This window comes from Balaenoptera musculus, chromosome 19, assembly GCF_009873245.2.
Source record: "Balaenoptera musculus isolate JJ_BM4_2016_0621 chromosome 19, mBalMus1.pri.v3, whole genome shotgun sequence".
NCBI classification, from domain to species: domain Eukaryota; kingdom Metazoa; phylum Chordata; class Mammalia; order Artiodactyla; family Balaenopteridae; genus Balaenoptera; species Balaenoptera musculus.
The window spans coordinates 23785688-23857408 of record NC_045803.1 but is presented as its reverse complement, the minus strand read 5'-3'; the positions used below and the strand labels follow the sequence as shown (position 1 = coordinate 23857408).

The following is a 71721-nucleotide window of genomic DNA, read 5'->3' as shown; positions in this document are numbered from 1 at the left end:
GTAGAAATTACTATTGCTCCAGTTTATAGGTAAGGAAGCCAAATCTCAGAGATATGAAGAAATTTCAGAAAGGTCACATGGCCAATAAGTGATGAAGAGAGGATTCCAATTCAAGTTCAAACTCCAAGGCCCAGACTCTTTAATACAGTGCTATACAACCAAGTCAGCGAGCCTGTAAAAGCCGCACCTCTTTCTCCATCCTCCTAGCACAAATCCTGTGTGGGGCGCCCATTGGCCTGGTGTTGGTCATGTGCCATCCTTGAACCAATCACTGGGGTCAGGGGCACCAGGCTGGGTCCCATGTCCAACTGTGAGCCTGAGTTGGGGCCATTCTCACCTAAATGACATGACCTGGGCAGTGGCAGTGCCAGCATTTTCATATAGAAGTGTTCGGGACTGGAAGGTGATAACATTTTGTGTGTTTGAGAAACATCAATTATCCACATTTGTCGGGGGGTGGGCAGGGAGAGGCCGGGAGTTGGTGTGTTACCTCCACTCCTGGCTGTTGTGCTCTGTCCTTTGTCATCTTTGACCAGCTGGAATGTTCGGAGGTCATCCCTAGAGGACCCTTTCTGACAAAGAGATGTGTATCTACCAGGGAATAGAGCCTGTGGGGCAGCACCTGAATTAGGATCTTGACAACCTCTGAAACAAGTCAGTTGTTAAATATCTTGGTTTCCTTCCCTGCAACCTGGTGAAGGAGTCTGATCTGGCTCTCAAAGCCAGTCAAAGGGTCAAAATAACTACAAGATGGCCTACAAAATGAGAATGTAGCAGAGAGAATCACCTGTAGGCTAAAACCTGCCCAGTGGATGTTCACACCTGACTAGAGTCTGGTGTGCACATCCACCCACCCACCCAGAACCCATCCCACCCGCCACTGCACAGAATCTCTACATTGACACATGTCCATAATGTCTATTTAATCCATTGTTGTCTGTCTTGGTAAGAGTGTTTCAAAGACTAGGGGCTCTGTTAAGTGTTCCTGGGTATCAGGCATTCTTTAGGGGCTGTGTGCCCAGGTGTTTTGCACTTTCATCTCATAAAGCTGAAATATGACACAAGAGATGGGCTCAGCTGCTAAGTTCAAGGGCGAGGGTTTGCTTTTAAACACACATGCACACACACACACACACACACACACACACACACAGACGCACAGAGCCTCTGGGTATCGGAAAGGTGACCAGCTCCCCCTGGTGCTTAAATATTTTTTCATCTGGAAATTCCCTTTCTAGGCCTTTATCTTGGGAAAGTTATGACTATGCAACAAGATTCAATACAAGAATGTTTATTGAAAGATTATGATTGTAAAGAAGTGAAAATTACCTGAACATCCCCCCATTAAACTTTGTTACATCCATTCAATGCATAGTAGGTAGCTGTTAAAAAACAATGTTGTAAAGAATGTTTTATGGCATGATGTCAGTTATATAATAGAAAATGCATTCAATATGTTGCTGTTTTTAAAATATATGCCTGCATAACTGTTCTGATGGGATGTATGTGAAGTTGAAAATAATGATTTTTCTCTGCATTTGAAGGTTACAGGTGTTTAAAAATGTTTTTTATTATGAAAATGTACACAAAAGTCAAATAATAAAATGAACCTCTATAATATATTGCCCCTATTCATTAATTATCATCAATATTTGGCCACACTTGCTTCACCTATTTTTTTTCCCAATAAAGAAATACGTTTAATCTTAAAACTTACACTACTTTGTTGAATAGTAACATTTCACACCTATTTTTTAAAACAGACCTCTTTCTCCTGGAGTATTTTAAAGCAAATATCAGACATCACTGAATGTTATCCCTATATACTTCAACATGCGTCTTTAAAAAGGACATTTCTTATGTGTTTACAATGCCATTATCACACCTAACATATTAACAATAAACCCTTCAGTTTCTGCACTACCCAGATTATATTTGCATTTCCATGAGTGATTTTCTCTTGTTTTTTCTTATCTGTGTTTTCTAATTTTTTTTACAAATAAACATAACAACTATTATTAAAAAGCAACAATTTAAACAATTAAAAATCCTTTGAGCAGAAGCAAAAAGAACTACAATCCTGCAGCCTGTGGAATGAAAACCACATTCACAGAAAGACAGACAAAATGAAAAGGCAGAGGAATGAACCAGATGAAGGAACAAGACAAGACCCTAGAAAAACAATCAATCAAATGAAGTAGAGATAGGCAACCTTCCAGAAAAAGAATTCAGAATAGTGAGAGTGAAGATGATCCAAGACCTCAGAAAAAGAATGGAGGCAAAGATCGAGAAGATGAAAGAAATGTTTAACAAAGACATAGAAGAATTAAAGAACAAACACCTAGAAGAATTAAAGAACAAACAAACAGAGATGAACAATACAATAACTGAAATGAAAAATACAGTAGAAGGAATCAATAGCAGAATAACTGAGACAGAAGAATGGTTAAGTAACCTGGAAGACAGAATGGTGGAATTCACTGCCATGGAACAGAATAAAGAAAAAAGAATGAAAAGAAAGGAAAACAGCCTAAGAGACCTCTAGGACAACATTAAATGCACCAACATTCGCATTATAGGGGTCCCAGAAGGAGAAGAGAGGGAGAAAGGACCCAAGAAAATATTTGAAGAGATTATAGTCGAATACTTCCCTAACATGGGAAAGGAAAGAGCCACCCAAGTCTAGGAAGCGCAGAGCGTCCCAGGCAGGATAAACCCAAGGAGAAACATGCCAAGACACATAGTAATCAAACTGACAAAAATTAAAAGCAAAGAAAAATTATTAAAAACAACAAGGGAAAAATGACAAATAACATACAAGGGAACTCCCATAAGGTTAGCAGCTGATTTCTCAGCTGAAACTGAAGTCAGAAGGGAAGGCACAATATATTTGAAGTGATGAAAGGGAAGAACCTACAACCGAGATTACTATACCAAGCAAGTATCTCATTCAGATTCGACGGAGAAATCAAAAGCTTTACAGACAAGCAAATCTAAGAGAATTCAGCATCACCAAACGAGCTCTACAACAAATGCCAAAGGAACTTCTCTAAGTGGGAAACACAAGAGAAGAAAAGAACCTACAAAAACAACCTCACACCAGTTAGAATGGGCATCATCAGAAAATCTACAAACAACAAATGCTGGAGAGGGTGTGGAGAAAAGGGAACCCTCTTGCACTGTTGGTGGGAATGTAAATTGATACAGCCACTATGGAGAACAGTATGGAGGTTCCTTTAAAAACTAAAAATAGAATTACCATATGATCCAGCAATCCCACTACTGGGCATATACCCAGAGAAAACCATAATTCAAAAAGACACATGCACCCCAATGTTCACTGCAGCACTATTTACAATAGCCAGGTCATGGAAGCAACCTAAATGCACATCGAAAGACGAACAGATAAAGAAGTTGTCGTACATATATACAATGGAATATTACTCAGACATAAAAAGGAGTGAAATTGGGTCATTTGTTGAGACGTGGATGGATCTAGAGACTGTCATACAGAGTGAAGTAAGTCAGAAAGAGAAAAACAAATATCGTATATTAACGCATGTATGTGGAACCTACAAAAATGGTACAGATGAACCGGTTTGCAGGGCAGAATTTGAGACACAGATGTAGAGAACAAACGTATGGACACCAAGGGGGGAAAACCGCGGGGGGGGTGGGGGTTGGGGATGGTGATGTGATGAATTGGGCGATTGGGATTGACATGTATACACTGATGTGTATAAAATTGATGACTAATAAGAACCTGCTGTATAAAAAAATAAATAAAATTAAATTTAAAAATTAAAAAAGAAAACAAAAAAACCAACTAATACTAAACTTTCTTTGGGCTATTTGTATGGAAATATGTTAATATTAATGTTTCAGACATTACATGAAATTCCTAAAAATCTTATATGTTCTGGTATAATGTTATAAGTCATAATTCAAGTTATTATTTTAAAATGTATATCTCAGAAATAACTAAATTTCCTTGTCAATTGCATTATTATGAACTTTCATCAAATCTTTAACCGTGGTCATTTTTAAGTCTTTTGTCATTTACAGACAGTTCTGGGTGTACTCTGATGCTTTCGCAAAACTGTTCCTATAAAAGGGTTTCATCTTCAAGGAATTCATGGAAAAGACTCTGACAAGCACAGGCTTCTGGTAACTGACTATACTGCTGAACTGAATGAATAAGCATTTTCAGAACTCTAATGGAAAACTGATGAATTCATAAAAGTGCTAACAAAAGATAAAGAGGAAAAAAATTTAATTACATGGGACTGAGTGAACTGATGAGGATGATTATAATTTTTATGACTTTCTGTTTGAATAAAAAAAAATTCTAGGGCTTCCCTGGTGGCGCAGTGGTTGGGAGTCTGCCTGCCAATGTGGGGGACACGGGTTCGAGCCCTGGTCTGGGAGGATACCACATGCCGCGGAGCGACTGGGCCCATGGGCCACAATTGCTGAGCCTGCGCATCTGGAGCCTGTGCTCCGCAACAAGAGAGGCCGCAATGGTGAGAGGCCCATGCACCGCGATGAAGAGTGGCCCCCACTTGCCGCAACTGGAGAGAGCCCTCGCACGGAAACGAAGACCCAACACAGCCATAAATAAATAAATAAATAAATAAACCCAAAGTTTAAAAAAAAAAAAAAGCTACAGAAGTTGTTTAAAAAAAAAATTTCTAAAGTAATACACTGTAAGACTGATCATTATGACTATGTAAAGATGTAAAATTTTTGTATAGCAATAACACTACATATGTAAAGTCAGGCATGTGACAAACTGGAAAAAATATTTTTGTAACTTATACCACAGACATTGGGCAGATATTCTGTCACTCATAAAAGGAGAAAACAAAATTAAACTATACTGAAATATTAAAAAAAAAAACTCAAAACAATTAAGAAAATGGTAATAGGAACACACATATTGATAATTACCATAAATGTGAATGGATTAAATGCAACGAAAAACACAGGCTCGCTGAACGGATACAAAAACAAGACCCATATATATGCTGTCTACAAGAGACCCACTTCAGATCTAGGGACATATACAGACTGAAAGTGAGGGGATGGAAAAAGATATTCCATGCAAATGGAAATCAAAAGAAAGCTGCAGTAGCAATACTCATATCAGATAAAATAGACTTTAAAATAAAGAATGTCACAAGAGACAAGGAAGGACACTACATAATGATCAAGGGATCAATCCAAGAAGAAGATATAACAATTATAAATATATATGCACCCAACATAGGAACACCTTAATATATAAAGCAAATGCTAACAGCTATAAAAGAGGAAATCGACCATAACACAACAATAGTGGGGGACTTTAATACCACACTTACAGCAATAGACAGATCATCCAGACAGAAAATTAATAAGGAAACTCAAGCTTTAAATGACACAGTACACCAGATAGATTTAATTGATATTTACAGGACATTCCTTCTGAAAACAGCAGAGTACACTTTCTTCTCAAGTGCACATGGAACATTTCCAAGGATAGATCACATCTTGGGTCACAAATCAAGCCTCGGTAAATTTAGGAAAGTTGAAATCATATCAAGCATCTTTTCCGACCACAACGCTGTGAGATTAGAAATCAATTACAGGGAAAAAAACATAAAAAACACAAACACATGGAGGCTAAACAATACGTTACTAAATAACCAAGAGATCACTGAAGAAATCAAAAAATACCTAGAGACAAATGACAATGAAAACACGATGATCCAAAACCTATGAGATGCAGCAAAAGATAAGAGGGAAGTTTATAGCAATACAATCCTACCTCAAGAAACAAGAAAAACCTCAAATAAACAATCTAACCTTACACCTAAGGGAACTAGAGAAAGAAAAACAAACAAAACCCAAAGTTAGTAGAAGGAAAGAAATCATAAAGGTCAGAGCAGAGGACTTCCCTGGTGGTGCAGTGGTTAAGAATCCGCCTGCCAATGCAGGGGACACAGGTTCAAGCCCTGGTCTGGGAAGATCCCACATACCACAGAGCAACTAAGCCCATGTGCCATGACTACTGAGCCTGTGCTCTAGAGCCCATGAACCACAACTACTGAAGCCCACATGCCTAGAGCCCGTGCTCTGCAACAAAAGAAGCCACCACAATGAGAAGCCTGCACACTACAACAAAGAGTAGCCCCTGCTTGCTGCAACTAGAGAAAGCCCATGCGCAGCAATGAAGACCCAACGCAGCCAAAAATAAATAAATAAATAAGTTTATAAAAAGAAAATCAGAGCAGAAATAAATGAAATAGAAACAAAGAAAACAATAGTAAAGATCAATAAAACTAAAAGGTGCTTCTTTGAAAAGATAAACAAAACTTTTAACCAGACTCATCAAGAAAAGGAGGGAGAGGACTCAAATCATTAAAATTAGAAATGAAAAAGGAGAAGTTACAACAGACACTGAAGAAATACAAAGCATCATAAGAGACTACTACAAGCAACTCTATGCAAGTAAAATGGACAACCTGGAAGAAATGGAAAAATTCTTAGGTATAACCTTCCAAGACTGAACCAGAAAGAAATAGAAAATATGAACAGACCAATCATAAGTAATAAAATTGAAACTGTGATTAAAAATCTTTCAACAAACAGAAGTCCAGGACCAGATGGCTTCACAGGTGAATTCTATCAAACATTTACAGAAGAGATAACAGCCATCCTTCTCAAACTCTTCCAAAAAATTGCAGAGGAAGGAACACTCCCAAACTCATCCTACAAGGCCACCATCACCCTGATACCAAAACCTGACAAAGATGCTACAAAAAAAGAAAATTACAGACCAATACCACTGATGAATATAGATGCAAAAATCCTCAACAAATACTAGCAAACAGATTCCAACAACACATTAAAAGGCTCAGGGGCTTCCCTGGTGGCGCAGTGGTTAAGAATCTGCCTGCCAATGCAGGGGACACGAGTTCGAGCCCTGGTCTGGGAAGATCCCACATGCCGCGGAGCAACTAAGCCTGTGAGCCACAACTACTGAGCCTGCGCATCTGGAGCCTGTGCTCCGCAACGGGAGAGGCCGCGACAGTGAGAGGCCCTTGCACCGCGATGAAGAGTGGCCCCCGCTTGCCGCAACTAGAGAAAGCCCTCACACAGAAACGAAGACCCAACACAGCCAAAAATAAATAAATAAATTAAAAAAAAAATAAAAAGGCTCATACACCATGATCAAGTGGGACTTATCCCAGGGATGCAAAGATTCTTCAATATATGCAAATCAATAAACATGATACACCATATTAACAAATTGAAGAATAAAAACCATATGATCATCTCAGTAGATGCAGCAAAAGCTTTTGACAAAATTCAATACCCATGTATGATGAAAACTCTCCAGAAAGTGGGCATAGAGGGAGACTACCTCAACATAATAAAGGCCATATACGACAAACCCACAGCAAACATCATTCTCAATGGTGAAAAACGGAAAGAATTTCCTCTAAGGTCAGGAACAAGACAAGGATGTCCACTCTCACCACTATTATTCAACATAGTTTTGGAAGTCCTAGCCACAGCAATCAGAGAAGAAAAAGAAATAAAAGGAATACAAATTGAAAAAGAAGTAAAACTGTCACTGTTTGCAGATGACATGATACTGTACATAGAAAATCCTAAAGATGCCACCAGAAAACTACAAGAGCTAATTTAACGAATTTGGTAAATTGCAGGATACAAAATTAATGCACAGAAATCTCTTGCATTCCTATGCACCAACAATGAAAGATCAGAAAGAGAAATTAAGGAAACAATCCCATTCACCACTGCAACAAAAAGAATAAAATACCTAGGAAAAAACCTGCCTAAGGAGGTAAAAGACCTGTACTCAGAAAACTATAAGACACTGATAAAAGATATCAAAGATGATGCAAACAGATGGAGAGATGTACCATGTTCTTGGATTGGAAGAATCAATATTGTGAAAATGACTATACTACCCAAAGCAATCTACAGATTCAATGCAATCCCTATCAAATTACCAATGGCATTTTTTGCAGAACTAGAACAAAAAAATCTTAAAATTTGTATGGAGACAAAAAGACCCTGAATAGCCAAAGCAATCTTGAGGGGAAAAAACGGAGCTGGAGGAATCAGACTCCCTGACTTCAGACTATACTACAAAGTTACAGTAATCAAGACAATGTGGTACTGGCACAAAAACAGAAATTTAGATCAATGGAACAGCACAGAAAGCCCAGAGATAAACCCACACACACCTATGGTCAGCTAATCTATGACAAAGGAGTCAAGGATATATAATGGAGAAAAGACAGTCTCTTCAATAAGTGGTGCTGGGAAAACTGGACAGCTACATGTAAAAGAATGAAATTAGAACACTCTCTAACACCATACACAAAAATAAACTCAAAATGGATTAAAGACCTAAATGTGAGACCAGACACTATAAAACTCTTAGAGGAACATAGGAAGGACACTCTTTGACATAAATCACAGCAAGGTCTTTTTTGATCCACCTCCTAGAGTAATGGAAATAAAAACAAAAATAAACAAATGGGACCTAATTAAACTTAAAAGCTTTTGCACAGCAAAGGAAACTATAAACAAGATGAAAAGACAGCCCTCAGAATAGGAGAAAATATTTGCAAACGAATCAATGGACAAAAGATTAGTCTCCAAAATACATAAACAGCTCATGCAGCTCAATATTAAAAAAACAAACAACCTAATCAAAAAATGGGCAGAAGACCTAAATAGACATTTCTCCAAAGAAGACATACAGATGGCCAAGAGACACATGAAAACCTGCTTAACATCACTAATTATTAGAGAAATGCAAATCAAAACTACAATGAGGGCTTCCCTGGTGGCGCAGTGGTTGAGAATCTGCCTGCCAATGCAGGGGACACGGGTTCGAGCCCTTGTCTGGGAAGATCCCACATGCCGCGGAGCAACTAGGCCCGTGAGCCACAACTACTGAGCCTGCACGTCTGGAGCCTGTGCTCCGCAACAAGAGAGGCCGTGATAATGAGAGGCCGGTGCAACGTGATGAAGAGTGGCCCCTGCTTGCCGCAACTAGAGAAAGCCCTTGCACAGAAACGAAGACCCAACACAGCCAAAAATAAATAAATAAATAAATAAATAATAAAAATAAAGGAATTCCTTTAAAAAAAAAAGTAAAATAAATATCCTTTAAAAAAAAAAGAAAAAAAAAACTACAATGAGGTATCACCTCACACTGGTTAGAATGGGCATCATCAGAAAACCTACAAACAACAAATGTTGGAGAGGGTGTGGAGAAAAGGGAACCCTCTTGCACTGTTGGTGGGAATATAAATTGATACAGCCACTATGGAGAACAGTATGGAGGGTCCTTAAAAAACTAAAAATAGAATTACCATATGACCCAGCAATCCCACTACTGGGCATATACCCTGAGAAAACAATAATTCAAAAAGACATGCACCCCAATGTTCATTGCAGCTCTATTTACAATAGCCAGGTCATGGAAGCAACCTAAATGCCCATCGACAGACGAATGGATCAAAAAGATGTGGTACATATATACAATGGATTACTCAGCCATAAAAGGAATGAAATTGGGTCATTTGTAGAGATGTGGATGGACCTAGAGACTGTCATACAGAGTGAAGTAAGGCAGAAAGAGAAAAACAAATATCGTATATTAACGCATATATGTGAAATCTAGAAAAGTGGTACAGGTGAACCATTCTGTCTACCAGGCAGAAATAGAGACACAGATGTAGAGAACAAATGTATGAACACCAACGGAGGGAAAGCAGGGGGGCGGGGGGGGTGCGGTAGTGGTGGTGGTGGGATGAATTGGGAGATTGGGATTGACATATATAACACTAATATGTATAAAATAGATAACTAATAAGAACTTGCTGTTTAAAAAATAAAATAAAATTCAAAAAGAAATTAAAAATCCTTTGATTTACACATTTTTTTTCCAGGAACACAGATTACATTAAGCGATTGAATCCAGCAAAGCTCTAAAGACAAGTAAGGGCTTGCAACTTTTTAGCAGCTTAATGATTCTTAAGAATTCTTCTTAAGGATTTGTCAGCTTAAGTATTTTAGGGCAGAACAACATTATGAGGGAAAATCCTTTGTCTTTAAGAGAGAGACAGAGACACAGAGACTGAAAGAGACAGAGACAGAGCAAGTGAGAGAGACTGATTTCCATAATCAAATACCAGTCAGGAACAGAGCTATCTCAAGGTTACCCAGGAGACCTCCACTCCCCTCGCAAAATCCACATTTCTACCTTTAAGTGAAACTAGCCCCAGCCTCACTTACTGCTCTGATAAACCCAGCAACAGCTGTGGATAGCTGTGGTCACACCATTTCCTCCTCCCAGTTCCCTTTATTAAAAATCAAGCTGAGCAGTTTGAGCATCTATAGACCAGATATATATATATATATATATATATAAAACTTTTTTTCCCCTCAATTTTCCTTATGCATATACTAACATACGCTTTGTCTGCAGCAACAGGAACTTAACTCCGGCTAACATGGCCGAAAGGAGAATTTATTGGCACTTAGGATCCAATAAATCAGATAACCAAGCCACAGGAACGGCGGGGATGTGGCTGGGAACTTTGAAAACAACTGAAGAAATTCAAGGCAAAACCCATGAAGGCCTTTGGGCCGTGGACTCTCATCTCTGATCCTCTCTGAATGTCAGTTCTGTTGTCTCATTGAAGACCGCTTTCCTCCATGAGACAAGATCCATGTGTTTCTCTGGGGCTTGAGTTTCATTTTTTAAAAATAATTTAGCCTTCTGAGAATTAGACTCTATGTTTCAAGTTAGACAATCCTGGGAATGGACTTACTGATCCAGCCGCAGTCCAGGGGGTGCAGACTCACCTTAGAGTGAGGCAGCCCCTGACGTGGGGGGGAGAATATTCCCAGGAGAGGGTGAGTCAGATCAGACAATACTGAGATGTCCACCACTGCACTACGTGTGGCAATTGCAATTGCAGCTTCAATTTAATAGTGGATCTTGGATGACTTTTCATGTCAGTAGATACAGATGTACTAATCTGGATTAATAGTTGCATGGTATTCGTTTGGAGGGGTACACCAATCCCTCATTAATGGATAGGTAGGTTTTCCCCCTCTTTTGCTATGGCCAACAATGTTGTCAAGAACATCCTTGAATACTGTCAACGAAAATTCAATTAACTGTCAAGTTAAGAAGAAACAAAGGGCATTTTATTCAAGCCAAACTGAGGATTATAACTCGGGAAGCAGATTCTCAGAAAGCTCTGAGAATGCCTATTAGAAGTTGAAGGCGGGCTTCCCTGGTGGCACAGTGGTTGAGAATCTGCCTGCCAATGCAGGGGACACGGGTTCGAGCCCTGGTCTGGGAAGATCCCACATGCCGCGGAGCAACTAGGCCCGTGAGCCACAACTACTGAGCCTGCGCGTCTGGAGCCCGTGCTCCACAACAAGAGAGGCCGCGATAGTGAGAGGCCCACGCACCACGATGAAGAGTGGCCCCCGCTTGCCGCAACTAGAGAAAGCCCTCGCACAGAAACGAAAGACCCAACACAGCCAAAAATAATATAAAAAATAAATAAATTAAAAAAAAAAAAAAAGAAGTTGAAGGCATAGTCATATACATTTCTGAGACAAAAGATCGTACATGAAAATGACATACTGATACTTTACATAAAGTTCACCAAGGTTACATAGTCCAGGTAAGCACGTACAAAGCGAGAAGCAAGTCATCATGACCCCTACAGAGCTGGGAAAGAACATTATTCTTTTAAAAATTTACACTGCTAGCATCCGAAGAAAGAAAAAAATAACTATGTTTATGGTTGAGCAGGGACTCCCATCTTTGAGGCGCTCTGGTTAATGTAATGTAGATGCACACTGCACATTAGGGAGGGGAGAAGGCGGCCCAAACAAACACAGAGAGAGAATTTTATCTTTAATTTTTTCTTGTCCTGCCTTAAAATATAAATTTTATTTCATATATATATATATATATACACAAACACATCTTTCACAAGTGGGAAAACGTTCTAGGATAAATTCCTAGAGGTGAAATTTCTGGATCAAGGGATACATGTATTCCCTCCCCAACCCCAGTAAAGTCTGTTGAGTTATAATTTACTTACAGTGAAATACACAAATCCTAAGTGGACAGTTCTATAATTTTTGACAGATGAATATAACAGTGTAGCACACAGCCCTATGAAGACATGGAACAGGAAAATTTTGCTCCAGGCTATGATGGAGTAACAGGCACTGGATTTATGCAATCACCTTAAAAAACTAAAACCTGCGTGGAAAAAACACAGGAAACAATATTTTTCAGACAACGGACAACAGTCAACACAAGACAGTGTTCCCTGAGAGATGGGGACCAAATGAAGGGAGCCCTAGGATGGCCCCAGCTTTCTGCCTCGTGAGAGATTCCAGACCACAGCGCAGAGAGGGGTTCCCAAACAGAGCCTTCGCAGACAAGGCCTCTGTGGACATGTGTTTTTATTTTTCTTAGGGAAACACCTAGCTAGAAGCGGAATTACTGGGTCACTAAGTAGATGTATGTTTGACTTTGTAAGAAGCCACCAGTCTTCCAAAGTGATTGCATCACCCCCAAGATTTTGGTTGTTCCACGCCTTCAGCGTTTGGTATTGTCAATCTTCTTCAGTTTAGTCACTCTAGTGACATCTCAGTGCTTTTAATTCGCATTCCTTTCAGTCACTGATGATGTTGGGCAACTTCCCATGTGCTCATTGGCCATTTGTATATCTTCTTTTGTGAAGTGTCTGTTCAAGTCTTTCCCATTTAAAAACAAAAATTTTTTTTTATTGGCGTATATTTGCTTTATACTTCTGTGTCAGTTTCTGCTGCACAGCAAAGTGAATCAGCCATATGTATACATATATCCCCTCATTTTTGGATTTCCTTCCCATTTATGTCTCCACAGAGCACCAAGTAGAGTTCCCTGTGCTATACAATAGGTTCTCATTAGTTATCTATTTTATACATAATAGTGTATATATGTCAATCCCAATCTCCCAATTCATCCCACCTCTGTTTTTTAATTGGGTTGTTTGTCTTACTGACTTTTGAAGTTCTTTATATACTCTTGTTACAAGACTTTTATGAGATTTATGTTCTGAAAATGTTTTCTCCCAGTATGTGGCTTGTCTTTTAATTTCCTAATCATGTCCTTTTAGAAAGCAGAAGCTCTTAATTTTGATGTGGTTCAATTTATCAATTTTTTTTTTTTGTTTTAAGATTTGTGCCTTTTTGTCCTAAGAAATATTTACATCATAAGTCTCAAAGATTTTTCTCTTATGTTTTTCCTCTAGAAGATTTATCGTTGTAGCTCTTAAATTTAGGTCTATGATCCACCCCAAATTTTGCATATGTGTGAGGTAGGAGTTGGAGTTCATTTGTTTCCCCATAGGGATACCCAGGTGTTGCAGCACCATTTGTTGAAGAGACTTTCCTTTCCTGCTGGATTGCTTTAGCATGCTTGTCAAAAATTATTTTGTCAATACAGATGTGTCAAAGATACATATGTAGGTATGTGTGTGTGTGGTCTCTTTTACGCCAAAGTGATAAATGTATGTGGTTCTATTTCTGGACTCTATTCTGTTCTTTATTTTTGTCTCTCCTTAAAGTAATACCATACTGTCTTGATTACTGTAGTTTTTTTTTCTTTTTTTCTTTTTAAATATTGATTTATGTATTTAGTTGCACCAGGTCTCAGTTGTGGCAGGCAGGCTCCTTAGATGTGACTCACTAGCTCCTTAGTTGTGGCACGTGGGCCCCTTAGTTGTGGCATGGGAACTCTTAGTTGCGGCATACATGTGGGATCTAGTTCCCTGACCAGGGATCGAACCCCGGTCCCCTGCACTGGGAGTGTGGAGTCTTATTCACTGCGCCACCAGTGAAGTCCCAGTTACTGCAGTTTTAAAGTAGGCATGTGTATATTTAATGTTGACCGTGCCAAAATGCCCTCCCAAAAAAATGGTACAGACTCACACTCCTATCAACAGTGTATCACGGTTACTTCTCCCACTCTTATCAGCATAAGCATCATCAACCTTATAAACCATGAGGTCACGTCTTACTCACTGCTGGTTCCTCATCACCAAGCACTGTGCCTGACACACAGCTACTCAGCCAGTGCTAGATGCATGACAGGAGTTGTTAGCATTTCTATGACTGTTGCCAACACTTATTAAGCTGCCCTGGTAGGTAACAAAGATGAGATGATCAAGCTAAATTCCAGGCAAATGATTCTGAAAGCCCAAAAGATTATGTCATTAGGATTAGGGTGGAGTAATAACAACAACAAAAATAATAGCAAAATCTTACACAGTGTTTCTGCACAAGAAACACTTGTTGTCATGGCTCAGTTGTCACCCATGCATTCCAAGCAGTTAGAGGACAGGACAAGGAAGAAAAGGGACACAGGGCAGGTTTCTCCTAAGGAAAGTTCCCAGAAGCTGCCACGTGACACTATTTATGATGTCCCATTAAATTTATGGCCACACATAGCTGCAAGGGAGCCTGGGGAAGGTAGGTCTGACTTATCCAGTTCTTCTTGACTTCTCAGATTTGGTTTTCTGTCATGTACAACCAAAAGAATCCTCACATATACACTCTAATTCCTGGAGTGGGGCTTTGTCACTCAAAGTGTATCATGATGCTGGCTCAAACGACTGGGAGCATTTTTTTTTAAAGTTTTAAGGCGGAAATGGCAAATAGCGGCTTACTTTAACCATAAAGGGAAAAAGGTCCACAGAGTTCCTTTTGGGAGAGGACACAACCCCATGTAAATACCAAGCCCAAATACCGGTTCCTAACTGGTGCCAGCAGGTCAAGATAGACCTGCACCAAAAACAAATGTCCAGTTTCACTAGAGTTGTAAAAGTGTTTTTTTTTTTTTTATTGGACCTACCTCATAAGGAGTCTAGTGTAACTGGACCCAATGCATTTTTTATTTCAGAAACTGTGTGACAAAAAAAAGTTACCACTGACAAAAAAATAACAAAAATAACCTGTGTACTTTGTCTAGCAGACAAAGTGTTGCTATGTTCAGAAGTTGCTATGTTCATAAGTGTTGGGAAAGAGTCCTCACTTCCTCTACGTGTCATTTTCATATTGTATCTAGCATTCCAAGGGTGTATTTTTCCCTTCAATTTAAACATTTATTGAACATGTATCATATCAGCACTGCTTTAAAGATTAATCAGATTATCACAGAAAGTGGTCAACAAATGAAGCTACTTGCATGAGATATGCTAATCCCCCCCCCCCCACACACATACATTTTCCCATTCAGTGCTCACAGTTGTTCTATTACCCCATGAATAGGTATGATTAGCCCCATTTTGCAAATGGCAACACTGAGGCTCAGTGATCTCTTAGCTGGTAAGGTGTTAGAGCCAAGGTGTGCACAATGATTTGCCCAGCTCTGGCTCTGCCTCAGGGATGAAGTACCTGGAGGTTCATGGAAAACACCCACTCCTGAGCATGTTCCACAACAAGCCTTAAAACACAAGGACGAGGGAGGGGAATACCCTCTCTATGTATGGATGTATTAAGTGGCATTATTTTTAAACACCAGGAACTGTATATAATCTAAATGCTTAAGTGTGCAGTTAACCAAATGGCTATTTATCCATAGAATTGATGAAGTAGCCAACCAAACTGCTCACCAGGCACTTTTATTAGCATGTTCTAATGTCGAAGGGGGAAAAGTTAGGATCTAAACACATACACACATCTCAACCATATAAAGATACTCTCAGGAAAAGGACGGTAAGGAATGTTAGGGGAATTCCTTGGTGGTCTAGTGGTTAGGACTCCACGCTTTCACTGCCAAGGGCCTGGGTTCGATCCCTGGTCAAGGTTGGGGAACTAGGATCCCTCAAACCATGTGGCACGGCCAAAAAAAAGGAATGTAGGCTTGATTAATTCTGGTTAGAGAATTACAGGGAATTTTAAAATTTATTCCTTGACTTTTATTTTCTAGTTTTTCCACATGAACATCTTTACTTTGATAATCAGAATACTTTTTGTTTTACACTGTGATTTAATGTACACTTTTGTGCTCTGACCTAAGCATCACTAGGATTCTCGATGTTTTTACAGTTTTGAAATTTAATATCTTCAAAAGGACTTCAAGGTTATGCATTCAGAGCAAAGCAGACGAAACTGGGGAGGAGATAAAAAAAAAACACAAAACATGAGGGTCAGCCCTTCATATCTGTGAATTGAACCAACCTCAAATCAAAAAATATTTTTTTCAGGAAATTCCAAAAAGCAAAAGTTGAATTAGCCACACACCAGTCACTATTTACATTGTATTTACAGCTATTCATGTAGCATTTACATTGTATTAGGTATTATAAGTAATGTAGAGATGATTTAAAGTATATGGGAGCATATGTGTAAGTTATATGCAAATACTGTACCATTTTATATAAGGGATTTGAGCATCCTCAGGTTTTGGTATCCTGGGAGATTCTGGGACCAATCCCCCATGGATACCAAGGGACGACTCTATATCTTCTAATTTTTTTAGTGACAGATTCTTTTTTAAAATTGTATTTGAGTTACAATATTATATTAGTTTCAGGCGTACAGCATAGTGGTTCAGTATTTTAATAGATTATACTCCATTAAAAGTTATTGCAAAATAATGGCTATAGTTCCCTCTGCTGTACAATATATCCCTGTTGCTTATCTATTTTATATATAGTAGTTTGTATCTTTTAATCCCATACTCCTATCATGTGCTTTCCCCTTTCTCTCTCCCCACTAGTAACCAGTAGTTTGTTTTCTTTATGATACTGTTTTGCTATACACATTCATTTTTTAGATTTCACGTATAAGTGATGTAATACACTATTTGTCTATCTCTGACTTACTTCACTTAGTATGATATTCTCTAGGTCCATCCACATTGCTGCAAATGGCATTATTTCATTCTTTTTTATGGCTGTATTCCATTGTGTGTATGTACGTATATGTACAACATCTTCTTAAGCCAATCTTCTGATGATGGGCACTTGGATTGTTTCCATGTCTTGGCTATTGTAAACAGTGCTGCAATGAACATTGGGATGCATGTATCTTTTTGAATTAGTGTTTTCATTTTTTCCAGATATATACCCAGGAGTGGGATCGTTGGATCATATGGTAGTTCTATTTTTAGTTTTTTGAGGAACCTCCATACTGTCTCCATAGTGGCTGTATCAATTTACATTCCCACCAACAGTGTAGCAGGGTTCCCTTTTCCCTGCACCTTCTCCAGCATTTGTTATTTGTAGACTTTTTGATGATAGCCATTCTGACCAGTGTGAGGTGATTTTTTTTCTTTTTTTTTTTCTTTCTCTAATAATTAGCGACATCAAGCATCTTTTCATGTGCCTGTTAGCCATCTGTTATGTCTTCTTTGGAAAAATGTCTATTCAGGTTTTCTGCCCATTTTTTGATTGGCTTTTTTTTTTTTTTTTTTTTTTACCTTGAACTGTATGAGCTGATTTTGGGTATTAACCCCTTGTCAGTCAGGTCATTTGCAAATATTTTCTCCCAGTCAGTAGGTTGTCTTTTCATTTTGCCAATGGTTTCCTTTGCTGTACAAAAACTTTGAAGTTTAATTAAGGCCAATTTGTTTATTTTTGCTTTTATTTCTTTTGCCTTGAGAGATAGATCCAAAGGAATATTGCTATGATTTATGTCAAAGAATGTACTGCCTACGTTCTCCTCTAGGAGTTTTATGGTTTTGGGTCTTCCATTTAGGTCTTTAATCCATTTTGGGTTTATTTTTGTAGATGGCGTGAGGGAAGAAATGTTCTAATCTCACTGTTTTACATGTATGTAGCTGTCCAGTTTTCCCTGCACCACTTATTGAAGTGACTGTCTTTTCTCCATTGTACATTCTTGCCCCTATGTCATAGATTGATTGACCGTAGGTGTGTGGGTGCCTCTTATTTTTTCAAGTGGGAGAATGAAATAGGAAACTCTAACTAACCGACGTGTCCTCTTCAGGAAGAGAGGTGGGTGGGTGCCTGGCAGTAAGTTTCATCTTTCTTTTTCTTGAGGGGCCTCCTGGCTCGGTGGCGGGATGAAGGCCAAAAGCAAGATACCTGGAAGCCCTCAGAAGGCACTGTGGAAAGAGCAGAGGTAGGTAGAGGCCCCCCAACTAGGCAGAGTACAGCATCAGCCCCTCCCTCCTATGCCTCACCCACATACTTCTTTTAAGCCCAGCACTATTGGGTGGATGGGATTTGAGCACTGAACCATCTGGTGGCCATTCCATCTGTAGGCTTTTTGAGAACAGTGACCACATCTTATTAGCTTCTGATTCCCCATTCCCTAGAAGTCTGTGGCTTATGCTTTCAAATCAAACATTGGAAAGCTTTCTAGGTGTGGTTACAGCAAACACTATACCAAAAATAGTCTAGAATAATTACTGTATTTCCCCATCCTTGTCCATTTAATAAACTCTTTGTAGAATAAACTACACCAAGTTTGCTCCCCAGACAAGGAGATGCACATGTCCCTGGGTGTGTGTGTGTATGTGTGTGTACAGTGTGTGTGTGCAGAGCATCTCCAGTCCCCTTGGTTATCAACCAGTAATGACTTTCAACCTGCCTTGAACACACCACCTCCTTCCCCAGCCCCTCTCTAAAGAGCCACCTGTGGTTAAATGAGGTTTGTGGGTGTGGCACCACCTCCAGCCCCCATTCCTATGGGAAACAGCTTCTCCTCCAATGGCCCTGATGGGTCTGGCGATTCTAGGCCCTTGTCTACCACCGCTCATGCACAGGGCCAGCCAAAGGACTCTATTCTCAAGGGCCACAGTGACTGTTCAGAGAAGGGCATGTGGACCAAGGCAGAGCCCTTCCGTGGGATTTTTCGATGTGGAACTGGACAGACAGACAGGCAGGCTTTGCACTTAACAGTGCACATCAAAACTAAAGTCAGCATCCCTCCAGGATTTCAATAAATTCCTCTTACATGACACAGTAAATTCTCTTCTGCTGAAGCTACTTTGAGTAGGTTTCCATGTCTTCCACCTGAAAGAATCCTATTTTTTAAAAAATATATTTTCCAAGTTTTCTTTAATAAAGACAGACGTTTCTGTTTTAAGTGAAAAATAAAGTTCTGAATCCCAGAACCACACTTTAACATTGACATGGATCTGGGAAAGGCTAGGGAAATGAATGAAATCCCTTGTATAGGCAGCTCCCCTTTTCCCCACTGGCCTCAGGGCTGCTTCTCTGGCTCTCCCTGCCTGCCTGCCCTCCCCTGCCCCCTGTGAAGAGGCTGCTAGTTCCTGTTTCGCTCCCACTAGAAAATCAAGGTCTGTTTTCATTTGAACAACATTCTATTTTAAAGAATCCGTGAAGTTTTCCCACCTCAAGCAATAAAAAGCAGCCCAGGGTCCTTGGAGTTGACACCTAAGAAGAAATGGAAACTGAAAAGCTGTGACTTAGGAATGTAAGAATGAACATAAGAGTGAAGATATACAATTAGTGATGTCCACTTGATATTTAGATTTAAACTACAAAGCAAGTTGAACACAGTCACCATTTTGGACATACATTTTATTGTTCAGAAATTTCCACCAGAGCTTATCATGAAGTACCTTTACCTTTGGAAAACATCTCTTCCTGCAAATCCACAAACATGGGGACAACCAGTCCGGCCTCAAGGTGCAAGGTGATGGATCAACAAGGTATAGCCCAGCATCCCCACATGCAGATCTAGATGAACAGCAGAAAACTTCACAGGTGTGGATTTAAAGTGCGACCTCAAATGACAAACGACTTACCCTGGTGGTGCCCAAACAAGACATCAGAATCTGCAGAAAATCAAATCTATCATGATCAGCGTTCCTACCTGAATGAAGTTAACCTCCTAAACCAACTGACCTTATTAAGTTTTTACTCATTTATTTTAAAACCAAACCAAGTGTATATGACATCTTTTTAAAAAAATCATGTAAACATTGCAAAGTTTTTAGGGGTTATTTATAATCTGAAGAGATTCATAAAAAAACTACTGGACTTGTTAAAACTACAAATACTAACCCTACCCCACCCCCCATGAAAAAAGCAATTGTTACAAAAATATAAAAAATATACTAGCTTCTACTATTTAACCTTTCCACCAGAAATCTCACAACTCTGGGACACATCCTGGATTTTATACCATCAACAAGCACAAGTGCAATTTTCTCAAATTTTTAAGGAAGAAAAAGTCCCAAAACATTCCCTTCTTTGTTATTTGAGATTGTGGCTACTTTCTTCATAGGGACTGTAATGCTAGTGGGTAAGGACAGTTTGAAGTTTCCTATTGCATCCCCTGCGTGGACCCGGCATGGGAATTATAGCACAGGAGGCTGCTTTCAAAGCTCACTCCTTTAGCCTTTTCAGATTTCTCTCCAGTCCCTTCAATTCCACTTTGGGACTTGCTGGATCCCCAGACTCCTGAGCTGGCCTTGGCTTCCCTAACCGCCCACCAGGGAAGGACCACAGTAGGAAAAGAGGGCGTAAGCCTGCTGCCACCCGTAGTGCCCACTTTCTGGGAGCACGGGTTGGGCCCTGCACCCAGGTTTGCTCATACCAGGGAAACTGCGCACTTGGTGGATGATCCCCCAACTCCCACCCCCCCGAGAGATGACTGATGCTACAGGACAGTCTGCAGAGTCTGGGAGGGGAGCCAGAAGCAGATGTGGAGGCAAAACACTTTGCATATAAGGTAAAATACTTCTATAAACTTTGAATCGGATCACATGTACACAGCAGCCATGCTACCAGGCACTTTGACCAATTAAGAGCTAGGAAATGGACCAAATTCCGCTTGAAACAACTCAACAAACGCTATGGGAAGGGGGTGTGGTTTAACTGTCTTCATGTCCTTAAGGATACCCCTCCCTCACTAGGACATTTTCAGTGTTTCCTTCCCCTCCTATCACCTAAAGGCTCACTCAAGCCCTTGGGTGAGACTGGTTGTTGGGAAACAGTGGGTTGGATCCACACGCCACCAGGCAGAATCCCTCTACGTGACTGGGATATTGCTGGGTTGAACCCTGTGCCCCTGGAGTCCAGGGAGACCCCTGGGTGGGCATCCCAGCCTAAGCGTGCCCAAGAGAACCCTTCACCCAAAGCCCTTGTATGTGCAGAGTCCTCACTACCTGCTGTGTGCTCCCACGTGGAGGCCTGGTTCAAATCGGAGCCTGGCTCACACCCACTCCTCCCCTGCAGGACCCTCTGACCTTGGCCATAGCCCCCGGTGCCCGCCACCACCTAGTCTGGCATGCGGTCCAGCCCCATGCGCTGCTGTCCCTACCATTCTTGTCTGAGAGCAGGCTGCCTCAGCAGGGCAGGCCCTCTCGGAGCCTCCAGTGGACTCTAGGCTCTCCTGTTTGAAGGACTAGATTTTCACACCGCTAAGGGTTTTATTTCACAGATCATGGTGGTGAGTTTGGGATTTCCAGTCCTCATCATGGTTAAGTTATACATTTCCCGACACCTTGTTTCTCCAGATCTGAAACAGCTCACCCAACACACCCTGATTGTTTCAACCCCGAAAGATTTTTCCAAAAGCAACAACAACAGATTCTGAGAACACCACCACATACGCTGAGCAAGTCCCCTCTACTTTGGTTGCATCAAAAAACAGGGCTTCTGAGACAACCCCAATTCACATTTGCTCAGAAGAGAGGTGTTCCCAACATCAAGGCACAGAGAAAGAAGTCTCCTGGGGCAAAATGACGATGAAAGCGACCAGTGGCCTTCGTAGGGCCTGAGGCGGAGTCGCTGGGGGGGGGGGCAAATCCAGTCTGGGCTGGGTGGGCATCAGGAGGAAAGCTGAGGGCCAGGTCTCCCTCTGGGGCCTGAGGAGTCCTCACGCGTACTTCTCCAGGAACTTTATGTGAAAGTCCTTCACCTTCTGTAGAACCGTCTTTAGCTTCTCCACCGGAGGAAGAATGGTCATTCTGTCAGGAAAGAGAACAGCGTCAGTCGGACACGAGTTGCTCTGGAAGTGAGGAGAGAAGTGAACCTGGCAGGTCACTCGTCCACTTGCGGCTGCAGAGACCAGGAGGTGCGGGCAAGTTGCGTGGGGAGGGACAGGCCTGTCTTGTCCACTGCGATGGCTCCAGGCCCTGGACAGCACCTGGCACTTGTTGAACCACTTTCTCCCACCATTCACACATTTTTTTACCCAACTCATATATGTGAACAAAAGCAATAAGCTGGTGGCAGCACCTCAGCTCACTAACACATCCACCCATAATCACAAAAGGTCTGCCCAACACTGAGAGGTGCATAGAACTTCCTCGAGCGCGTGACTCTTGGTATTTCCTATGGCTACAGAGCGAGACTCCACTCCTGCTAGACAGGCCTTTTCCATCTCCACCATCAGTCTCATAGTGAGAACCTCCAGTCATAACTTTCCTCCATAGGAATTCCCACGTTGCCATGGTAACTAACTCCTCCCTCCAATACTATCAGCCTGCTTCCCAGCCTTAAGGGCAGCCCTCGAGAAGTAACCACTTCTTGAATGAGCCGTGAATTGCCAAGGTGAACCCAACAAGGGTGGAAAGGCCATCCACACCACCCACACATGTTTGTCCATTGGCGGGGGCCCTACCCACGACCTTCACTGACTCAAGACTTAGCCCCAGGTGCTAAGCCCATGACATTTCTTTTTTTAGCATCTGCCGCAGGAAACATCTGAGAGTGCCGTGCATGGAGAGGGTGCTGTTTGGAACAGAGCTGGCCTCAGCGGAGGACCTGGCTGAGCTGCTCCGGCTCGCCCAGCAGAGTCGCGTGCCTGTGAAAGGCGGCACAGCAATTCCACCACGTCTCGGAGGCAACATCTCAGCAGGCTTTTGGTGCAGTGGACAAGCTACTGAGCTCCTGGATGCTGTATGATACCATCACGGAGTTGAAAAGGGACAGGGGAAGGAAAAGAAAACACAGCACGGGAACACTGCAGATGGCGTGTGATAGATGGAGACAGAGCAGTCAAGGAGATGACCTTGGCGTCGCCCACAGTCTTCCTTAGTCCCTGGCGCAGGGTCTCAGCTATCTCTGCAGCAGGACAGAATGGGAGTGGGATGGGGGGACAGGGGCTCCACATATCCCAGTCTCTGTAGGTGCCTTGATGTTAAGAAGCCCAAGTTTCCCAAGACAAACCCGGGAGCAGCCCGCCGGTGCAGAGGAGGTGGTACCTGAAGTGGTAGGTGCCTTCCCGCTGCCCAAAGCCGCTGCCGGGCACGACACAGATGCCCATCTCCTCCAGGAGCTTCATGCAGTAGAACATGTCGGGGGCCATCTTATGGGCCTGTGGGAGTGGGACAGAACTTAGGATTCATTCCTGGTTTCGCACCGTACAAACATGACAATCTCAAAGCCAAATACACTTGAGATGGCAGGTTCTTTCCCATGGCGGGGCCCTTCTGCCCTCCCTTCCTGTGAGAAGCAAGGCAGGATGCTGGGTGCTGTAGGCAGCTGGGGCCGGGAACAAAGAACCCAAAGGCCACTTTGGGACAGCCATGGGCTGCAGGGCTTCTGCTCTCCAGTGGGGAGTGCCAGCCTGTTGCCTGTGTACCCCACCCCCACGGAGCAGCTCCACAAGCACTGGCCGTGTCCTCCTATACGCCAAGCCGGGGCCCTGACGTCTCTGCCCAGGGGGCCTTAAGGAACAAGCCTCTCAGGGGCCCTACTGTTGGTGCTTCTCACACTTCGGTTTGCACAACCAGGCCACCTGTTAAATAGGTTCTCAGGCTCCAACACCAGAAATTCTGATTCAATTGGCCGAGGGGTGGGGCCAGATTTTGAATGTTTAACAAGGTATTGAGGAGGTAAGGGGGTGTGAGGACACTTTCAGAGATACGGCTCTGGCCCTTGATCCTCAAACCAGGGTCTGTGGCCCCACCTGAGAACTTACTAGAAATGCAGAATATTGGGCCCCTCCAAAGACTTCTTGAACCAGTATCGGCATTTTTAACAGGACCCCAGGTGATCCAGGTACACACTCAACTTTGAGAAGCGCTGCTCTAGGGTACTGTGGCCAGGTGGAAGAGACAGCTCTTGATGCTTCCCCAGCATCTGTTCAGTTTTAAATGCATCACATCACACGTGGGCACCTGCCTTCAGTGCACCGCTCACCTGGGGGCGGCCTCACACCTGCCGCCTCAGCACAGCATGCTGCAGGGCTGGGTCTCTGAGAGCCCGTCATCTTTACACATTAAGTACCATCTGACCAACGGATACACAAAGTTCAGAGCCTCTAGGGCCAACACTTTAGCTCCCCATGGTAAGAAGCAGTCCCATGTGAACCCAGTGAGAGAGCCAGCCCTGACCTGGCACCCCTGACCTGAGCTGCCTCCATGGCTTTGGCAGGGATGAAGATTCGAGGAAAGGCGTACATGGCCCCCTGCAAGGGGTTGCAGTGAATTCCTGGGACTTGGTTAAACAGGTCTTCTGTCAGCTTAGCTTTTTTGGCCAGGTTACCCAAGACGGACTCTTTCTCCTGATGAGACAGAGAAAGCACAGAAGTTAGCATCTCTGGACATCATGGCTCCAGACCCTGGAAACTATCCCTTCAAACTAGGGCGTCGGGGCAGACTGGTGCAGGTGAGCTTGTGTGTGCATAAGCACGGCAAATGGGGGAGGTGGGCGAAACACACATCCCTCTGCAGGAACTTCTTCCACAGACGCTCAGCCCATGAGGCTGCCACGTGCCCTGGGGCAGGAGCACACGGGCCACAGGTAGGTCCTAGGTAGCCTGTGTCATGGGTTCTACTCTTGTACCAGGATGTCATTCCTGAAAATGAGAAAAACCGGTCCCTGCGCATTGGTCTGAATGAACTTGGGCCTGGATGGAACACCCTAGAACATGCTTCTAGGAGACAGCCCCACCACTTCATTTTGGGGAGCCACCCTTCCCCCAATCCATGTGGTGTGTTTGGGGCACGTGATCCAGGCAAAGCACATCAGCGACAGGCTCAGAGCTGGACATGTGTCCAAAGCTGGAGCAAGCAGCCCAGCGCTTCTACAAGTACTACTGGAACGTGTGGGTGAAGAGCTGTGGCCTGCGGATGAACGGATCAGCAAAACGTAGCATGTACACACAGCGGAATGCCACTCAGCCTTAAACAGGAGACACAGTCTGACACACGCCACAACAGGGATACACCCTGAAGACATCATGCTAATTGAAATAAAGTCACAAGAAGACAAATGCTGTATATGAGGTACCTAGAGGAGTCATATTCACAGAGAGTAGAACAGAGGTTACCAGGGGCTGGGGGGAGGGGGAAATGAGGAGTTATTGTTTAATGGGTACAGAGCTTCAGTTTGGGATGATGAGAAGTTTCTGGAGATGGATGGTGGTAATGGTTGCACAACAATTTGAGTGTACTTTATGCATTAAACTGTCCAGTTAAAAATGATCAAAATGGTAAATTGCATGTTCTGTGTATCTTACCACAATTTTTAAAAAAGGTTGTGAATCTAGAACAGCTGGGAACTGACTTCTTGGTTATATGACCAATAAATTCCATTTCTGTTTAAACTACTTAGAGTTGGGTTTTTGTCACTTGCAGTTAAAAAGGTCTGACTGCATCACTTCAAGCTGCAAGGACAGCCTGCAGCTGTGTCTTAAGCCACAGGCAGGCCCGTGGCCTGGAATCAATGCCATGCTCATCCATTTCCCCCTTTTAGTTTAGTAACAGAATCATTCCCCTCCCACTCCCACCCAGGGTGTTCTCAGGACACAAGGCCGTTCCCTCTGGGCGCCTGCCCATCCGTGGTGCTCACAGGCGAGAAAGAGGAAGGGGTGCACCCTCCCCACACACACACACGCAACAGTCCTCCCACTTCAAATACAGCCCAGCTGCATCCTGAGACTTAACCTCATTGGGGTGAGTCAGGCACCACGTGGAACAACAAGCATCCCCGTGGCCGTTGAGACAATACATGGTGAACACTGGCCGCAGCAGTGATGCAGGCAGGCCGTGGGACAAGCCGACTCACCCTGCTGAACTGCTCGAAGGATTCCTCTCCTGGCACCGGGGGGTTCACAACGATGTCCATGGCAGCCTGCCCAGACACTGGCGGGCACAGACGCACCGAGAGCAGCTTTACCAGCTGGGCCTTGATCTCAGGGTGCAGGTTGATCACCTCCATGTAGCCTCCTCTGTAGCCACACCTAAAAGGTTGAAGACGGGGAGAGGACCCACCGGTCACAGAGAGACCTCTACCAAGTGCCTCCAGCCGGCCAGAATCTTCTGTAAACATTCCCATGCCCAACACTGAGCGTTGCCAGTGGAAAGTGAATGGGAGTGATCTGTGTAAATTCCACTTCAATTCCTTAAAAGCGTGCTCCCTCCTTCCTCTCTCCTTTTCCCCACCTCCTGAGAAATGCACACGCCAGAACAGCAGCCTCAGCGCTGGCCACATGTTGAGAAGACAGAGCCAGCCCAGCAGCCCATCTTTGAATGACCTCATGGGGCAGAGCCAGTCCTGGACTCCCCATGCCTTTGGACTGTAATCACAGAGACACACTTCCATCTCGTTTGAGCCACTGTATTTTGGGGCCTTTTGGTTAGAGCAGCTTAGCCTGACTCTTAACTTATACACTAGCCCTGCTCCAAAGGGGCATGTGATTCAGGCCAGGCACCCCCTGCACAGGTTCGAGGGGTGGGCATGTGAGCAGTAGCCTGAGGACTTTGCTAGAACTTTCTGAAGCCTGAAAACAAAGCCAACCCAAAGGAAAGCAAAGCAGGGAATTCCCTGGCGGTCCAGTGGTTAGGACTTGGCACTTTCACTGCCGAGGGCCAGGGTTCAATTCCTGGTCGGGGAACTAAGATCCCACAAGCCACGCAGTGCGGGCAAAAAAAAAAAAAAAGGAAAGCAGAGCTGAGAAAGAAAACAAGACAAAGCCAGAAAGCAGAAACAGAGATCTGGTGACACTTTTAAGCCCCCTGATTCAACTTTACTCCTTGACTTTTTAAATTTTATTTATTTTTTATTTATTTTTTTATTTGGCTGTGTTGGGTGTTTGTTGCTGCGTGCAGGCTTTCTCTAGCTGCAGCGAGCAGGGGCTACTCTTTGTTGCGGTGCACGGGCTTCTCATTGCGGTGACTTCTCTTGTTGCGGAGCACGGGCTCTAGGTGTGCGGGCTTCAGTATTGTGGCTCGAGGGCTCTAGAGCGCAGACTCAGTAGTTGTGGCGCACGGGCTTAGTTGCTCCATGGCACGTGGGATCTTCCCCGACCAGGGAATCGAACCCGTGTCCCCTGCACTGGCATGTGGATTCTTTCTTTTTTTTTTTTTTTAATTTATTAATTTATTTTTATTTATTTTTGGCTGCGTTGGGTCTTCGTTTCTGTGCGAGAGCTTTCTCCAGTTGCGGCAAGTGGGGGCCACTCTTCATCGTGGTGCGTGGGCCTCTCACTATCGCGGCCTCTCTTGTTGCGGAGCACAGGCCCCAGACGCACAGGCTCAGTAGTTGTGGCTCACGGGCCTAGTTGCTCCGCGGCATGTGGGATCTTCCCAGACCAGGGCTCGAACCTGTGTCCCCTGCACTAGCAGGCAGATTCTCAACCACTGCACCACGAGGGAAGCCCTGGCATGTGGATTCTTAACCACTGTGCCACCAGGGAAGTCCCTGTAAGGCAGATTCTTTTTTTTTTTTTTTTTTTTAGCATACTTTTACAGCATTTATTGAGCATGTACTGAATGCAATAATTATATTGTGTCTTTAAGGAGATTTGTAAAATATCAATATAACACGGTATCATCTCAAGGAATTTCTTCTCTCCAAATCAATAGGACCATAGAACCAGTATGTCTATATTGGTTGCTAAATACATTGAATATCACTTTTGGCATGAAGAAAAAACATATGGTGACATAATCTATTTATTTATAATGTGTTGTGCAAAAGATGCTCTACACCTAGCACACAAATTAGGTTGTGATTTTTTAGACTAACTTTTAAAGAGAAAGATATACAAGCAATTCCTATCTTTGTTATTCAACGTGTCCTTAAAATATGTTTAAAAAGTGACTTTTTGAAAGTCAAAGGGAAGAACTTTGTGTGTCTGTGGGTGGGGGAGGGTAGGTTATTCCCATGAAACTAAACACTATAAAAGTCTTAATAATATTTTGCCTTATAGAAACAATCTTCAACAAGTATTTCCAACACTTCACTTTTTCTAAATTTTAATTTTGTTCCTTTTTTTCATAATTAATATAACCAGCCAGCTTAATTCATTAAGCATCTAATTGAGGCTAAAAAGTCACAGCTTCAGCCCACCTAATGATTATCTCAATTAGGTTGAGTTTATAAGTACTGTTCTGTGTTTTTTTTTTTTTTAATAGTTTGGCAATTTCTTTACATTTATTTATTTAATTTTATATTTTATTTTTGGCTGTGTTGGGTCTCTGTTTCTGCGCTAGGGCTTTCTCTAGTTGCAGCAAGCGGGGGCCACTCTTCATCGCGGTAGGCAGATTCTTTACCACTGGACCACCAGGGAAGTCCCCTGATATGGATTTTTTTAAAAAGCCTCTTTGATGTAGGCCAGTTCAAGTTGAGTTTCTGTTACTTATTTCCAAAAGGATCCTGACTGAAATACAGTCAAATCTCAGGAAAATAAGCTGAGATCATACAAAAAAACAAAACAAAACAAAAACCTTTCAGAACGAAATCAGCTCCATCAGTCACACTTTCTGGACTTCGATTGATAACATTCAGACTAATAAGCACAGAAACGCAGGCACCAGCTCCTGCCTTCCTCTGTACGTGTACCACACCCACACAACCTCAGAGCCCCTGATATGAGACACTCAATAAAACGCTTTTGGGATCAGGCTGCAGAATTAACTGGCAGAGACAGATCCCCATGTGATCCCTCAACTCGCTTTTCCAATGCGGGAAGATAAATTCTGGCATCTCGGAAACGTTTCCTGTAACAAAGTTGAAAGAAGAAACTTTCTGCTTTATCCTCTGCTGATGAGCAGAATATCAAATTGGGCAAATCGGTCTGATCCTAGGTAATCAGGATCTGAGGGCAACAGGATGCCACCTCAGGTTACCGACATCCAGGGTATTACCGTTAAAACAGTCATCAGTAACACAGATGGAGAGATGGGTAGGTATGTGACAAACACACTTGAGTTTGAAAAATGAGTTAACGGAGAACATATTTGTTTAGGAAAAGAGCTACACGACACATGAAGTCTAGCAAGGAGGCAGCATCACTACTGGGGTAGACCAGAAAGACCAGCATCAATCAACCCCTGCCCACATCAAATATAGCCAAGAACAGTTGGGTGACCATCCCAAGGGGACAGCTCCCTTGACCTGGCTAAAATATTTCTTGAAGCTTCACAGTTACACTGGCCTCCAGACCCCCTCCTGACACCTGGCATAAAGCAGAACTCCCACAACGCTGGGTAATGAATGTCCTTAGCTGTAAATGCACTGGCCTTTCCATCTCAGTCTAGTTTGTAGGTTCCTCCGTCCTCCCCTAACTGCTGAGCAGGGAGGGCCTGGGCCCAGTCCCCGGACCTCTTCTCTATCTATACTCACCCCTGGTGAGACATCCAGGCTCAGAGATCTGTCTAACAACTCATACATTGACATCTCACAAACTTTAATCTCCAGCTGGATATCAGCCCTGAGCTGCAGACTCACACATCCATCTCCATCTGGACATCCAATAGGCATCTGCAAATTCTACACATCCAAAACCAACTTCTAATTTTACCCCAAAACCTGCTTCACACACAGCAATCCTCATCTATTGATGGCAACTCTATCCTTCCTGCTGTTTGAACAAAAAACTTGGGAACCATCCTTGACTTCTCTCTCTCACACCCACCTTTTCCATCAAGCAACACCTGTCAACTCCACCTTCAATCATATCCAAATTCCAACATCTTCTCCCCACCTCTACCCTGGCCCACGATACCTCCCCTGGACCATAACAGCCTTCTGACTCGAGTGCCCACTTCTGTCCCTACTCCCATCACACAGCAGCCAGAGAATCTGGTAAAACATAAGTCAGGAGAAGTCACACCTCTGTGTAAACCCTCCAAGGGTTCCCATCTCACTCTGAGTAAAAGTAAAAAATAACCTAAGTAGCCCGGGTGATCTGGCCTCCTATGACTTTTTTTGGTCTCAACTTCTGCCACTTTCTCTCTCACTCCTTTCTAGTCCCCTTGCCGCTCCTCAACCAGCTGCTCCTTCCACCTCAGGGCCTTTGCACATGCTGTTCCCTCTGTCTGGAATGCACTTTCCTCAGACATCTGTGTAGCTCCCCACACCCTCTCCCATGGGTCTTAACTCAAAAGCCAACTCCTCAGTGACCAGACCCCACCTCTCGGCATTCCCATCTCTTCTCTAATTATTTTTGTCCACTTGACGTGTGATATTCGTTTGTCTATTGCCTCTCTCTCCTCACTAAAGCAAAACTCTGTGAGGGCAGGGATGGCTGTGGTTTGCTCACTGCTGTAACCTCAGTGCCGAGATCAGTACTGGACTCATAGCAGGTGCTCAATAAATATTAGCTGAATGAATGAATACAGGATTGAAGCTGACTCTGGCCCCAGAGGTCACGCAGTGCTAAGGCAGGGTGCATACAGAGCTCCTGCACACAGAGCTTGGCCTATTGGCCTGACAGCATTTGTCCACTCAACCTGCCTTCCCTGGCCCTCAGAGTTCAGTCAATGTCAGAGCAACAGCGACATGGCTGGCAGAAAACACTAGCATTGGAAGCTGCTGTGAGGTCCTGTTTTCATTTTCATCACAGCCTTATTTTACACGAGCCTTTGCACAAGGTCTGTCCTCACACCACCGTGCTCCCTTTGGGGAGGTGTGGCCTGTCTCCTCCTGCTTCTTAGATCAGCAGAGATGGTGGATAAGGGCAGCCGTCTCTGTCCAGCAGACTGAGGTGGGGCAGGGCAGAGAAGCACAGGGACCAAGCAGGCCCAGGGGCAGCGGGAGGGAGGTGGGGGCCCACATACTCGCCCATGTAGCCCTTGGAGGTGGAGTGGAAGGAGGCGAGCTCCACGTTGCCGGAGTACTCGGGCCCCATCTCGTAAAGCACCTTCTTAAAGGAGTGAAATCTGCAGTCTGGAGAGTACACGTTGTCCTGGTACACCTGCAGGAGGGGACGGGATGGAGACAGTCATCGCAAGTCCCCCAGAAGCCTGACCCACCCAGGCGGCGGCTGAGGGAGGGCACAGGTGCTCCGGGCCAAACTGCAGCCAGGCAGCCTGCCGTGAGGCCCAGCCTCGGGCACCACTGCCAAGCCAGACGTGCCTGAGGGAACCTTCCAGAACAAGCAAGGAGGGAAGGCCTCGGGCTGGATGCCCACTGGATTCGCCCACATGAGCCTCACCCAGTCTCCAGACCTCCTTTCTGCCTCATGTGCCAGTGACGACATCAAGTACCCCACCTGCCCAAGCAGGTTTCCTCCCGGAGTGTGATGTTCACTTCCGTCAACAAGATGAGTGGTGAAAGCAGTTCATGCACCTGTCCTGACCTCCGCACCTGAAGTGCTAACTGTGTACCCTCCGCACTTCACGGCACTCACCCAGCTCTCTGTCCACCACTGCTGTCGGCGCCCACACTGGACCGAGCAGCGCCCACACTGGACCGAGCGGCGCCCACACTGGACCGAGCAGCGCCCACACTGGACCAAACAGCGCCCACACTGGACCAAGCAGCGCCGACACTGGACCGAGCAGCGCCCACACTGGACCAAGCAGCCTCCACACTGGACCCAGCAGCCCACACTAGACCAAAGAGCACCCACACTGGACCAAAGAGCGCCCACACTGGACCGAGCAGCGCCCACACTAGACCGAGCAGCCCCCAGAATGGACCGAGCAGCGCCCACACTAGACCAAGCAGCGCCCACACTGGACCGAGCAGCGCCCACACTGGACCGAGCAGCGCCCACACTGGACCGAGCAGCGCCTCCCTGTCCCCGCACTGTCTAGCGCGCCGCAGGCAAGCGTCCCACCTGCCCTGGGAGATGAGCTTCCCATACCCAGTTTGGACATCAGGGAAACCGAGGCTCTCTGGAGTGCTGTGGGTCAGCAGGAGGGTCAGGCCAGCTCCACCTTCAGCAAGCCAGGCCGAGCTTCCTCCTGCCCCACGCCTCCCTTCCCAGACCCCGAGGGAAGAGGTTTGTGCCCCAGGTCGCTCTGCTGTCCATTCTCTCCTATAGATATGAAGATTTTAGGTCCATCTGCTATTAATCCCGGCAACAATTTGGTGGGTAAGTGCTCTGTGTGTGGGGCGGGGCGGGGGGGCGCTGAGGAGCAAAGAAATGAAGCTTCTGTGTTAGAAGCTGCGACTAACTAGAAGTCATTCAGCAATGAAGAAATGAAAACAGGATATGATGGGTCTTTCATTTCTTTCCTTGCAGGAAAAGAATGGGCATGCCTTGTCTCCAGAACTGGGGTTCAAGAAGCAGCAGCTGTGGGGGGTTAATTAAGACTCCCCTCCTCACGGGACACAGCATTAGGCCCACCCAGCACCCACTCTCCCTGCTTGAGAAAGAGGCCCTCAATTTGCCTCAGGGAACAGCCTCCCCTGCTCTGTCTGCAGGTTTGGGGGCACAGGGCAGAGACACTGCCCCGTGCCCAGGGCCTGGTCAGTTTGCATATTGCAACCACTGGGCCACAGTAATTGGCTCAGCAATGGGTGTTTGACCCGAGCTGCACCAGTGAGGCTCAATTCTGAGACTTTTGCTGGAACCACCAAGAAGAAATGCTCTCTTTCTAGACTGGGAAGATAGCAGGCCCGTGTGTGAGGCCAAGGCAGCAGGGTGGAAAGAGAGGAGCTGGAAGATATGGTTTGAGTCCCTGGATCCAGCCCCACTCCAGAGACCCTACCACCTTTTTACTTTTCAAGTTTAAAGTAGTTTGGGTTAGATTTCTGAAACTTATAACCAAGATTCCAAACCAATGTTGGGATGATTTTTGGTCACAGTCTCACAGGGTGTAACACTGAACATCCTCGACCTTGTTGTTCCAACACCTAGAAAGTTCTCTCTGGCTATAGAACAACCAGGCCTGGCTCCCTCTCCCAGAAGAGAAAGTGCACCCTCACCTCTGAGAGCCAAGGCCGCTCTTACCTCATCAGCCAGGAGAAAGAGCTTCTCCTCCCAGGCAAAGTGAATCACGTCTTCTATGCATTTTCTGCTCTGCACCTGACCTAAAAAGTCCCCAAACAAAAGCAGAAGGTAGGTTGTAATGCTGTTTAAATTGTCCCTAGGTAAGAACCCCAACCAGAATCACTCAGGTATCTGTGTTCCCCGGGACCCTGTGGGACCACCCTCCGTAGCTGCTGTGACTGGGGGGGTTCAGTCAACCTCCGGGGAGCCCCGACGGTCAGCCCCGTCCCTCTGACTCACTTAAGCTGGGTATGTGGAAGGAGCAGTGTTTCACACCCAACTTTCTAGTTATTCTTATTGGAGGTGTGTGTGTGTGTGGGGGGGTATATTTGTATTAATCTGTGCTGGAGGGCAAGAAGGCATGAAAGCATCATGGAGAACAGGAAAATTAAACTGAAGGAGTTAAATCATTCAGCCCCACTCCCCTCCTTACCCCACAGCGGCAGCACCAGGAGAACTGCACTGGCTACACCTTCTCCCCACACAAGCTCGGTGAGGCAGGGACAAGGTCTGCAGGCTCAGTGCTGACCCTCAAAGCCAGCACTCAGCAGGGCCCCGGTAAATACTGTGGAATAAGCTCTAAATGAAATGAGCCTGCCTGCCAGCTCTGCCTTCTCCCGTCAGCAGCTACATGGGAGCTGCGCCCTCTGAGGATGCTGCCGGGTCCCCCGCAGAGTCCCTGCCAGGGTCTCCCTTCAGGGCTTGACCCCACATTTCATCCATCTTAGAGAAATGAGTGCCAGCCAGCAGCAAAATACTCACCCATCAGTTCACAGGAAATACTGTGGGTTTAGGTGGGGAAAGGAACAAATGCAACAAGGTAGAAATGAACCTTTTCCCAATATTTCCTGAGGCCCACTATAAGTGTGGCACTGGGTTGTCTGATGTACTCACAAAGCCTCTGGGAAAGCACTAGTCAGGCATGCTGACTTCTCACAAAAGGCTGTTTCTTTACTATACATAAATGTGCATCTATGGATGTTACATATACGTATATATTTATGTGTGTATGTATGTGCACATGTGTTATTTATATATGCATCTATATCTTGATGCAAACCAGTATATAGAGTATGTTACCTTCTTGTTAAAAATAAAAATAACTATATTCTTGTCCATGTAAGAATAACAAGAATAAGTCTTAGAAAAAATATATAGATGTATCTTATAAGAGCATGGTATGATTCAGCCAGGATTTCAGACTTAAACTGTCTTAAGCAATGAACCAATTCCTTTGCTAAGGGACCAACCTATCTCCTGCCAAGAAAGGGTCAACCGGGCTTCCTATGAAGCAAGCTCATGGCTCTGGGAATTAGGAAGGGTAGTAGCCCTGGATGCTCCAAGGAGCCAGCTGCTGTTCCCACAGACAGACAGGAGCTGCCTATCCAGGGGGCTGAGCCTGCCTACAAATGCTGCTGGTCTTCTCTCCCAGGGCTGCCATCCCACAAAGTGTATCTTGTTAGGATGCAAGCAAAGGTTTGAGCACCAAGAGCATCAAACCATGTGTACATAATGCCTGAGAACTGAGCCAGGGCCAGGCCTCAGGAAGCCTCCAGCTCAGGAGAGGAGAGGAGACCTGCTGTGCGCAAATAATCCCCGCGATATGAGCGATGCAAACTGTAGGACAAGGACAGAGCTTACTTCTCTCCAGTGCCTGGGACGAAGGAGTCACTCAGAACATGCCTGCTGAGCCAATGGATGGACAAACACACACGGTGGTACAGGAGGAGAGTCACATAGGCTCTAGAGGGGCAGGGCACAGCTGTGCCCAGCAGGGGGAGACACGAGCCCAGCGCACAAAAGAAGTGGCTCTGCTGTAGGCCTCAAAGCTGGGGAGGGGTCTAAGTGCCCCTTGCCAGAGGCCAGGCCAAAGGAATTGCCCACAAACAAATGGGGATACCTGTTGCTGGCACCAGCCCTGCATCCTGCCCTTCTCTGAGCAACAGCACTCAGCTGTCCTAGGGGGAACTCCCTTTCTTTAAACTCCAGCAAGAGACATGGGATACAGACCCAGCCAATCAGCCTCAGTGATTTAACCAGGTCAGGCACCGGCCGGTTGGCCAACGTGCGCCAGTGAGAGTCTGGCCTGCGGCTTTGGCTGAAACTATGGCCAAGGCTCTCTGCGGAGGGCGCTCAGGTGCTGGGCGATGACTGGAACTGCTGGAGGCCACTCCCAGGACAGATGCTTCCTGAGAAGGATCCCAACCCAGAGGAGAGCAGAGCTGGGAAATGGCCTGGGGTTCCTATGACAATGACGCTGATTCAAGTGTGCTGCTTTACCCTGGACTTCACAGATCCGCTCCCTTCAAGTCTTAAGATGAGTTTCTGTCTTGAATCCCAAAGAGCCCTGTTAGCCACTTACATCCAGTCCATTTTGACACCTTTTAGCCAAAGTGGTCACAGTGTGTGGTTCAGGCAAGATACGTGGTTATCACAGGTAGGTTTCTATTTTCCATCCCCCATCTTCCAATAGCTGATTTTCACCCATTAAGACCCCAGAGAGGGAATTCCCTGGTGGTCCAATGGTTAGGACTTAGTGCTTTCACTTTCAGGGCACGGGTTCAATCCCTGGTCGGAGAACTAAGATCCCACAAGCTGTGCAGCATGGCCAAAAGAACCCCCAAAACTGCTTATATTAACATATACTCACATGACTCCCCCACCTTTGACCTAAAACAGGAAAGTCTCTAGTGCAGTTATTTCTCTCCAGACAGCCAGGTGAAGATGTATGTAAGCACCTGGCCAAGAAGTTACCAACCCTATGATATAAACTAGGTATACAGAGTATTTCCTAAGATGTAGGACCTACTACTCCAAGTTTGGGACCCAGTGGCATCAGCGTCACCTGGGGGCTTGTTAGAAATGCAAATTGTCAAGCCCCACTCCAGCCTAATTTCATCGGAATACCTAGAAGTGGGGCCCAGCAGTTTGTTTTTTTCTTAACAAGCTAAAGTTTTAGAACGATCATCCTAGGGCAGTGTTTCTCATCCTCAGCTGCATAGAATATTGATGCCGGGGGCCCCATCCCCAGAGATTCTGAGGTGCAGCCTGGCCTTTGACATTTTTAAAAGCTCCCTCTGTGATTCTAATGTGCAACCAGCTCTGTCATTTTCCTACTGAACCATGGTTAGACCCTTCATCCCTTCCCCCAAGCAGTTGGTGGAAATAAACCAGGGTGGAGGGCAGCTGCACCCATTTTCTGCACTCAGGAATTCAAGTGGCGCTTTCAGCTGATTGAAGCATCATTTGATGTTCCCAAGAAGCAGATTCCACAATCAACTCCACCATGCTTTGGCCCTGACCCAGTTTATCTCAACAAAGGAGGAGAGAGGAGCCCTTGTTCTCGGCATCCGAATAGCATCGGGGGCACATGAAGCCAGCAGCCTGGAAAGATCAAAACAGGCAGAACTGTGCATTTTTTTTTTAAAGAAAAATACGCAAAATTAGGAGTGATTTTCAACTTCTGGAATCAGGTTTTTTTGGTTTGTTCGCTTTTGTTTTTAATATGGCATTTCCTTTTCAGGCCTCAAAGTACACAGTAACGCTGTGTCAAAGAAAAACAACGCACACACCAGCAATCTGAAAACTGGTTCAGAAAAACAAATAGGAGTAAGGGTAGAATGAGGCCTATGATTAATGGTGATGGTTTGTGCGTGACCTCAAAAAGAAGATTCTTTGCAAATGCAAGAACAGGAGAAAAACTGGTCTTAATACAACCCTGTCCAGGAAAATGCCTGCATTTGCTCACCTCCTAAGGTGGCCTGCAGCAAATTTTATGGCTTTATGTTGGCAAATCTGAAGTTGGATTGGGAACCTGGGAGCAAAGAGGACTTCATTGTTTCTTAGAGCTTTAGTGTCCAGACATCCAGTACTCCAGCCACCCTGCCCCTGCTCCCCAAGAAACTGGCCAGGGAGTAAAGCACAGACCTGTGGGGTTCCCGGGGTTGATGATGCACAGCACCTTGGGGTCACAGTGCTCTTTGGCCTCCCGCACGGCCCGCCGGAGCTCATTCACGTTCAGGGCCCAGCAGTTGTCCTCATCCAGGTAATAGTTCACCTGGATGGCATCGAGTTCAGAGATGACTGCTGAGTAGAGGGGGTACTGCGGGATGGGGATCATCACACCCGTCCGTGACTTGCCACCCCCGGAGACCAGGATCTTCAGGATCGTCTGCAACCAAGAAGTCACATCTTGCAAGGCCACCGCCACTTCCCACCCGCGGGGGCTGACCGGCAGGAGGCAAGCTGGAAGGCCCCAACCCCCGCCTTTCACCAGCCACCCCACTGCCTGCCTCCAGTGCAGCCCCATGGGAGTGGCTGAACTTCCCCGAGTCTCACTTTCCTCATCTGTAAGACAAGCTCTGCTGTGAGAAATAAGCAAAATGTTTTAAAGTTCTCAGTATGGTGCATGGTATGTAGTTTAACACGCAATACTTGTTAGTATTTTTTAAAGAGGTCTTTTAAAGCAGTAGCCCACAAACTGGCCCTGTCTCAGAATTATTCTGACCTCACCCCTGAAACTCATTCTGTATGTCTGGGATGGAGCCCAGGAATCTGTCTGGTCGGTGGCCCAAGGCTGGACAGACCCCTGAACAAGGGATTGTTGAAATGGGATAAAATACCCAGCTATGGCCACCAGGTGGCGCTCCAACCTGGCTGTTTCCAAAGCTGAGTGCGCCCTAGGTTCATAGGATTCCTGAGAAACCAGGCCTGGGGAGTCCTGTGGGGCACTGGTGGAGGTGGCAATAATTCACTGGATTAATAAGCCCAAACTCTTCTGGGCAAGTCCCCACCTTACACACAGACTTAGCTCCTTTCTCAGGTTCGGCTCCTTGCTGCAAGAATGCCACTGGATTAAAAACTGCAATGACTTGATTCTTTCAGTAAATCTTGAGGACCCCTCCCCACACCCTCCTCTGGAACCTCTACCTGTACCTGGGCTTCTCTGGGAATAGAGAGGGGCCTTGGCAGAACACAGTGGAAGATGCCATGGTTGGGAGCCTGAGTCCAACACTAGAATCTCAAATGCCACAAGAGGCTGACTTAGAGCAGGCAGACCACCTAAGGTCTCTGGGCCTCAGTTTCCTCCCAGGCTCCAGGAAGAGTTTAATGCATTTGAAAGGCTTTAGGAAAGGACTAAAGCATTTAACAAACAACAAAAACAGGAGCCTTGTAAGTCAAGAGACACAGACAAAGATAACTCCATTAAAGGAAGGGTCAGACAGGACAGGCTCCCTGAGTAGGGAGAACAAAGTGAGTGGATGGCACCCAGCGCTGACTGGGCACGGGCACAGGGTGCTGGAAGGGAAGGGAGGCTGCAGGTTCCTCAGGCCCTGGGTTCAGCCCCTTCTGCTACGGAACACTTGATACCAGCCCCTCTTCACCTCTTCCACGGCTGATCCCCAGCCCAAGCCGCCTCTTCTCTTGCCTCCTAAACACTCCCTTACATCTATTATGCCCCCTCCTGCCACACCTAAAGCTTAAGAACCTAAATCTAATTATGTCCCTCCGCCTACTTCAAATCCTTCAGTGGCTGCCAGGCTCTTAGGACAACAAGGCCCCACCTGCCTCCCAGCCCACTGCTGGTAACTGGCCCTCACCATGTGTGCTCGTGCCCCCTGACGCTCTGTTTCCAGACATACAGCCTCCTTCCAGCTCAAGGCCTCTGCATATGCTGACCTTCTGCTCCGAACCTGTCTCTCCCCTGCCTTCCTGAGTTCACGGGTACGCAGCTTCCAGATCTCTATCTGTTCGGCCTTCCTTGGAGAAACCTTCCTGCCCTCCCCAGCCCCCCAGGTCAGAGTCCCTGCTGCTCCCTCCTGTAACACTTTGTCCTCTTCCAGAAGAGAAACTGAAAGCTTAAGATTTGACATGTATTTATGTGCTATTAACGCCAGTCTGATCCAGCACTGATGTGTAAGCAGAGGCCAAACGTGTTTATCTCCCCAGCACCTGGCACAGTGCCTCGCAGAGGAGAAACACCGTATGTGCTGAGTGAGAGAAAAGGCCGATGTCGCCAGGAAGACGGGCACCCTCGAGTGACCCCTGACTCCTCCCAGCTGGACCTGCTGGTGCCACTCTGGAGGGAAACTGAGGCTGCCGGGGTACCCAGGTTCATGAAGACTGAACAAGGTAAGGACAGCAGGTTACCAGGGTGGGGCAGACAGCAGTGACCAGAGGGAGGCCAACCTCTCCTCCCAGGCTGTCCCCCTGCTAGCGGGCTCACACACGCGGCCCTAACATGCACGGCTGTTCTTCACGTGGGTGAACGGTGGACAAGAACAAGCTACCCTCACACGTACGGAAATGCCGTCACTAGCTCCAGTGGTCAGGTAAATGTTATCCGGGTCTGCAGGTACACCACCATCTCTCCTGGTGATATAGGCAGCTGCATCTTCACGGATGCAGTTGACGCCCTGGCTAGCGCTGTAAGATCCTGTTAAGACAGCAAGCAAGACAGTGACTAGAGGCAGGATGTCTAGCTGCATAGAGTCCGTGATATCCACATAATTAACCGGGAGTGGGAAGGAGGGGGAGGTCAGGGAGATCTCAGTGTGGCCCTATTCTCACTACTCTAGGCTCTGGAACTGTGGCAAGCTGCTTAACTACCTATCTGGGCTTCATCCACCCATCCTGTCATCCATCCATCTACCCACGTATCTGCCCACTCACCCAGCCGTCTGCCCATCTGCCATCCATCCATTCATCCATACATCCATTCACCTGCCCACCCACCCACCCATCTGCCCTTCTGTTCATCTATCCACCCACCCACTCATCCATTCATCCACCCAGTATTTGCTGAGAACCTACTTACACATCAAGCATTATTCCAGGCCCTGGCTTCTAACCAGTTAAATGGTGCCCATACCTGCTTTACCCACCTTACTGGGATTTACACGTTCTATGACAGTAGGTACCATTACAGCTGGGACTGCTATGCTTTCATCACTGTTGCCTACACATGGTTCCACAAAACTTGAGAGAATGGTCACCCCAAAATGGCACCACCTGCCAGCCCAGGAATCCAGAATCCTGACCAGCACTAACCACAGATCCCCTGGGGCTGTGAGGCATGACCCACCTACCCCCACCCCATGCCAACAGCATGCTCAGGCTGCCAATTAGGATCAAAATCCAAACCACCGTTTACATGAAGTTCAAAAACAGTGGTGACCACTTTGGGCTTGGGGGTATTGACTGCAAAGGGGCACAAAGGAGCCTTTTGTGGTGCTGGGAATGGTCAATGTCGTGATCTGGGCAAGGGTTACACAGGTGTGCACATTAATATTTGTGCTTTTTACTGTTTGCGTAAAAACTTTTTCAAAATGTCAAGCCACTACTTCTGTTTTTAAAAAGAAACTGAAAATAGGTACCTGCACATGCACAAAATCTCTCTGGAAGGAGACTCAAACTGGTGAGGTGAATTCTCTGGGGAAGTGAACCAGGAGGCTTGGGGGTCAGAGATGGGAGGCAGATCTTTCACTCTATATCCTTTTACACCATTTGAATTTTATACCACATTTAAAGAAAACCAGCTCATTCCTTCTAAGACTACTGCAACAGCACCACCAGGAGGCAGGATGGAGCTCTGGAAAGTGGCCAGCTCTTCTCTGGGTCTCAGTGCACAGCATCCAAGGCCCAGCACCCAGGAGGCGCTCGGTTTCAGGGTCTGTGCAGCACTGGGCTTGCCCTTCCCCTCTGACCAGTTGTAAGTGGGGGAGGGGGAGGGGGAAGGAGGCTGGACCACTTCTCTAAGGTTCAAGTGGCAAACATCGACACGTATCAAACCTGGGTGGTGAGTACAGAGTCTTGTCACATTATTTGGGGTATAGAATGCATTTGAAATATTTTGTAAATAAAAAAGTGGGGAGGTACAGATGCCGGTGTTAGAGAATCCTTCTTCTACTGGATGTCTTATTTGATATTTCTTGAGCTCCCATGCTCAGAAAGTTTCCTGTGCTCCCTATTTCCCTCTGCCTTCTTTCAGTGCCCTCCCTTCCACTCCATGGGGCCTGGCCATTTTTCCACACCAGCTAAGCCTCCTCTTCTTCCTGCCTTTAGTTCACCTGCTTCCCTGAATTCCCAGACCTTCCCCCACGGGCAAGCTCCCTGCTCCTGCCAGCCACAGACTTCCACCTTCTGTTATGCTCTGCACCACACTGATCCTTCACAGCTCAGACCTAGTCTGTCTCTAGGAAGCCTGAGATAGGGCCCCACCCCAGCCTTTCTCCCAGTCTGTGATTTCTCCAGTTATCTTATTTTATACAGATGAACCCCTGCCTCCCCATGTTGACTTGAGGGCAGGGACCATCACCTATTTCTTCTGTTCATCTCTGTAGAGCACCTACCCCTGTGTAGGACTCTGCCCTGGAACCCATGGCAACCTGCCTCCCACTGCCCACAAATTGGCCCCATCTGCCAAGCCCCCAGCGCCATCGCACCCAGACCCTTTCACTCGATCACACTCAGTTCTTAAACCTCAAGGCCTTTGCACATACCATTTCCTCTGCCTGCTGTGCATTAACAGATTCTCTTAGTCATCTTCCACATGAATTTGAATGCCAGTTTCTCTTTAAACCCTCCCTCTACATTAGAATCCCTTGTTATAACCCCACAGCTCTCTGCTCTTTCTCTAAGAACTCATGAAAACTGGGGATTATGTTTCTGTGTTAATTCTTTTTAATGTTTGTTTCTCCCAAATCTGACAGTGAGCTTCACGAGCACAGAAACTCCACCTGCCTTGTTCACCAGTGTCCCTCAGGGCCTAGAGCAGTGCCTGGTACACGGCGTGGGCTCAGAGAGGAGCTTGATGAGGGCATTATCTCCCGGCTCCCACCTCCCCCAGGTGTGTCTAGGTTTCACCTCAATGCCACTTAAGGTCCGGGACACAACCTGAGAACTGGATTACTCATCAAACAAAAAATAAATGAAGCCCCAGTAAGAAATAATTTTAAAGGGCATGATAAAAACACGTCCAGGTGAGCCCTAAGACCTTGCGTACACATTTTATAATCTCTCCGTGGGCCAGGGTAGCCCTGGGCATACTGACATTTTCCATTTCCCTTATTTTTGTGGGCAGGTGCTCAGGCTGCCCAAGGCTTAGTTGACAGAGCACCACCCCCCACTGTCCCAGTCTTGGCCAGGGCACTGCCCCTCCCCCCACGATGGGCAGGAACAGGTAGTGACCTCCAGGGCGGGGCTTCTCCACATCTGATAAGGGGCACAAATGCCAACCTTCCTGCAAACCCGGGAGGTGGGTACAAAGTTTCTCCTAATTCAAGGACGAGGAAAGAAGCTCAGAGACCACCTACCTCACCTGTCCTCCTGAAATCCTCAGACAGAACTCAGTGCAGGTTTCCAAAACCCCAAAGGACAACAGTCCTGACTCACATGGACATGGCCTCCCAATGCCATTCTCCCAGCCCTGGCTGACACAGAAAAGACTTGTCGATGAGGCTTAGTGCATGGAACAAGATCCCCTCTCCGTTCCCCAGACGTTGACATCAGATATGCAAGAGCAAACCCCCTCCCTCCACCTCCGGGTTGCAGTTCCTGGAGTCTCAGGCCCACTGCCATGGGTCTTCGAGAAGCGCCTTTGTCCTCTGGGCTGGGCAGAGGGTGCAGGAGGAAAGGAGCCTGGAGGCCAGGCCTCTGGGCTGGCCTCTGCCAGCTTGTGGTTTAGTCCTTGCCACACAAGGTGCTGGCCCACACCCCAACCAGGCTGGCGGGCAGGGAAGCAAAGGGAAGCTGGCCCCTTCCTGAGAGGGACACTGTGAAGGACACAAACTTGGACAGAGGGCTGGTAGGGTGACTACAGCCAGGAAGGTAAGCATAGGGCTCTCCATAAAGGGACAGAGCAGAAAAGGGGGAGGGGAAAGGCAGGGAGGTGACAGAGATGCCAATTGTGGCTGATCCCCTGCTGAACAAGCCACAAGAATCCCTGTCCCATGTTTTGAAACATTCAGGCACAAGTCCTAAAAAAGCCCTAAGGACAACGATTTTCCTCATGACAAAGGAAGCTGGATTCCCTATGTAGGCACTGGGCAAAGGAATGAAGCAAAAATAAACAGGAAAAAAGAACATGAGATGCGAACAAAGAGCCAGAGGCCCAGAGGCTGGAAATCCGTCTCAGCAGGGAAGGGAGAGAAGATTTTCACATCTACAGGGCCTTCCTCCATGGAGTCCTCTGGTGCCGGGGGCCGAGGCTGGGCATGGGCTCCCGGCACAAAGGAGCACAGTCCGGTGACGGGAACGTAACACACAAGTCGGGGGGTGGGCGGCACCTTCAGAGCGAGGAAGCCACCAAAAGGGGGCCACAGGCACCTCACAGCGTGGCCACAGGGAAGTGAGACGCCGGGCCAGCGGGGCGTGTGCCTCCCTCTGGCCTCCGGCTTCGGAGACCTTCTGCTCTGAGGGTGGGCTCAGCATCAAAGCCAGCTCCCAGTGCAAACCCCAAACCCAGCCAGATGCAGGCTCTTGCGCCTGAAGTGCCCCAATCCACCCAAAGATGGCATCGACCCCATAAGCTCAGCAAACAAGAGGCTGACAGAGCACGGACAAGAAGGACGTTGTCATTTACTCTGCACGCCACCCACCCCACACACATTCACACACTCACTCAACGTGTACCCCTCCATTCCGGGCCGAGGCTGAGGCCCAGGCCCCCGCTGAGAACACACGTTCTTTTCACGCCCGCTGGGACCTGGCAAGTCGGGGCCTCACCCAGGCTGTTCCCGCCACAAGCCTGTAGGATCCGCCGGGCTCGTTTCTTAGCATCTTCTGGGAAGCTGGGGCTGTCCAACAGGTTTGGGTAGGTACAGAGTGCCATCACCTGGGGGAACAGAGACATGAGCTGGGCTCCCAGCACCTCCCACCCCGGAGGGGCACAAAGGACTGCGGGCAGGCGACGGTGTGAGGGACAGTGCCGTCACAGGCCTCTCCACAAGGGCCCCGGCCTGTGGGGGCCTGGGGACAGGCGGGGAGGAGGACAGTGGACGCTCTGCAGAGGAAGGGAGATGGTGAGAGGCAAGGTCCATGATGACCTGGGCCTGGGCGGAGGGTGGGCCACCAGAAGAGGAGCCAGGGGACAGAGGGGGCTGCTTCCTCTGCCCCACCTCCTCCATAAAGGACAGCAGCTCACATACCCAAGGCCACAAGAACCAGGGGTTCCAGAGCAGGGGGCCGGGGCTGCGGAGGCAGGTGCACCCCAGATGACAGGATTGCACAGACCTCTCTGCCTACGGCCTGAGCGCCCCCCATCACCCCTTTTCCTGGCCAGAACTGAAAACCGAGTCAGCTTTTTCATCTCTGTAACAGAGAAAAATCACCCTAACCTCACAAATTAAGAGGATTAAGCAAGGAAATGTTTGCAAAAGTGCTGGCAAACCCCCCGCTCACCAGGCAAGTCTAAGCTGGAAGCTTAAGAGCGGTGCCAGCAGCACTGAGGCAGGCTGTGCTCACGGCTGGGGGACTTTGGGCGGGCGCAGGCTTCTTGGAGCCCGGCTTTTCTTCAAAAAGATTTGTGCAACAGGCAGTGACCCAGCCTGCCCTCCTCCCTGGGGTGCTTGTGAAGGCTGGAGAAGGCCAGCACCAAGTGGGAGAGGCCGGGCCTGCCATGGCCAGTGGCAGGGTTGGATCCGGGAGTGTGCCAGCCAGCCAGAAAAGGCTGAGGCAACAGGAGGCGCCCCAGGCACGTGTGGGGAACCTCTGCAGAGGCAAGCCACTTTGGGCCTCTCCTCTCCTAAGCTGTGTGCTTCCAGGACGAGCTTCCAGGACAACCAGGATGCTCTGACCTCCTCCCGCTCCACTTCCCTGGCAGAGCCACTCTGTCTGGTCTGATCCACTTCCTCACCACGGGCCCAGCTTGGGGCCTCTGACATTCATGGGCAGCTGGCACGCTCCTGAGGTCTGCAACAGCGGCCACGGGAGTCCATGCAGTGGACGTTCCTGAGGTCACTGCCAGCCTTGGTTCTTCTCCCCCATACCCTGTGTGAATTCCCTGAGGGGCTGCAGGCTGAGGCCCCGGGGCCCCCAACACCCCTCCACCCAGGGAGCAGGGCAGGATCGCCCCTCCTGTGTGCCAGTCCCTGCAGCAGGAAATACAGGCAGGAAAAGACCAGGGCATTCAGCACTCAGCTTTCCTGCCTGCCCCAGCCTGCCAACCTTAACCACACAAGGACCAAATTTTGCCCCATTCCTTCTCCAGGGAAAAGCTTTCCCTGTAGCTGGTCTCCAACCTCTGTCTAGCAGGCCCTGGAGTACTCTCCCACCTTATCTCTTCCCCTCTAGCCCACCAATCCCACAGTTTTGGCCCATGCTGCATCCTTGCAGTTGGCACTCAAACTGAAACACTGAAATGTGCCTCCTGAGGGCCTTCATACTCTTCATCTCATGGAGTCCCCCAGCAGTCCTCCGAGGCAGTGTCTGGTGATCTCCACTTGCCCAATGCCACCCAGCTGGTAAGCAGCAAAGCCAACACTCAAACCTGGGGATTCTCACTTGGGAAGCCATACCTGGACCCCCACGCACCACCTCCCCGCCCACTGGGCCTCTACCTCTCCCATCTACTCTCTGATGCCCTCACCAACCCAGCTCCAAACTCAGCATCCAGGACCATGCACCTGGGAGCCTTGTATACTAGAGCATCCTCAAAATGGGTTTAGGAATTTTAGACAGCTTTGGAAGGGGAAGAGACTGAGGGAGAGAACCAGTGGGGACGTCAGGCACTGGAGAGGGCTGCTACTTCAATGGCACCTCCCTGTGGGATTCTGGTGTCTGCTGTGTCCTGAGAGGGCTGGACAGGCAAGGAGGCAGAGATAATGTAATGGGCCTGGCTGGCTGGTTCCCTGCTGTCCCAGTGGCCTCTGTTCCTGAGGGCCAGCTCACCTGTCGGAGGAAGGTGATTGGCTGCTGGCCCATGGCTTGGGCATCCCCGATGTTGGCACGGATGACCTCAGTGAATGGTTTTTTGATACCCTGAGTAGAGAGAAAGCAACAGGTGGTTACTTAGTGACTCTCAGACCCTGGATTCCAGAGGCCAAGCAATGCTCAACAGGATATTAATAAGCAGCCCTATTCTGAGCCTTGCCAGGTGTCAGGCACAGTGCCCTTGATATGCTTGGTCCCATGTGACCTTCATAACCACCCCTATGAGGAAGGGCCAGTATTGGGTTGGCCAAAAAATTGGTTTCGGTTTTTCATAAGATGTTATGGAAAAATCCGAACGAACTTTTCGGCCAACCCATATTAATCCCTTTTTACAGATTAGGAAATTAAGGCTTCAAAAGGTTACCCACTTTCTGAAAAGGCTAGAAGAGCTTTCCTGGGCTGCCAGAGCACCCTGAGGCAGCTGCAGGTCCACGTTGACCCTGGGGCAAATGTGGTGGGAGGGAGGGAGGGAGGGGTCAGCAGCAGAAAGCATCAGGGAGAGGATCCCACACTGCCGGCTCCCTCCCCCCAAGCGCAGCTCCACCTCCACCCCTAAGTGAATGACTGGGGAACTGCAGCCACCCTCCCCTCCAGAAGACACTGATCAGCAGGGACCTCTCGGGGGTCATTCTCTTGCAACCCTGTCTTTGCAGGATGAAGAATGTGGGCTGATTTTCATATTGAAAAAAAAAAAAAGCATCAGGGATGAAAAGACTGGCTGAAGAGCAAAACTGAGGCCACTGCCTGAGCAATGCATTTAGCACAGAACAGAGATGGCAGAGAGAGGAGGAACTCGGAAACCCTGGCAACAACGTCACTGGGGAGGTGACTGCAGGACACCCCGGCTGCTGCTAAGGAGAAAATGCCTTTTAGGTGGAGAACTGTGGGGATCTGGAAATGTGGGAACTCCACGCAGCTCCCTGATAAATCCAGAATTAGCCACTGTAAGAGTTAGAATCAACAGCAGGTTCAAGGACCTCCCAGGGCAGCTGAAAGGATTATCTGAGACAAACAGTATGAAAGCACTTGGCAGAGTACAAACATCATCATCTTACAAAGCTGCACCAGGAACAAGGTCACAAGGGTCATGGTGGAGGAAGAAGGCGGTGGGGCAAGGGGTGGCAGTACCAAGGGGGGGCTTGGGTGGAATGCCTGGCCACCTTCCCATCTCCAGCTGCCCTTTCCCCAAAGGCACCCTAAATACAAATTTTAAAGGTACAGTTCTATGGTTTTGACACTTGCCTTCTCCATTTCACAATGTGTGCATAAAAGCAACTTTAGAAAACTCCCTTTTTTAACTCAGTAATATACCCCTTAAGTAAAGACCAGTGGGCTTCAGGGATGAAAGCAGCTGGCAAACAAGTCTTCCTGACCCTCATCTGCCACTCCTAAGCCCCTCCCATACAGAAATTCTCCAGCTGCTTCGGGAGCCAGGAGGCATGGGGCGCTGAGGAGGGCACCCCAGAAACAGCGCTGGACCGTCATAAACAGGGCCTGATAAGTCTCCAAAAGCTATGTTTGGTGGCGGGTAGGGGGGAGAAAGGCCTTTTAATTCCCTCCTGCCCCTTTTACCAAGTTCTTCAGGGCTGGCCAATATGGAAAGACGTCTCAGGGGGCCAAGGCAGGGGGACAGCACCACCCACTGCCCAGGGCTGGGCTGGGGTAAGGGCAGGCACCCTGGAGACAGGATGTGGGGCATGTGGCCTCAGGGCTCGTCCCACAGGTGGAGCAATCCAGGCCACTGTGTGCAAAGGGGCAGACCTGACCCACCCCTTGGCACTGGCCTGGGCTCCTGGCACGGGACGCTCTGTCAGCCTCACTCAATTGCCACGGTCCCCCAGGCCTGGCCAGCTGAACTCAGGTGATTTCCATGGTGTGGGCACAGTCCATTCTTCGGTAGGGAGTAAATGTGTCACAGTCGAGGGCCAGGAACTACAACACACAGCTGCGGGCCCTCGGCCAGCTCAATGCAGGGAGAGAATAATGCCTGGAACAGATCCCTGGATGTTCCTTTCCGTGCCCTCCCCCTGCACTGCTCAACCAATCTGGGGCCCGCCAACAAGCAGCCTAGGAGCATTGAGTATCTCCTTTCTCGGGTCTGGGTACCTATGGTCTCCAGACACTTTGCTATGATGGATGAGCTGCAGGGTGGGAAATTGGCTCCTCTGAATGGGCAGGGGACCAGCCTGCCCGGCCAAGGGCCACCATATAAAGGAGACTCCTGTATCTTGGCACTTGAGATCTACATGGGTTGGGAAACACCAAGGAGTCAGGGGCAAACTCCTGCCCACAGTGACTCATCCAGGCCTGCACGCACACCCAATGGCACCTCAGCCCCGCCCTCGGGAGCCTGCCAGGTCAGCACATAGCTTTCTAGTTCCAATTCCCAGCATCCTAGAGCCCACCTGTTTAACTCACCTGCACACATCCTGCCCAGAGCTGCCTCCCTGTGGGGCACTGAGATGAGAGCCAACACAGGGGGGCTCTCTTCCCACAATTCAGCTCAAGGAGGGCTCAAGGAGCAGGCCCCCAGGCTCTGGGGATGGCATATTTCAGAGGGTGTCAGCAGGGAGAAGGAAAAAGGAGTTAGCATTGTCCTTCCCAGCTCACAGGCCCAGCATTAGGACAATGGACAATTCTAACAGGCACAAGGCAGTTTCCTCGAGGTAGGGATGGCTCCTGTTATGTCATGTGACATGCGAGCTGGAAGGTTTGGTAGGACGGTTAATCCCCAGAGAGCCTCCCTCTCGTTCAACAAACACTTATGAATCATGCCCTGTGACAGAAGTGGGCAACACAGGAAAGGCCACCACCTTCAGAGCCCAGGCTGATGAAGAAGTGGCCTCAGAGAAGGGAGGGAGGGCACAGCTGGCTCCAGGCCAGGAAGGCCACGTGAAAAGACCCCAGGGCCATGAGCAGGACTGGGCAGGCAGGAAGCCCAACAGAGAGCTGCAGACGGAAGCCCCAGAGACAAACCCAACTAGTCCCCAGGGTCCCTGAAAACAGGTGCGCTGCACAGCTGAGGAAACCGAGGCTCAGCACAGGGTCTGGCCCGGACCATTATGACAAGCAAAGTTGGAAGAAACCGAGCCAAACCTATACAGGCCTGTGATTAAGAGTTGAGGTGGGAGCTCCAAGGGCTGAGTTTCCTAACCATGGAAGCAGGGAAGGCTGGACGTAGGTTCCTGAAGTCTAGGGGCCTGTGGGAGGGTCAACCGTAGAAGCTGAGGTTTGCAGGGATGAAAGCTGAATGAGCTCCAAACAGGATAATTCAAGATAGCAAGGCTAAGGCCCAGGCAGGAGAGGAAACCCCAAAGAGCACATTCCTAGACCCAGAGACTCAAGATGAAGGCAAGGAAAGAGTGACCCTTGGCACTCTCCCCAAGCAACTCTCATTAGCTTGAAAACGAAGACTCTTAAGAGTTCTGACTGCGGAATTCCCTGGCGGTCCAGTGGTTAGGACTCCACCCTTTCACTGCTGAGGGCATAAGTTCAATCCCTGGTCGGGGAACTAATAAGATCCTGCAAGCCATTTAGCACGGGCCAAAAAAAAAAAAAAGAGTTCTGACTAGCTTCTAGCTGTTCAAAGCATCATCACTAAACATCTCCAACTAGTCTTTAGGAGAAATAAATTGGGCCCATTTTGCAGAGGAATAACTGAGGCCAAGGTGCTCTGAATGACTTGTCTGAGGCCCACAGCACATAAAGGCAAAGCCCAGGATGCAGGTCCTTGGTGACTTGGGCAGGGTGGGTGGGTGGAGGGTTCATCCAAATGGAAGCCTACACTACAAATTTCTTTATTTTAAGATAGCATCTAAGCTCTAAAGAAAATGACCGATGAGATTTCACCTCTTTGTGCTTGGCACATCCAGAGTTCCCAGACTTAGTTCTTAGCTAACAGTAAGGAGGTGCTACAGCATTCTCCACTTTTACCTGTGTTTAGATGCAGCAGCACACACTGATGTTAACAGTATTCAGTTTTTCCCTTCATAAATGTTTTGCCCTGACTCTGTGTACTTTTACAAACAGAAGCCTTCCTGTCTCCAGTTATGCCAACCTCCTCCCTTCCCCCAGTAAAACAAGGGAAAAAGAAGTAGGTTGAGGAGGAACAGACAGATCTTTTCAAAACTCCTACTAATGGCAGCTTATTTTTAAATGCTGCTCCCAATGAACACCAGGATCTGAAAAGCTGATAGGTTCTCCCACTGAGAGCTGCTGTCAGGGAGAAACAGGGCCTCCCTGAGAGCACACAGCCCAGGCTGGAAGAGAATGGCCCCTTTCACACACCCACTTAGTCAAGTGCCCTTCCTCCTTCAGGCCTTCCTGAACATTCTCTTCCACTCCTACCACCAAGCAAGACAGACGAGACTTGCCTGGCAAGACACCCCACAGTCAAAAACCAGAGCCACATTGACATATATACACTACTAAATGTAAAATAGCTAGTGGGAAGCAGCCGCATAGCACAGGGAGATCAGCTCGGTGCTTTGTGACCACCTAGAGGGGTGGGATAGGGAGGGTGGGAGGGAGGGAGATGCAAGAGGGAAGAGATATGGGGACATATGTATATGTATAGCTGATTCACTTTGTTATAAAGCAGAAACTGACACACCATTGTAAAGCAATTATACTCCAATAAAGATGTTAAAAAAAAAAAAAACCAGAGCCAGGTGTCCAGCCGATCAGCCGGTACTATTTACAGAGCACCTGGTGAAATGATTCCATAAGGCAGCTTAAAGGCCTTCAGATGGACAAACAGGCACAAAAGTCAGGACTTGGGGAAAAACCCTGGGCCCACCAGACCTTCCTTTTATAGACTAGGGAAACCAAAGCCCAGAGAGGATCGAAGATTCACCCCAAGTCACTCAACTCCCTACAAATCCCATCTCTAACCAAATCGAACCCTTTAAAATAACATCAGTCCAGTTTTGATCATTAGAGTTCAAAACAGAGGTAGAAAAACCGAAGCTGTGCAAAGCCAAGGCAAGCCAAGCCAAGCCAAGCCAAAAAAAAAAAAAAAAAGACTGGGAAAATATGGCTCTCTCAGAAGGGGCACTGTTTAAGCTAGCAAAATGGAAAGGTTGTCTCTAGAGAATGAAAGGTTTAAGCAAGGCTATGCTGGCTTGGCTGGGGCTATTATCTCCAGCACCAAGAATCAGGCAACTGAGATTCGACCAAGTGAGAAGAGAATAAGAAGGGATGAATTTGAACGAAAGCACCGGAGAATGTAGGTGGACAGAAAGAATGTCTCAACTTACTCGGGGGTAGGACATGGCAGTGGGGCCATCTGTCCTAGAAATCACAGGGTGTTTCCAGCCCAAATGACCAAGAAATTTCTCCACCTCAATGATGGAGCCATACGCTGTTGGAACACCGTCCTGGTTCCCCATTGCACACCAAACTTTGCACCATAAAGTACTGAGCCCAGCACACAAGACTCCAGTCCCCCTTTTCCATCTTATTCATCTACCATATCTCTCTGCCAGACAGTGCTCTCCAAATGGCACCAATTCACTTCCCCAAACGCCCAGAACTTCCCAACCTTCTGTCTTTGCTCACAGCCCTCCTTCCACCTGGAATGCTCTCACATTTTCTGTGCCTGCTAAAAAAATCCCACCAATCCTTAAAGAATTGGGGGAAGAGAAGCTCAGGCCCAGAGGACAATATGGCAATCAGATACCTGAAAGGAAAAGACAGTGTCCCCTTCTGCCTTAATCATCCTTGTACTTCATGAAGCCCACACGCAAGCTGCTATTTAACAAAAGGCAGAGATAATCCCTGGAACCCCTACTAGTTCTGGAACCAGAAAAATCAGTTGTAAAGTGATAAACCGGAAACAATTTAATCTCAGCCTTAACAGGGAGACTGTTGTCTTAAGGAGGGCCAGCTCGAGTCTGCCAGATATCAACAAGGAGCAGAGCAGCAAAAACCCGTCTTCTCTGCCTGTGGCCCACCTTCGGGATAGGGAGGCACAGAAACCGAGCCAGCCTTCTGTGGGCCAAGCTTTAAACTTAGCCCTGCAAGGAGTCAGAGGGAGACACTGGACTCTGACTTGTCCAACTCACTGTTTTGAGTCAGCAGAACTGAGTGTCCCAACAAGGTCTCAGCAAGCCATGAGCTCATCAAACCCCCAAAGTTCCCACGTTAATGTAACGGTCCCACCACGGCTTCCTCCCATGCATTCAAGGAACATTAAGTGGCCAACTCACCCCCAAGACATCCAGTTCTGGTGCCTGTGAGAGCGAAATCAAGGAACCCTCCCCCCCTTCTGGGTTAGAACTATTTTGAGCAAGCAGCTGGGTGACTATTTCATCAGTTCTTACAAATCTTAGGAGTGTTTACTTTTTTTTACATTACCCTCTTGACTCTGCCTCCTGAATTCCACCTGGGTTAGAACTCTGGTATCTTACAGGGGCATCTCTTACACCCACCCCAGCCGCCCTGGTTGCAGGGAGGCAGAAATCACTACTGGGTGTGTGGTCACTTTACACGCAGTTATGAACTCAAGTTAAGGTCCCAGCCAGACGGCCACCAGGAGGAAGAACGTCCCAGGGCCACCCTACCAAGGCCCAAAAGGCCCAAGCCTCTGCTACTCACTGGGAGAACAAGATATGGCTGTCAGTCAGGGTTCCAAAGGGGGCCTAAGGGAAGGAATTGTGCAGGACACTCTGCAACAACTCCACTTTTGTCAGGGAATCATTACTGGCAGAATGACCTAAAAGGTCTCAGACACAGAGAGAAAAAGCTTCGGGAGCAAACCCAAGTCTCCTCAGAGCCTTCCTCCCTCCCCTGGTACCTAATGTGATCTCTGAAATTCTGGTTTCTTTCTTTACTGCCTGTTGTTGTCCTCACCCCCACCCCCACCCCCCCATGGATCTTGGTTCCACGTGGGTAGGACGGCCACACAGCAGGCAGTGCCTGGCACTAAGGGCAGCTCAATTATAACTGATGAATTCAATTCAACAAGTGAACCGTATCTGAGGGCCTTTCTTTGTGCCAGGTGCCAGGCACTGGCGGGTGAAGGGATGGGGGGAGGGCATTCTCTCGTTTTAGCCAAGATGGGCCGAATGAAAGAGCTGGCCACGCGGGTGAGAGGAAGTCCAGCGGGCGAACGCCAGCAGGGGACAGCTGCTACTCTTCCCCCCACCAGTGCCCCCTAGCCTCCCAGGGCCCTCCCGCCCCACGGACCCTGGCGCCAGCGCTCACCCTCTGCAGCTCGAGCTCGATCTCGCCGGCCTTGAGCATGATGGGTCCCCGCACCGCATACTCCACCGCCTTCACCTGCGGGTTCATGGACTCGAGCGTAAGGATGCGGTCGCGCCGGCTCCGCTCGGGCCGCACCTTGAGCACCGCCGAGGCCTCGGCGGCCGCGCTGCTCTGACCGCGGCCCCAGGGGCCGAGGGTCCGGGGGTAGCAGCCCCGCCGGACCAGCGCCGCCGCCCGCTGCATCGCGCGCCCGCCCAGAGAAACCTTAGGACAAAAAGGGAAAGAGAACAAACACGTCACGCACAGCCCAAGGCGGGCACGCCGGCACCCGTCCCCAAGCCCAGCCAAGAGCTCTTTCAGCGAGCGATGCCAGCCTGGCTTCTGGGACGGGTGCCCATCCCCCGTCGACTCGGACCCTGCACCTAGCCGCTGCAGAGCCAAAGCGCTGCACGACAGGGTTTTGCAAAGTCTGCTCCCAATGCATGCATGCAACGTGCCTGTCGCCACCTGGCCACCCCCTCTTCTAGTCCGGCTAGAGCGCGCGCCTGGAGCTGCTCCTCGGCTCGGACGCCCGCAGCCGCATCCCAGCTCCCGCAACACACGGCCGCTGCGCTCGCACACCCACAGCCGGCGAGTCCGCCCGAGCCTTCCCGCTGCCTCCTGGGCCTTGTAGTTCCCTAGTCTGTTTTCAGAGCAGGTGTGGAGAGGTGGCCGAACTACAAGTCCCATAGTGCCCCGCGCTGGCCTGATCGGGGGCCGGGCAGGAGGCGGGAGCGGTGGTCTGGCTCTGCTGTAGGCTGGGCGGGCTCTTTGTCTGGCAGAGGGGATGCGGTGCCGGGACGGGTCCTGGCGGGGTCTGTCCTCAGCCTTCTGCGAATTTAGAGCTATTTGCAGCTTCTCCCTGGAAGCGCATCCTGCATTCCCCCCTACATCCCTTCCCCCAACACCTGCAAGGGCACAGGCTGAGAGATGGTGCAGTCCTCGCCCCAAGTTTCATCATCCAGGGTCCGACGGTGGCAGTGGCCGCTCTACGGGGACTGGTAGGAAGCGGGGCTTAGGAGTTTTGCACTTGACTGCCACTCTTACCCCTCTCAGCGTCGGTTTCCTTGTCGTCAAAACGGAGATCAGCTCACAGCCTCTAAGGAATGTCGTGAAAATTAAAGGACCAAGCAGCTGGTATATACCAGGTGGTCAGGCTTCCTGACAACTCCATTTGAAACGCTACCACACCTCCGTTACCTCTGTTAATTTCCTTTCTACACCCATTAACCATGAAAGCTCCAGAAGGCAGGGGCAGCGTTTTTCTTGTTCATCATATTCACAACACCTCTGAGTGTTCGCAGCACATAGTAAGCACCCAGTAAACGTTTGCGGAAGAATGAATGCTCAGCGCATGGTAACTATTATTTTGGCAAAGGTACCTGCAGGAAAAGGCATCCTGGCTTACCCAGAGTGAGTGCAGGGCAAGAGTAGGAATGGAAGACAACTGTTCTGAGACAACAAAATCGACAGAGAGAATGTGGGAGAAGTCACTTCCTGTCTCTGGGCCTCAGATTCTCTATCTGCAAAATAAGTTGGATTAAATGACCTCTGAGGTCCCTCCTGGGCTTGGAAATTGTGTGTCTAGGTGTTTTCAGGCAGATAAACAGTCCAGAGCTCCCTCACCCCAACAAACACACACACATTAGATTCATGAAAGTGGGGGGCAGAAGGAACTTAAAAAACACAGCAGTGTAAGGGAGAAGGTACTAGAAAATCTGGGTTTGAATATAGGTGCATATAGCCACTTACCACTTGGCTGACTTTGAACATGTTGCTTAGTCTTTGTAAGCCTAGTTTCCCCATCTGTGAAATGGGGTAACACACCTACCTAGTGGGACTATGGGGAAAGTTCAGTGAGGTAACTGTAAAAGTCAAGAGTTTGGAACCTAGTGCTGTGGATCACTCTTGTTCATCCTTATCAAGGGAATGCCATATACTTTGATTAAATAAATTGATTACCAATGAAGGGGAAAGGGGGATGGGGAGAGCAACAGAAACCAAAGATCGCGCTGAGAATTCCTATGTTAGCAAACTGTCTTGGCCTGCCGAGGTCCCTGGAAAGTTATTTGGGCTTCTCATCACTGGTTCCACCCCCAGCACCTGTGTCTCCTTCCTAGCCTCTGTCTCAATGGCTAGGTATTCAGTCTCCAGGTAAAAGATTCTCCCCTGGGGAGCTTAGCTTCTCTAAGGACTCCACTGCCTTTAATGTCATATTCTTACCCGCTCTGCCCACTTGGGGGGCCACACACCCACATGCTCCTCTCCACCTCCAAAACACGCTCAGCCTTGACCTGCGTATGCTGTAAACACAGTCCCTTCCTGCTGTCTCCACCCCTGATCAGAAGGGACCCTGCGTGGGCTGGGAGGCAGGGCGGGCTTAGGTGAGCACCAATCCATCTGCGCAACTGAGAAAAACAACACCCAGCACATAGCCCATCTACGCCCAGCACATAGCCCATCTATGTGGGCTCCCACGTCACCATTGTGGAAAACTAGTGTCCCAAATATGACCTTTGCCAACCTGTCATGATTGCATGAGAAGAAAGCTCCCTTACTTTCCTGTGAACCACACTTCACAATTTGCAAAGCACTTTCTTGCCTATCACGGAGTTCGAACCTGATAGACATCAATGAAAGAGAAAGGGCAGACATTATCCCTATTTTACAGTTGAAGCTCAGAGAGATTAAGTGACTTGTTACTTAATCTTTTCAGGTGGCACAGGTAAGTGTAGAGCAGGAAGTGTGATTCCTAACCGAGTGCTGCAGCCCATACACGCAGAGACCAGGCTTGTGTAGCTCTCTGGGTTTGGAAATTGGAGCTGCCCATTGAAATGCACTGAGCCCTTAAAAGGCTTTTGGGTGGTAGTCGTGGTGATGATGATGGTGGTGGTAATAGTGTGAACTCTGCCTTTATTTTGCCTCTAGACCAGGTCAAGGTAGGGCAGGAGGCAGGCTCCTAAATATTAAAGATAAAACCTGATTGAAATAATCATAAATGCCCTCCCTGTGAGCTAGCTGAGAGATCCAAATACACAGCAAGCTCCTGACGACCCACACAGTTGTGAAAGTCATATGTGCGCAAGACATGGTACCAATCTTTATTTCTTTCCTCAGTCGGTTTTTACTGGGCACCTACCAGGTGCCAGGTGCTGGCTGAACTCTGGGGTCTATAGTGAGTCTCACAGACCTTCCTTGCCTACACAGAACATACAGTTTCTTAGGGAAGGCAGACATTGATTGCACACACAAACATGATTACAAACTATGATAACTGCTGAGGAGTTTTATGAGCACTTATAGCCCAAAGGTCTGAGCAAAGCTTTCCCAGAGGAAGTGGCCTGAAAGCTGGAGCTGCCCGGCAGCCTGGCTGGATGATGAGGGATAGCAGTACTGGCAGGTGTGGTAGACACAGAGATGTGCCCTCTCACCTGTCAAGGGAGAACTTGCCTTTAACCACGGGGTGCGGTCAGCAGACAGCCTTGCACAGCACCTGCACAGAACCGCCTTGTGAGGTCACCGTCACACCCTAACTAGAGAAGCCTGTGGGACATGCTGGAGCAGTATTTGCTCCAGGCCTTCCCCAGGAGGTTGGCCAAAGCTTTGGCAGGCCTGCATCATGGTTTTTCTTTCTCTGCCTGATCCTGCTTCCTCCCACTTCCTCTTACAGGAGTGGATTCCTAATATCCATCTTGTACCTCACACTCCATCTCAGTGTCAGTGGTGAGGTGGACAGCATCCCAGGCCAGGGATCGCTGAAGGCCGAGAGGTCTGAAGACCTCCAAGAAGGCTAGGGTGACTGCAGGTCAGATAGTGAGGGAGGGGCAGGGCTGAAAGACAGGGGTCAGAGGTGAGCAGTGGTAGGACAGGCAGGCCAGGTCCCGAATGTAAGAATTTTGGTTTTCATCCTAAGAACAATTAGAAGCCCCTGGAAGGCCTAAAAAATTAGGGAGTGACATGATCATATTTATGTTTAAAATTCTGCTGTATGGAGGATGAATTCTAGGGGGGCAATAGAGGGTGCAGGAGGATGAACCGTGGCACAAATAAGGTCCAGGGTTGGCCTGGACTAGGGTGTGGGGTGATGGGAAATGGACAGGCTCTTCTGCATCCCTAGAACCTGGAATGATACCTGGCACACAGAGGTTCTCAGCAAATTTTTGTTGAATGAATGAGGAAGTCAATTCTACAAGGTCCATGCTCTCAAGGTGTTTGCAGTCCAACAGGAGATGGGCAGCACGTGAGTGCTGAATAGAGACATTTCACAAAAGCAGTATTTGCAGTTCAGTATTGCACTGATAACGTTTCAAAACAGATGCAGACACGTTATGGTCTTAGCAGCTGACTCAACAAAATCCAGGTATTGGAGAACAGGGAGAGGGAAGAGTAGAGGAGCGAAAGAGAAAGAACAGTTGTATAAGCTTCAGAAGCAAATACAACCTCCTTTATTCAGAGTGTGTCTGTTGTTCCACATTCCTTGATTTCGTGCTCCCTGGTCTTGCCGGGATATGAGGACTCTTTGACTTTACTTCTTCCATGGAGGACATTTGGGAAAGATTTCAGAAACAGTCTAAGGGACTAATATAAAGAGAATCCTTAGCAGCAAACTCAATGACCTCAGCTATTCAGTGCCCAAAGCAGACAAAATATTAAGCAATGGCTCAAATCAATACTTCCAACTGGTTTACCCTCTGAGTTTTCCCAGATATTTTCTTCATGAAGCCACAGAATCTTTCACCTAGAGAAGATTGCAAAATAGTTTTGGGACTTAGGAACTTAAGAGAAAAAAATATTTATGCAATACCATAAGCCCTTGTAATTTGTTGTTCTCATTTACTCCTTTAGTTTTTGGAGTTTTGGATTCTAATTTTTTTAATTTTTAAATTTTTATTATTATTATTATTTTTTTTTGTGGGGAACGAAAATGCAGCATTTATTGTAAAGGCGCCAATACAAGGAGGATGGGTGACTAGTGCTCTAAAAACCCTGGACTCCTGGATTCTAGTTCTTAAAGAAAGGGAATCTGTTTCCTATTTTATGCCTGGGGAAACAGGCACAAATCACAGATCTGTGATTTAGGTTTAGCATCAGGGTGGCCTGGCCCAAAGCTTTCTTTATTATTAATAATATTATTAAAATTATAGCTAGTAGTTATTAAGCATTTTTAATGTGTCAGATACTGTGCTTAGCGCTTTACTGCATCATTTCATACAAGCCTCAGAGCAACCCTAACATATTTACTACTATGATCCCTATTACACAGATAGTAAAACTGATGTTCAGAGAGATTGGGCTGCTTATCAAGATCACATAGCTAATAAGTGGCAGAGCTGAGACCTGAACTTAGGATCTCAAAGGTTAAAGGCTCAGTCCCATAAGACTGCCCCCACTTGTGACACTAGCCACAAATGGAGTCCCCAAGCTACCTGCCCTTGTGCCCAGACAACTACAAACTCAAGGGATCCCACAACCCCTTGCTCAGATTCAGTAATTCTCTAGGATGACTCACAGAACTAAGGGAAGTTCTATACTTATTATAACAATTTTATTATAAAGGATATAACTCAGGAGCAGCCAAATGGAAGAGATGCATAGGGCAGGTATGGGGAGGGGAGCAGTGGCACAAGAAGTGGAGGAGGGCATACCATCCTCCCAGCACATGGATGTGTTTGTTACCTTACCAAACTTGAGTCCACTTGCTGATGCACCTCAAAGCCAATCTACTGACACCAGGTTGTGGGAAGGAAAGTACAGCGTTTACTGTAGGGCATCACAGCAAAGGAGTGGGGAGACAAGCCTCAGACCCATTCCTACTTGGTCTTTGAGTTCGGGGTTTTTTTAAAGAGGAAGAAAAAAGAGGCTGGGATTAATCATCGTCTTGTGACATTTCTTGATCATAGTTTCGGGAGTCAGGATGTCTCTGGTCAGGTGGCCCATGGCCTGGGGGGGCTCATCCTGCCCTGGAGAAACAACCTGAGTTTGTCGTTAATGATGAGATCTACAATCGATTTTAGTACATTAACAATGTTATCTTAATGATGTTACCTACAACAGCAATTTTAGTCATCTGACTCTGGTTGATTAGTGTTCAGTTAGCACAGAATTGAGGTCAGAGGGAAGAAAAGGAATAATGTTTTGGATAGAGAGATTAATCATAAACTCGGTAAGGGATCTCGGTTTTAGGGGGACTTGGTTTCACGTTCACCAACCCATGAGCTCCCCAAGGCTCCCTGTTCAAGAGTTTTTAATCAAGGTTTCATTACATAGGCATGATTGATTACATCATTGACCACTGGTGATTGAACTTAACCTCTAGACTCAGTCACCTCTCTGGAGTTTGGGAGGTGGGGCTGACATTTCCAACCCTCTAATCAAGTGCATGGCCAACTCCTCTCTTGAAAATATCTAAGGACTCACTTTGAGCCACCCTGTTAGCGGAAAAACTCTGATTCCCAATTCTCCCATATACACAGCAGCTTTTAAATGTTTTAATTTCCCTAAGTGTCTCACCCTGCTTTTTAAAGGGATCTAGGTGGTATATTGTATTCCTCCATCAGTTATCTTCTGCCCCAGGCATATGTGGGTCTGCATTCCCCCTGTGGCTTTCATGAGCCACGCCCACTGCTGCCCACAGGTTTTCCCAGCCTGAGATCTGAGCTGTGCCATGTTTGGCCATCTGAGCTCCAAGTTAGGCGACACAGGGACCAATCAGACAGCTCCCACACAGGTTAAAATGTTGAAAATTAGGTCCACTCTGCCTTCTCTGGTTCACGGAGGAAAACTGGGGACTGGCTCGCCACTTCCGCTAAACCACTGTGTGCCACGCTGAGGAGAATGTGGGGCAGGGGCAAGTAAAAACACCATAAAACGTCTTGCATTTTGAATGTGGCTCTTACTTAAATTGGGCATTTGCTTGGTTGCTATACGTCTTTGACTGATTTGCAGAGCTCCTATGAAGTTAGTTTAGCCAGTCTCTAGTTGTTGATTTCATGTTTCCGTGGGGGAACGTTCCAAGGGCCTAGCGCTTCCTAGTCCAACATCTTGCTGGGGTCACTCTAAGCACCTTTTTAATAATATGTGACCATAGTAAATTCCCTGTGGTGTCCACCAGGTAGGTAACAGGGGAAGTGGGACAAGCCAGGGCCTGGTAAAAACACCAGGAAGCTGGTGTCTTTATTTCCTCCATGCTGAGCGCCTCATTGGCTCCATGAGGATAGGGGCCAGTGGGGGCTGTGACTGCTGCCCACACCATCAGCCAGTTGAGATCTGAGACGAAGTGTGTGGATGAAAAATATTGCCTGCCAGATCAGTCAGCAAAGGATGTTGCAGCCATCAAGCCGGCAGCCGCTGCAGCCAACCCTCACCGTGCACCCTGAGGGGCCTCAGGATGGAGAAAACAGGATACTGGCCCTAGATAGTTAAGATGCACATCAAAGGAATGATTTCAATGAGCCCAGACTCTCGCATCTTCCCAAACATAGAAAATCATTAAATTCATTAACTTGAGATGTCTGGTTTTCTTTAATTAACAGTAATCTTTTGGGACTTCCCTGGTGGTCCAGTGCATAAGACTCCGAGCTCCTAATGCAGGGGGCCCAGGTTCGATCCCTGGTCAGGGAACTAGATCCTGCGTGCATGCCGCAACTAAGAAGCCCACGTGCCACACAACTGAGTCCACTTGCTGCAACTAAGAAGCCTGCATGCTGCAACTAAGAGTCCACATGCCATAACTAAGAAGTCCGCATGCCGCAACTAAGAAGCCCGCATGCTGCAACTAAGACCTGGCACAGCCGAAATAAATAAATTTAAAAAATAAAAAGGGACTTCCCTGGTGGTGCAGTGGTTAAGGATCCACCTGCCAATGCAGGGGACATGGGTTTGAGCCCTGGTCTGAGAAGATCCCACATGCCATGGAGCAACAAAGCCCGTGCGCCACAACAACTGAGCCCACGAGCCACAACTACCGAAGCCCCCACGCCTAGAGCCCATGTTCTGCAACAAAGACAAGCCACCACAATGAGAAGCCCTCGCACCACAATGAAGAGTAGACCCCGCTCGCCGCAGCTAGAGAAAAGCTCATGCACAGCAACAAAGACCTAAAGCAGCCAAAAACAAATAAATAAAAATTTAAAACCCAGGAATTTTCTAATGCTCCAACCACCTGATTTTTGTTGCAAAAACTCCTATATATCCTGGCTCCTCCCTTACTTCTTCAGAGCAGTCCCTCAGAGCTATCTGAGAGTCTGTCTTCCGGGCTTAAGTCCTCAGTTTTGTCCCCCAAATAAAACATAATTCTCAACCTTTAGGTTGTGCTTCTTTTTTCAGCTGACAAATGTTTCTCTCACCCTTCCCCCCCCAAAAGTTAACTTCCCACATTGAAAGTAGTTTTACAGTTTGCTAAGTGCTTTCCCTTTTGTCCTCTTAATTTTCAGCCACCCTGAGAGGTGGGTGCTATTAGCCTGTCCTACAGATGAGGAAACTGGGAATGGAAGAGCTCGAGATTTCTTCTGGGCCACATGGGTTATCTAATGGCAAAGTCTGAACTCCCCATTGGAAACCTACGTCTGTGCCATGATGTGTTCAGCTGTAATTCTGCCTGTGGCTGAAGTGACATATGCAGTGTGGAGTCACCTTCTCTGCCTCCATGGACAAAGGGCAGGCTGTCTCTTCCTAAAGGTGACAGGGTAAGGGACTGGGGAAGCCAGATTCCAGGATAGGAAAGGAGTTCAGACCTTTTAGGACTATTTCTGATGGATGGTACAGCAGTGATGCAAGTCCCAGATGATGAGGATAGGGCCTGCTGGCCACTGGCACCTTCCCTGTAAGTGCAAAGAAAAGTTTCAGCTTTCAAGCCAGAAGCACCACTCACAAGGAGCAACTGGAAGTGTTTCTTTACTTAGAGGACCAGCACCTTGGCCTTCCAGCTGCAAGGCCCTGGTTCTGGGCCTCCAGCTTTTCTTTCTTGCCATAGATTTGGATTAGATGCTTGATTAGACACTTTGGTCACAAGTGCAGAGCTCCCCTTTCTCACTGCCTTGGGACACAGAGGACAGAGGCTCTTGGCTTTTGAAAAGTTTGGGGAGATAGAGGGAAGAAAAATAATATATGTGAGAAAAAAGCAAATCTTACAAAGACTGATAATCATGTGATACTCCGTCTAGAGTGTCCAGGTCCCTACTATAATCAGGGCCTCGCAGAGGACAAGAAAGCCTCCAGCCAATTCCATTATTTAAGCGTCACTTTAATTAACGGGGAAAAAAGGTATAACAATTGTGATATCCTTTTATTTACTTCTGTATTCAGTAAACTTTCTTATATAAAAATTTTCAAACTCACAGAAAAGTAGGACACCCATGTATCATCAACTAGATTCAACAACTGTTAACATTTTCACCATATTTGCTTCATCTGTATATATATAATACACTTCATCAAATTGAAGGTGACATTGACTGTAAGACATTCCATTATTTTATAAAACAAGACAAATGAGGAAACACTGCCATTTAATTGTTAAGACACCACCAATTTCTAAGATACATTCCAATTTCAGGGATATTAAAAATGTTAAAAAAAAAGTGTGTCTAAAGAGTATATATTACATAATTCCATTAGATGAAGTTCTAGATCAGGTAAAACTAATCTATGGTGAAAGAGATTATCAGAACAGTGGTTCCCTCAATGGGGGCAGGAGAGGGGATTCATTGGGAAGAGCCAGGAGAAAACTTTCTGGGGAAAATATTCTGTATTTTGATAGAGTAATGGCATTTGTCAAAACTCATGTAACTGTACCATACCACTTAAGATCTTTATATAATACATAATGTCTTATAAAACTTAAAGTAACAAAATGTTACTCAGAATCAATTTTGTTTTGCTAGAGCATTTTAAAGTAAATTACAGTAAATTTTTCAACATGCATCTCCAAAAAAATAAGAACATTCTACTACATAACTACAATACCATTATATCATACATAAAATTTAACAATAGTTCCCTGATATCATCCTTAGTCTACATTCAAATCTCTCTAAGTGTAATTGTCTATTTTATTTTATTTTTGTTGTTTTTAAACTTATTATAAAATAAAACACATTTACAGAAAACTATACCAAACATACATATAGATTAGTGAATTATTGTAAGGTGAATACTCGTAAAACCACCACTCAGGAAAAGAGATAAAACTTTGCCAGCCATCTCAGAAGCCATCCATATGCCTCACCTCAATCACAAACACTCCTTTTTCAAAGTGACCACAAATCTAAGCAAGATTCCCCGAGGGACTTCCCTGGTGGTCTAGTGGTAAAGAATCTGCCTTAAATGCTGGAAACGTGGGTGTGATCCCTGGTCAGAGAACTAAGATCCCACCTGCCACGGGGCAACTAAGCCTGTGCACCACAACTACTGAACTCGCGTGCCTCAACTAGAGCCCGCATGCCGCAAACACTGCAAACTACAGAGCCCACACGCTCTGGAGCCCGCGCCACAGCTAGAGAGAGAAAACCTGCGTGCCACAGCGAGAGAGAAGCCAGTGCACTGCAACTAGACAGAAACCCAAGCAGACCGTGCACTGTAATGAAAAGATCCCGCATGCCTCAATGAAGATTCCCGCCTGCAGCAACTAAGACCTGACTCAGACAAAAATAAATAAAATAATAAATAAATCTTAAAAAAAAAAAAAAAGATTCCCTGAGTTTTTGCATGTTGATAATGTGTTGTTTCTGTGCCCTTTTACCCTGTTGGATACTCAGTTCAGTTGGATACAAAACCCTTGGCTCATATTTTCTTTCCTTGATTATCTTATATATGACTCTATTTTCTTCCAGCATAAAGCATTGCTGTTGAAAGGTTAATGAAAATCTAATTTTCTTTCCATCATAATTCACTTGGCCTTTATGCCTTGATGCAAAAAAGGGCCAATTTAATTCTTTTCCTTTAAAGTCTAGAGTATTTCTTGGTGTTGGTCATTCTGGGTCAATATTTTCAGGTGTAGGTGAAAATTGTTTTTGGCTGTGTTGGGTTTTCATTGCTGCACGTGGGCTTTCTCTTGTTGCAGTGAGCAGGGGCTACTCTTTGTTGCAGTGCGCGGGCTTCTCATTGCGGTGGCTTCTCTTGTTGCGGAACACGGGCTCTAGGCGCACAGGCTTCAGTAGTTGTGGCTCACGGGCTCTAGAGCGCAGGCTCAGTAGTTGTGGCACACAGGCCTAGTTGCTCCGCAGCATGTGGGATCTTCCCGGACCAGGGCTTGAACCCGTGTCCCCTGCATTGGTGGGTGGATTCTTAACCACTGTGCCACCAGGAAAGCCCCTCAAATCTTATTTCAAGAAAGTTTTCTTGAATTATAATTTTTAGTACTTGTCATATTGTTCCCTTGGTTTGATTTTCTTTCAGTTATTCCTATTATAATATGTTGGATCTTATTTACATGGCTTCAGTATTTGTCACTTTTTCTTGAATCCTTTTTCTTTCTTCATTCTTTTTAATTTTAAAACCTTTTTCACCTTCTATTTCTCATGAGGCAATATCTATAATGTGTATTCACTCTTGTTTTCTTTTTGATTTAGTTTCATTCCTGAAATAACTTTTTTATTTATTCCTAATTTTTCCTGAGATTTATCACTTAATTGCCGTAATTTTCTAGTTCTGATTTATGTTAATCTTTGATATCTTGTATCTTTTGAAATCAGAGATGCCTTGTACTCATCTGATATTGGAGCAGGCAAAACCCCTGTCACTTCAACCGCTTCGCTCAAATCAGCCCACTCTGCCTTCCTATGAATGCCCTTTTGCTGGCCCATCAGATGCCCTGGTTTCTTCCCTCTGGTTTCTCCTGCATAAATGTGAATATCCTGCAGATCTTATAGTGTTGGTAGCGGTTGTCCTCCCTTTCCTGTATTTTGGACTTTTGGCAGGGACACCTTATCACCTGGCTTTGTTGTAGATGTTGTCCATAGTTTTTGGTTTTACTATCTAGTTGCTCTGTCTGCTTCTCTTTTCTTTTCTTTTCTTTTCTTTTCTTTCCATGGAGAGAAGATCAGGGAGATTAAAAAACTATGCTACTGCTTTGTCTTTCCAGTATTGTTAGGGAGGAAAAAAGAGCCAGGAGAGCTCAGGAAGCAAATTATTGTATTTGCTCCCATGGCCAGACCAGGACCAAGTACTGTGTACCTGAATCACAGATGTTAATAGGAGAAGGTGTTTCCCAAAAAGCAAGCTATCACATTTTAAAATTCTATACCAAAGAAGGAGAAACACAACAGATGTTCACTATAGTGATTCATATAATGTTTCACTTGACAGGTTCCATTATTTAAAAAAAAAAGTAAACATTCATCGAAGATAATGCAATTACATGACTTGTCCTTTAACCCTATCTACTTTAAAGTTAATTTTTATTTATTAACAAATAATTTACAAATACATTCCTTTATAAGATATCAACACATACATAAGGCTAAAGTCCTCTTTGGACACTCCTCACCAACCCAGGTTCCCTGGCTATTTTTTGACCCCTGGCTGACTTTGCCCCTTCTTCCACAGACTTCTGGTCCATGACCCTCTGCCTTGCTGAAAGAGCGTTTAAAGTCATTTTAACATTAACCAGAGTTAAATGTAATTAGGAAAGTGAATCCATTCACAGCCATTTTGGAGGATTATCCGAGCTGCTGTCGTCCTCTATTTGTACAAAAATGTAAAACTCGAGAACAGTTGAGAATTTTAGGAACTTGGCCCTTTCTCTGTTCTTTAGCATGGTGAGAAGCTTGAGGCATGATTCATCTCTGATCAGCAAGCCTACTGTTCTATCATAGCATTGGTAACTAATAGGCTTTTTGGCCCAGTCTTCACAAGGATTATTGAGGTTGTTTTGATTAAGGTGCATTCTGATTCAAGTTGCAGAAAACCCTACTCATATTGGCTTTTAAAAAGGGATGTATTGACTCATGGAACCAAAGAGCGTGGAGGTCCTTGGCACTTCAGGAGTCACTGGATTCAGAGCGCAAATCAGGTCGTGGCAATATGCCTGACCCAACTCCAGGGGGCCTCGTTATATTGTGTGGCATGAGCCCAACACTACGTACTCTTGGCAATGCCCTTGGAGTCCTATGCTGTGGGTCCCTCTTTTTGTTCTGTTTTCTCGGTTTGTTGACTCCCCCTCGCTGGCCTCCCTTCAAAGCAGTAAAAGTGCTGTAGTAGCGCCTCTTCCCCACCTCCTCCCATCCACCAAAACCAGGAGGGAACGGAGGACTTCTTTCTCCCAGAAGCCCCAGGAAAAGTCTGGTCATGAGTCACTGGCTCTGATTGGGTCACAGGCCCAGCTCTGAGCCAATCACTGAGGCAGGGAAAATGGATGATTGGCTCATGCCTGGTCAAGGTTAGCAGCTTCTTCCGAATCCCTTGAATGAAGAGGGAAGGAGGAGGGAATCAGGCATGGTTAGCAGAATGGGGCTGTGACAAGGGATAGCTCAGCCCGGCTTAGGTGGCACCCCTCATATGAGGCATCATAGTGGTTGAGAATGTGGGCTGTGGAGCCAAATGGCTTTGGTTCTAATATTGGCTTTACCATTTATGGGCTGTATGACCTTGGGCAAGTTAACAAACCTCTGGCCTCAGCTTTCTCATCTGAAAAGTGGAGGATGATAGCACGTCCCCCATAAGATTGTTGTGACATCAAATTAATTAAATATGCATATAACACTTAAAACAGTGACTGGCTTGGGACAAGATCTAGAGAAGCCTTTGCTTTATTGAGAGAGATTTAATGTTCTGGAGGCGAGAATAAGGAAAATGCTCTGTACATTAAGTATTGAATAAAGAAGACAGGTTTCCTTTGGCCTAAGGCTGTGAGATACAGTGACTGGAAGAGACCCCTTTCAAAAGCTCACCCATCTTAGTTTGGAATGAAGAGCTTCCAGGTTCAATGCATTTGCATACTTGGGGGTGGTTCACACAGAGGAGATCTGGGGGTGAGGGCATAACAGCTGATTGCCACGAAGGACAACTCATTGTGAGAGTTGATTCACAAACATTGTTCTAGAACTTTAGACTCTGAATCATGATTTTGCTGCCAGCCTGGGGAGCAGCAACTGCTTCAATCTGCGACAAAACACACTGATTGGGCTTCCCTGGTGGCGCAGTGGTTGAGAATCTGCCTGCTAATGCAGGGGACACGGGTTCGAGCCCTGGTCTGGGAAGATCCCACATGCCGCGGAGCGACTAGGCCCGTGAGCCACAATTACTGAGCCTGCGCATCTGGAGCCTGTGCTCCACAACAAGAGAGGCCGCGATAATGAGAGGCCCGTGCACTGCGATGAAGAGTGGCCCCCACTTGCCGCAACTAGAGAAAGCCCTCGCACAGAAACGAAGACCCAACACAGCCATAAATAATAAATAAACTTAAAAAAAAAAGTATACGTATTATTAAAAAAAAAACAAAAAAAACCACACTGATTTTATTTATAACTCTCCTCTCCACTTAACACAGCTGTTCCACAAATGACTCAGGTTGCAACTGTAAGCAGAGAGGGGGTCCCTGGAGAAAGAGAACCAGGCATGGCTTTCTTGACATAAGGGAAGCCATTTTTGGCCTAAGCCATTTTGTGATTTGGCCACAATGCTTGCCCTTGAACAGGTCTCAGTAATTAATGATCTTAAAGGAACAAAAGAATGCAGAAATCTTGTTATCTGGCAAGAGAAGTAACAATAGCAAAGATAATGTATCAGTTGCAAAGACTCTCAGTTCTGTTTCAATGGTAAAGATTAGCCTGAGGTGCTCAACCACCAGATCAAGTGGAACCTGAGGGATGATGATGTTGACCTTTTCTGACCCTCGTGACTTCCGTCAACTAAAGCTTGGACTCTGTCAACCGCCCAAGCGCCTTCATGAATATGCATGTATGCTTAGCTTAAAACTTCCCCAATTTTGCTGATTCCTGGCGTTCTCCTTACTTGCTGCAAGTAATAAATAGTAAATCCTTCCTTCTCCCGATCTTTGGCTTTGTTGTGTCTTTTGGCTCGACACCCACCAGTTTTCAAGTAACACAACTTGAGGGGAAATTGGGGACTGTGACTGAACTTTCTTTACAATGAAGTGGAAAGTGCCATTTTGAATAGCACTTCCTTCATGAATCCCAGGTCTCAAACACGGCAGTTAAGAGAAGCCTGAGAAACAAAAGAGGCTTGTGTTCCAGGGCTTCTTTTCAAGCCCCCAAATGTTGAGTTCTCTGTGCCTGTGTCTTGGCCTGGTACGTGATTCCCCCCACCAGCCTCCTCCCACCCCTTTCTCAGCACAATCTCAGATCCTGGCAGCAAGTGGCATGTGAAACTGGGCACATTTTTATGCCACGCAGATAGGGTTATATAAATCTCATTTTACAGTAATGTCTTTTCCCTTTTATTTCTTTTGTATAACTTTAGGGGTCTGCTGGATTCTTTTTTTTTTTTTTAATTAATTAATTAATTTATTTATTTATTTTTGGCTGTGTTGGATCTTCGTTTCTGTGCGAGGGCTTTCTCTAGTTGCGGCGAGCGGGGGCCACTCTTCATCGCGGTGCGCGGGCCTCTCACTATCGCGGCCTCTCTTGTTGCGGAGCACAGGCTCCAGACGCGCAGGCTCAGTAATTGTGGCTCACGGGCCTAGTTGCTCCGTGGCATGTGGGGTCTTCCTAGACCAGGGCTCAAACTCGTGTCCCCTGCATTGGCAGGCGGATTCTCAGCCACTGCACCACCAGGGAAGCCCTCTGCTTGGATTCTTAATGGGCCATATCACAGGTTGGCTTTGTTTTCTGTTTTAAGCAAAACATTGATTCCAATGACTTTCATCCAGGCACTCACACATTTATTGAGGGCCTACTATGTGGCAGTTGCCCTGCCAGGTGCTACTATAATCAGAGGGCTTCCCCATATCCTTTTAAGCTAGTTTTTTGCCCGCAAAAATTTTTTGGATGCCGTCCCCTTTTATTTTCTTTTTCAAAATAAGGTATTGGTTTAGCTAAAAGACGTAATTCTTATGTGGTTACCCCCTGTCCTGGAGGGTCAATGCACTGAGACTGAGACTACATCAGGCTATGTCCCATTTCCTTGTTTTCCAATGTGCTTCTGAGGGCATCCTCGTCTCCTTCATCTTGCTGCATATGTCTTCTCATTTTTCTAAAGTTAGGCCAACATCGTGACTCTTAAGGGAAACTTCCTGGACCATTCTGATTTAGATATTCCTCTCCCAGGCTCCCTTGAGTACACCACTCTTGCAGAAAGCATTGCATTTGGACTGTGAGCATTGCTTTACTTGTCTGTCTCCATCACTAGGATAGAAGCCAGGTGGGGGCCATGTCTGGTTGGACTTACTATACCTGGGGGTCTAATAGATAAGTATAAAATCAATGAATGAACACATGTTTACTGAGTACCTACTGTGTGCCAGTCACTGTGCGAGGCTCTAGGGGCACAAAAATCTAGAGGAAAGATGTATATCAGATTAATAATCACGCATGTCACTACATAATCTTGAACTGATCAGTGCTTTGAAGGAAAAGAACAGGATGTTAGAAGACTGTGTGATAGGAGTCCTTGAATAAGCAGGACTTTTACCTCAGCTGGAATGGAGAGCGAGAGCTGACAGGAGCTCCTGGGTGTACTGGATGAGTCAATAGATAAGTGAGTGAAATAAGGGGAAAGGGAACTACGTAGCTGCCTGGTCATCATGGGCATCTGCTGACTTGGCTTGTCCTGTGTCCCTTGTTCAGGTGAGAGTACCTTGATTTTTTTCTTGGAAATCCAAGCCTCCCTCATTCTCATCCTGACCTATGCCTCTTTCTAGCAATGGGCACTTGACCTAACCAAATTGGGTATGTCATCTCCCAGGCCCCCTCCCACGTGATTAGTCTAGGGATCTTGGCAGAACTACGAAGAAAAACATTTATTTTTTAAATTTTATTTATTTATTTATTTATGGCTGTGTTGGATCTTCATTTCTGTGCGAGGGCTTTCTCCAGTTGTGGCAAGCGGGGGCCACTCACCATCGCGGTGCGCGGGCCTCTCACTATCGTGGCCTCTCCCGCTGCGGAGCACAGGCTCCAGACGCGCAGGCTCAGCAATTGTGACTCACGGGCCCATTCGCTTCACGGCATGCAGGATCCTCCCAGACCAGGGCTCGAACCCATGTCCCCCGCATTGGCAGGCAGACTCCCAACCACTGCGCCACCAGGGAAGCCCGAAAACACATTTTTTTCTTTCAGCACTTGGGAGTTTGTGCTCAAGAGAGAAGAGAAGAGATGGATGGAGACAAATGGATTACTGATCATTTTTTTTTTCCAGCACCTGAATCCAGACACGCCTGAAGCTTATGTGGATACAGTTGTGACTAAATTCACATATGTATGGCTCTTAACGCTATTGACTAAACAATTCTTCTATCTTTTTATTGGCTTAAGCTCATTTTCATAGGGCTTCAGTTACTTGCAACTTAAAGTGTCTCTTTGTTTTTTGGCTGTGCCGAGCAGCTTGTGGGATCTTAGTTCCTCAACCAGGGATCGAACCCACGTCCTCTGCATTGGAAGGTGGATTCTTAACCACTGGACCACCAGGGAAGTCCCTATAATGATTTTAACTAATGTCACTCATTTGCTAAATTCAAGGGTGGTAGGGGAGGCCCACTAAAGCAATTGTGGAGGTCATTGAGCAAGGAAGAGTGGCAGCCCAAACACACCAATATTTCCTGCGCCAGGAGGGATTCCCCCTAAGCATCTATGTTCTACAGCCTCTTCCCCATAGACCCAGTGGGTCTGTGGGTCTGCATCAGTGTTTGAGTGTCTAGCAACAGAGGTACTGAGGGAGGGCCAATAGAAGGAGATACAAATAGGAACCTTCCCAGGCCCTGACCCAAGGTGCTGGAAAACCACAAGCTGCTGGAAAACCCACAAGCTGCTTCTATGTTGGAGGAATGTGGAACAACCCTGATTTAAGAGTAGAGAGCTGGCAGGCGAACTGGCTTTTGCAGGGCCAGGCAAGCTGGGACTGTCAGTGGCTTCTGTGAGCAGGAGCGCCAGTGGGCATGACTGCCATCTAGTGCCAGATGGCAGCTTCTGCAAGTTGTTTACTGTCTGCTTCCAGCTGGAAGGCCTTCTGAGAGCTGAATGGCGTTAGGAGATCATTACCTCTGCCCTCACGTCAGGAAGAACCTTAAAATCAGACTCTTGATATTATCTCTAATTTAGCTTATTATATTACATACAGTCCCACAGCCAAATTGACTGGATGGGAGAAAAGGGCAATCATTCCTCAGTGTAAAATTTGTGTCTCTTTCCAAACCTCTAGGTTACT

General features: G+C 46.9%; 1 protein-coding gene across 1 annotated transcript; it reads right to left on the bottom strand.

The window, feature by feature from the left end:
• Nucleotides 1-19597: 19597 nt before the first annotated feature.
• On the bottom strand, nt 19598-54002 carry GPT2 (glutamic--pyruvic transaminase 2). Its single transcript, XM_036833098.1, has 12 exons — nt 53862-54002; nt 53365-53628; nt 46117-46206; nt 43954-44062; nt 39531-39664; nt 37156-37399; nt 33190-33269; nt 31067-31203; nt 26070-26244; nt 24409-24564; nt 23261-23373; nt 19598-22021 (listed from the first exon to the last, which is right to left on the bottom strand). The coding sequence occupies exons 2-12, from the start codon at nt 53605-53607 to the stop codon at nt 21931-21933; spliced, it is 1572 nt and encodes a 523-aa protein (XP_036688993.1). The 5' UTR covers nt 53608-53628; nt 53862-54002; the 3' UTR covers nt 19598-21930.
• Between the last annotated feature and the right edge of the window lie 17719 nt (nt 54003-71721).

Coding starts and splice junctions, on each gene's coding strand:
- GPT2 (XM_036833098.1), bottom strand. CDS start 53,607: ATGCAGCGGGCGGCGGCGCTGGTCCGGCGGGGCTGCTACCCCCGGACC. Junction 37,400..39,530: donor GAGCTAGTGACGGCATTTCC/GTACGTGTGAGG, acceptor TCTTGGTTGCAG/ACGATCCTGAAGATCCTGGT. Junction 23,374..24,408: donor AAGCCATGGAGGCAGCTCAG/GTCAGGGGTGCC, acceptor CCACTCCCACAG/GCCCATAAGATGGCCCCCGA.